The sequence below is a fragment of the Microchirus variegatus genome (assembly GCF_963457635.1).
Source record: "Microchirus variegatus genome assembly, chromosome: 1".
In the NCBI taxonomy this organism is placed as follows: domain Eukaryota; kingdom Metazoa; phylum Chordata; class Actinopteri; order Pleuronectiformes; family Soleidae; genus Microchirus; species Microchirus variegatus.
The window spans coordinates 38,242,858-38,307,426 of record NC_139802.1 but is presented as its reverse complement, the minus strand read 5'-3'; the positions used below and the strand labels follow the sequence as shown (position 1 = coordinate 38,307,426).

Below are 64,569 nucleotides of genomic sequence, written 5' to 3'. Positions count from 1 at the left end.
ACATCATACTACACTATGCTGTCCTAAATGGGACCATTTTTTGAGAAAAAAATTTGGTCCAAAATTTGACAAAAACGACATACTTTTTCTATGTCGTCCAAAATCTGACAATTTTTTTGAAAAACGTTTTATAGGTCCAAAACTAGACAAAAACGTCATACTATACTATGTAGTACATCATACTACAGTATGCTGTCCTAAATGTGACCATTTTTTGAGAAAAAAATTTGGTCCAAAATTTGACAAAAACGACATACTATACTATGTCGTCCGAAATCTGTCAATTTTTTTGAAAAACGTTTTATAGGTCCAAAACTAGACAAAAATACCATACTATACTATGCAGTACATCATACTACACTATGCTGTCCTAAATGTGACCATTTTTGGAGAAAAAAATTTGGCCCAAAATTTGACAAAAACGACATACTATACTATGTCGTCCAAAATCTGACAATTTTTTTGAAAAACGTTTTTTTGGTCCAAAACTTGCCAAAAACGTCATACTATACTATGTAGTACATCATACTACACTATGCTGTCCTAAATTTGACCATTTTTTGAGAAAAAAATTTGGTCCAAAATTTGACAAAAACGACATACTATATTATGTCGTCCAAAATCTGACCATTTTTTTGAAAAACGTTTTATAGGTCCAAAACTAGACAAAAACGTCATACTATACTATGTAGTACATCATACTACACTATGCTGTCCTAAATTTGACCATTTTTTGAGAAAGAAATTTGGCCCAAAATTTGACAAAAACGACATACTATATTATGTCGTCCAAAATCTGACACTTTTTTTGAAAAACGTTTTATAGGTCCAAAACTTGACAAAAACGTCATACTATACTATGTAGTACATCATACTACACTATGCTGTCCTAAATTTCACCATTTTTTGAGAAAAAAATTTGGTCCAAAATTTGACAAAAACGACATACTATACTATGTCGTCCAAAATCTGACAATTTTTTTGAAAAACGTTTTTTTTGGTCCAAAACTAGACAAAAACGTCATATTATACTATGTAGTACATCATACTACACTATGCTGTCCTAAATGGGACCATTTTTTGAGAAAGAAATTTGGCCCAAAATTTGACAAAAACGACATACTATATTATGTCGTCCAAAATCTGACCATTTTTTTGAAAAACGTTTTATAGGTCCAAAACTAGACAAAAACGTCATACTATACTATGTAGTACATCATACTACACTATGCTGTCCAAAATGTGACCATTGTTGGAGAAAAAAATTTGGTCCAAAATTTGACAAAAACGACATACTATACTATGTCGTCCAAAATCTGACAATTTTTTTGAAAAACGTTTTTTTGGTCCAAAACTAGACAAAAACGTCATACTATACTATGTAGTACATCATACTACACTATGCTGTCCTAAATGGGACCATTTTGTGAATAAAAAATGTGGCCCAAAATTTGACAAAAACGACATACTATACTATGTCGTCCAAAATCTGACAATTTTTTTGAAAAACGTTTTGTAGGTCCAAAACTAGACAAAAACGTCATACTATACTATGTAGTACGTCATACTACACTATGCTGTCCTAAATTTGACCATTTTTTGAGAAAAAAATTTGGTCCAAAACTTGACAAAAAAGGACATACTATACTATGTCGTCCAAAATCTGACAATTTTTTTGAAAAACGTTTTTTTGGTCCAAAACTAGACAAAAACGTCATACTATACTATGTAGTACATCATACTACACTATGCTGTCCAAAATGTGACCATTGTTGGAGAAAAAAATTTGGTCCAAAATTTGACAAAAACGACATACTATACTATGTCGTCCAAAATCTGACAATTTTTTTGAAAAACGTTTTTTTGGTCCAAAACTAGACAAAAACGTCATACTATACTATGTAGTACATCATACTACACTATGCTGTCCTAAATGGGACCATTTTGTGAATAAAAAATGTGGCCCAAAATTTGACAAAAACGACATACTATACTATGTCGTCCAAAATCTGACAATTTTTTTGAAAAACGTTTTGTAGGTCCAAAACTAGACAAAAACGTCATACTATACTATGTAGTACGTCATACTACACTATGCTGTCCTAAATTTGACCATTTTTTGAGAAAAAAATTTGGTCCAAAACTTGACAAAAAAGGACATACTATACTATGTCGTCCAAAATCTGACAATTTTTTTGAAAAACGTTTTTTTGGTCCAAAACTAGACAAAAACGTCATACTATACTATGTAGTACATCATACTACACTATGCTGTCCTAAATGTGACCATTTTGTGAATAAAAAATGTGGTCCAAAATTTGACAAAAACGACATACTATACTATGTCGTCCAAAATCTGACAATTTTTTTGAAAAAGTTTTCTTGGTCCAAAACTAGACAAAAAACGTCATACTATACTATGTAGTACGTCATACTACACTATGCTGCCCTAAATGTGACCATTTTGTGAATAAAAAATGTGGTCCAAAACTTGTCAAAAACGTCATACTATACTATGTCGTCCAAAATCTGACAATTTTTTTGAAAAACGTTTTATAGGTCCAAAACTAGACAAAAATACCATACTATACTATGCAGTACATCATACTACACTATGCTGTCCTAAATGTGACCATTTTTGGAGAAAAAAATTTGGCCCAAAATTTGACAAAAACGACATAATCCATAGTCCAAAATCTGACAATTTTTTTGAAAAACGTTTTTTTGGTCCAAAACTTGCCAAAAACGTCATACTATACTATGTAGTACATCATACTACACTATGCTGTCCTAAATTTGACCATTTTTTGAGAAAAAAATTTGGTCCAAAATTTGACAAAAACGACATACTATATTATGTCGTCCAAAATCTGACCATTTTTTTGAAAAACGTTTTATAGGTCCAAAACTAGACAAAAACGTCATACTATACTATGTAGTACATCATACTACACTATGCTGTCCTAAATTTGACCATTTTTTGAGAAAGAAATTTGGCCCAAAATTTGACAAAAACGACATACTATATTATGTCGTCCAAAATCTGACCATTTTTTTGAAAAACGTTTTATAGGTCCAAAACTAGACAAAAACGTCATATTATACTATGTAGTACATCATACTACACTATGCTGTCCAAAATGTGACCATTTTTTGAGAAAGAAATTTGGCCCAAAATTTGACAAAAACGACATACTATACTATGTCGTCCAAAATCTGACACTTTTTTTGAAAAACGTTTTATAGGTCCAAAACTTGACAAAAACGTCATACTATACTATGTAGTACATCATACTACACTATGCTGTCCTAAATTTCACCATTTTTTGAGAAAAAAATTTGGTCCAAAATTTGACAAAAACGACATACTATACTATGTCGTCCAAAATCTGACAATTTTTTTGAAAAACGTTTTTTTTGGTCCAAAACTAGACAAAAACGTCATATTATACTATGTAGTACATCATACTACACTATGCTGTCCTAAATGGGACCATTTTTTGAGAAAGAAATTTGGCCCAAAATTTGACAAAAACGACATACTATATTATGTCGTCCAAAATCTGACCATTTTTTTGAAAAACGTTTTATAGGTCCAAAACTAGACAAAAACGTCATACTATACTATGTAGTACATCATACTACACTATGCTGTCCAAAATGTGACCATTGTTGGAGAAAAAAATTTGGTCCAAAATTTGACAAAAACGACATACTATACTATGTCGTCCAAAATCTGACAATTTTTTTGAAAAACGTTTTATAGGTCCAAAACTAGACAAAAACACCATACTATACTATGTAGTACATCATACTACACTATGCTGTCCAAAATGTGACCATTTTTTGAGAAAGAAATTTGGCCCAAAATTTGACAAAAACGACATACTATACTATGTCGTCCAAAATCTGACACTTTTTTTGAAAAACGTTTTATAGGTCCAAAACTTGACAAAAACGTCATACTATACTATGTAGTACATCATACTACACTATGCTGTCCTAAATTTCACCATTTTTTGAGAAAAAAATTTGGTCCAAAATTTGACAAAAACGACATACTATACTATGTCGTCCAAAATCTGACAATTTTTTTGAAAAACGTTTTTTTTGGTCCAAAACTAGACAAAAACGTCATATTATACTATGTAGTACATCATACTACACTATGCTGTCCTAAATGGGACCATTTTTTGAGAAAGAAATTTGGCCCAAAATTTGACAAAAACGACATACTATATTATGTCGTCCAAAATCTGACCATTTTTTTGAAAAACGTTTTATAGGTCCAAAACTAGACAAAAACGTCATACTATACTATGTAGTACATCATACTACACTATGCTGTCCAAAATGTGACCATTTTGTGAATAAAAAATTTGGCCCAAAATTTGACAAAAACGACATACTATACTATGTCGTCCAAAATCTGACAATTTTTTTGAAAAACGTTTTATAGGTCCAAAACTAGACAAAAACACCATACTATACTATGTAGTACGTCATACTACACTATGCTGTCCTAAATTTGACCATTTTTTGAGAAAAAAATTTGGTCCAAAATTTGACAAAAAAGGACATACTATACTATGTCGTCCAAAATCTGACAATTTTTTTGAAAAACGTTTTTTTGGTCCAAAACTTGCCAAAAACGTCATACCATACTATGTAGTACATCATACTACACTATGCTGTCCTAAATGGGACCATTTTTTGAGAAAAAAATTTGGTCCAAAATTTGACAAAAACGACATACTTTTTCTATGTCGTCCAAAATCTGACAATTTTTTTGAAAAACGTTTTATAGGTCCAAAACTAGACAAAAACGTCATACTATACTATGTCGTCCAAAATCTGACAATTTTTTTGAAAAACGTTTTTTTGGTCCAAAACTAGACAAAAACACCATACTATACTATGTCGTACATCATACTACACTATGCTGTCCTAAATGTGACCATTTTTTGAGAAAAAAATTTGGTCCAAAATTTGACAAAAACGACATACTATACTATGTCGTCCAAAATCTGACAATTTTTTTGAAAAACGTTTTTTTGGTCCAAAACTTGCCAAAAACGTCATACTATACTATGTAGTACATCATACTACACTATGCTGTCCTAAATGTGACCATTTTGTGAATAAAAAATGTGGTCCAAAATTTGACAAAAACGACATACTATACTATGTCGTCCAAAATCTGACAATTTTTTTGAAAAAGTTTTCTTGGTCCAAAACTAGACAAAAAACGTCATACTATACTATGTAGTACGTCATACTACACTATGCTGCCCTAAATGTGACCATTTTGTGAATAAAAAACGTGGTCCAAAACTTGTCAAAAACGTCATACTATACTATGTAGTATGTCATGCATTTCACTGAGTACATTGAATTCATCCATCGATGTGTGAGTCCCGATCGATGTATATGCAAAATGTGTTAAAATGGTAACAGCTCCGCCAGCATCAAAATCTTGAATCGTCAAACAAGTTAACTTTTTCTACCAGCATAATACATCACTGACGTTCAAACCAGTTTTTAACATGGTCGTCTCTGCCTTTGTTTTGTAACTGATGTTTGACAAGTACGACTTCAGATGATCAGATATGCAACAAAGTGAAAACACGATGTCAGTGTGGAATTTTTTCATTAGATTCTATCCGTCATGCATTCAAGGAAACTTATCTACTGTCAGCTGCTGAAGATGGTGAAAGATGCCCTTTATGTTTACTCTGAGACTTATGAAATGACTTTTAGTTACTCCAAAAATTATTTCTCATTTTTTTAAATAAGAACTGTATTTCTTTTTTATAATGTCATATTTTAAAACCCTCCATAAATCTTGCCCGAAAATACCAAAGACTATAAGGAAAAATTTGGTTATAACAAAATTCAGTGTAAGTTCAACAATATATAAAATAATTTATCTATCAACTATTCTATATTTGAAATTTTAAATAATTATTCCTAATCAATTCCCATGATATATATGTACAGTGACGTGGATGTATATGTCTATCAATAAAGCAAGTGACTGTGAAAGGCATATCTCGCTGACCGTTAGTGAGATCGCCCTAAGACTTTGGATATGGGTTGAGCATGGCCCAATGGTGTGCATCCTTGATTTAGAATTTTTTTCGAGGAATTTTAGTTTTCGGTGATTTATGAGGCTGCATTTTCGCTGATTTATCACGATACACCAGGCAGGCAGCGGCTCATCAACAGCAGCTGCGCTGTCTGGAGCGGTGAGGCGGGAGTGAAGAGGCTGTCCTCAAGGCGGGTGAGACGTTTAGCAGAACAGGGTGTTATACTGAAACGACGGGTTGTCCATTCACCAATACGCGAGCACATATTTACTTTGCATTAGCATGCTACTACTTTGAGGCTAACTTGGCGAACCGGTTTCCAAAGGTAAGCTAGCGAGGCTACCATTAGCATTAGTGTAGGGCTAACATAATACAAACACTGTGCAACCTCATTAGGCACAATGCAAATGTTTTCCTTTTTCGATTACCATTAGCGTAGCTAGCTGTGAGTGACTGTCATGGTGCTAATGCTCATTGAAAATGAAAACATTTGCGTTGTGCCTGATGAGGTTGCACAGTGTTTGTATTATGTTAGCCTTTACGTTCCTTCTCATGCATTACCATAACTGAAAAATCTTCTTCAGCTCCCACTATAGGAATACATACTTCCTACGGGCACTGCACTAGTGTATGCTAAAGTCTTCTCGATTAAACTCAACTTTCTCAGTGAACAACTACATCAAATGTAGAAATTTCACAAACTTCCATCCATTAAAATTTCAAAACTTTAAGAGAATATTCAACTGTACACAGACCAATACTAAATGCCCATGACCCTCGATTCCACAAGTGGCACTAAATTGAAAACTGACATAAATGGTGAAAGAGCATGTATTCAAAAACATCTCTGAAAATCACAATACAAATGAAAGAGTCAAATCCACAAAAAGACCAGATTCCTCCTGGCTCAGATGGACTGACTCAGACTGTTAGTCACCAACGCAGCTTGCAGATCTGTGATGGAACCATGACAGTGAGTATTACAGCCACACAATCCTGAGCCACATGTGCAACAAGTCCGCCCTGCCTGCAGTCCAGACCTGTCTCGCATTCAAGCTGTGTGGTCACATCCAAAAAAAATCCCCAAAAAAACCACAAATCTTTTATGTCAATTTAAGCCACACAGCAAGCAAAGGAAAGGGTTACACTTTAGAAACTCCGTGTTCTCACTTCTCCAACGCACACTGAGTTCTATAAAAACAAACAGAGATGTCACATAATGATAAACACACCCATGGCTGAACTTTTATGTAACCTGTTGCAGTATCAAATTCACAATGAGTGTATATTAGCAAGAAACAATAATATCTGCTTTAGGTTTCCTTTCTCTCTGTAATAGTGTGAGGTCTCGGCTTCACATGCCTCCAGATATTGAATGTTGTAATTTAGTGCTGCACAATTAAAACTGATTTTATTTGATTTTTAGTTGGATTGAAAAGCTTTTCCAGACTCATTTTTTTTACATGGAGCACTTTTCTACTGATGGGTAAATTGATGCTGTTGTGGAAATTTCTCTGCTGCTGGCGAAGAATTAAATGCCGGCCGTCAAGGTTTTATTTTCGTTTGCAAGGAAAAGGTCAATCACTGAACACTCCACATTGTCTGAGCAGCTCCCCCCTTCGCATTCCTCCAATAGACAAAGACTCTACCTTCAGACGGTACTTTCACACCGCTTTGTCTACTGTAGGCATCGGGGAGCTGGCTCCCTGCTGGTGTGGCAGGAAAGTGCAGGGTGGACACAATATATCTATATAATACACAATATACAATACACTATACACAAAGGGCCTGGTATTCTGTACTGGGTGGGTATCGGTGTTGGGCAAATGTAGAGAAATTGAATTTTACCATTAAAATGCGTCCGTGTCACAGGTGTGAGGTCAGTAAATAAAATGGAGCACGAGCGCTGCCAGTGAAGTATTTCATCCGCTCGTGCTGTACGTGTCAGTTTCTTTTAGGTTCAGGCTACTTTAGTCGTAGATCAGACGCGACGATGTTAATGGACTCGTCCAGCCGCGATTAACGCTCATAATCATCACAATATATTATATTATATAATGGTAGGAGAGATTTGCAGAGTTTATCTCAGGGCACACTGTGCAGGCCGAGACACTGAAGTGAATCATACATTAATAACGCCGTGTTGAAGCTTACATAAGGCAGCTTGCTTGAATTCATTAGCGTGAGCTTGCGGTCGCTGAATTTTCGAAAGCAAGGGCAGCCATTTTCCACTGTTTGACTTTATGGAGAGGAATTATTCCTCTTTTAGGTCAGCTGCAGGAACTGTAATGTAGCCACACCGGTTACAGAGCTGTAAAGGATGAGGTTTGAAGATAAGGCAACGGGTTCAGACGGCTTATCTCGAAAAACGCTGATAGAGGGAGCAGAGGCTCTGGCGTTGCACAGCACTCTGTTAATATTTCACGGATATATCTGCAGCATTGATGAGGGCACACTCAGAAAGGGGATCTCGGGGAAGTACTTGGGGATCAAAGTGCGTTCAATCTTCATCCCACAAAATATTAACAAGACTGCTGTGATCCGTGACATACATTTCTTTCTCATTTCAAACTACAGAATTGTGTTATTCTTTCAGGGCTTTCAGATTTGAAAGAAAATGAAGTTTTGTTGAAGTTTCACTAAATTGAGAGCACACACACACACACACAGGTTCTTTGAGTGGACACTCATACTCATAATGTATTCCCTAGCCCCTTATCCTAATCCTAATCCTTTAAAAGCCAGTTTAAAGTTGTGTGGATCAGCCTGAAAGTCCCTAAAAAGAAAGGTTTGATTGACAATTGGTCCACACAGCCTCAAGACACACACACACACACACCTAAACTCAGCCTAACTTTAAAACCTTGTCTTCACCTTGAAATGTAGTAATTCACATTATGGCGGTTGGCTTTTGTTCCCCCTGCAATGTGACTGTGTAAAAAGATTCAAATGAATTGTCTCACTCTATTAATAAAGACTCATTGTTTGGCCATCAACCATCACAACAGAATTCATAATCCCAAATCTAACCTGAACCTACTTTAAAATGTATTTAATAAACAGTCACTTCAGTGTGTGTGGTCCAACACGTTGGTCTCGAAACTCTAAACAGACTTTTAAGTAAATGAAGCTCCCAATAAACACAGTAAAATAAAGTAAAACACACACACACACATGCAACTCGAGAAAAATATCAATAGGCAGAGACCATTTCTGAGTTAATAAATATGCAGATACAATGGACCGTCTGTGATCCACCATGCAGCTCAAATCTGTTTTCTGAGAAACTGACGTGTTCTCGGAAGTCAAAAACAAGATTTTTGCGAAACGAAAAAAAAAAAAAGGAAACCACCCGATATCTGGAATTCGGACAGAGATAAGTGGAGACAACCTGCTTCCCACACAGCGGCACCAATGCAGCGTTTAGGGTCGACTGAAGGTAAATGTGATGAAAACTATGTCAGGTTTTGTCCTCATCTGTCCTCAGTCACACACACAAACACACACACACACACGTCTTCATCAATATGTGACCCTGAGCCAAACACTCCAATTAGTCACAATGTAAACTGCTGTTACACGATCCCAAATCAACAAGACAACTTTAGTACCCAGAGTCACATGCTGCTGAGAGCATCACACCCTGCAGCAGCAGATTGTTAATCAATAATCAGGGCTTTTTTTTTTTCCTGACTAAGCATCTCTTGCAAAGAGCAATGCGGGCTGTCTGGCAGATATGACAGCACACAGTCTGTCTTGATGGAAATCACTTTAATAGGGGACTACAGGACGTTGAACTTCGAGCAGAGGGGTCAGAGCCTCACGTATACACAGTCTTAAGTTTATTTGATTTGCGCGGCGCCAGATCACAACAGAGATGTTATCCCAGGACACACGGAGACCAGCGCGGGCTCTTTATAACCGTGGTAAATGTAATCACTTCGACTGGATGAAGTGAACACATGTTTTGAAAATTTGAATAGGTATGTGAATTTATGACCTTCGTATCACACAGATAAGGTTTATTGGCAGTGTTTGTTTTCTTTGTATAGCTGTGGCTTGGGAGTACATGCTTATGTTTTGGTTTATTTTTGTATTTTACGGAGGCCCGGACATGACGTGGTTAAAAAAAAAGATTAAATTGTGGCCACAATTATAGCTATAACATGCGCACGAAATGCTATTTAGTGGCCAGAAAATACTATTCCGTGGCCACAAAACAGCATTTCGTGCGAACGAAATAGTATTTTGTGCGCACTAAATAGTATTTTGTGCACACTAAATAGTATTGTGCGCACTAAATAGTATTTTGTGTGCACTAAATAGTATTTTGTGCACGTTATAGCTATATTGTGGCAACAATTCAATCTTTTTTTTGACCATGTCCGGGGCTCCGTAGTATTTACTCCCTTTTACAAAAGTTTGATATTTGATTCTTTTGTAGTTTGTCATGTGCCTGATACTGAGCTGATGTGACATACATTTCCCTATGTGGATAGTGTCTTCATAGTGAACATCATTTAGTTTCAAGCCTGTAGCTACAATTAGAGAATTTTGGCAACATTTGCTGCAATTTGCATAAATAAATGGGATTTTTTTTTTTTTACGACTGAGGAATACTTTTTGAGATTGTGGCGTCTCAAGCCCAAGAGGAATGAAAAATACATCGTCCCCCAGACTTAAATTGAAAAGATAAAGCCTCAGGCAATTATCTAATTGCTAATGTGTAATACGGGGCCTCTCAATAATTAACGAGGCAGGGTTCACGCGGCGGCACTGACGTCAGCTCTGATTAGAAAGAGGCGAGTGGATGGAAGTCAAAGTGCTGCCGTTTGAGAGCAGAGCAGACCCGTAAATTATCACCATAAATCTTACATTAGGGCGAAATTTATTCATCTCATAATTATCCTCTCGGGTCGTGATACAGTCGGCGAGAACAACAACGGCGCTCTGTTTGATTTTTGCGGGAACTCTGTTGACGATGACGATGTCTTTACTGTAAATGTATTTTTATTTTTTTTGTCATCACCGTCCCTCATTTTCCTGTGGAGGTTGCGGTTGATCCTAAAATGTCAAGAGTGTTTAACTTCACGTTTAACTTTGTTGGATCAACACGAAACAGGTCGGAGACGACAACATGTGAGGAAGAAAACGTGGAGCCAGTCACGTTGTTACAGGCGTTAATCGTGAGTTCACACACTGATGCTCATTGTGATTTTTGACCTGGATCTGGCTTTATGTGACACACTCAGGGTCCTAAGTGGTCAGATGACCTAAAGACCAGGACTTAAAGACTTAACATTTTATATATATATATATATAAAAATCAAGTCCCTCTTAAAAGACAGAGGCTGAAGAAACAGAAGAACCACCACAGACAGGATGTGACTAAACCATTTTTTCTGTAAGGTGTCAGTGCCTTGACCCATATACACAGCGAGCGATGTGAAGCTGACGGAGAGACACGCAAACAGAAAAGAATCCCACAAACACACACACACACACACACTCTCACACACTATCTGACTTGCGTAGATACATTTACTGCAACATATTTGGTACTAAACCAAGGTCACACAGGTTCAAGGTATCTTTTTTGCTGTATAATTCACATTAACTTATTTGTTCATGCAATGTTTTGTTGCTAAATGTTATCACACGTCCATGTTCACTGGTCTCCCCATTTAAAATAGCACCGGAAAAATACTACCAAGACCAACATGCTGCACTATTAATCCCTTGAGAATATCACATGGTCAACAAGTGAAGCATTTTCCAGAACACACCACAGATTATCGGCTCAACTACAAGAAAATCAATTCACCATGAGTGCCATTATCTTTAAACCTGTAGTCAGTGTGCAACGTTTGAACGTACACAAACCTCAGTTTAATTCAAATAGTCATCATAATCATCTGAGTTAATTCACAAACAAATCAGGTAAATGAAGAAAAATCAATGTTCAGAATTTTTTGCAGAATATACAAGTCACAAAGAAGCCACTCCATGCTTCAAATCTTAAAACCATAAACTTTGTATTTGAAGGGGGGTTGGTCTGCGTGATGATTCAGTAACTTGGCTCCCCCAGAAAGGTGTGAATCCTCGAGGCTAAAATTCTCCCTCAACCTGTTTGAGGAGTGCCTACATTCACGGCCACGTCTTCTTCAAATATTTTCAGATGTTCCAGGTGTTCTTAGAAAGCTCTGACTTTCCAAGAACTGAAAATGCCTCTCGGGAGTTTTGTTCCAGTTTTTTTCCATGGCTGGGCACAATTTTTTTTTTTTGTTGTTGTTGGCCCCGCCCGCCCCCCTGCTCTGCAGAAATTAGGCAGCGTAGCTTTAAGGCTACGTTTACATGATGACGGGTCTGAACAAAAGACGCAAAAAAAAAGTGGCGCCGCGTCCACACTTGTTATTCCGCATTTGGACTAGCGTTTTCGGGAGGAAATCCGCGTGCATACGGTGACGCAAAAGTGTGTGGAATCCAAAATTTCGGGAAATCCGGAGATGTTTATTTATTTCCCTGCGTTACGCGACATGGACAGAGACGGAAACGCTACGGTGGAGCGTATTCAAGTTTTCCACTCTAGAGGGCGGGTTCAGATTTTTGCGTTTTTAAGCCCCAAAAACGCCGTCACCGTCTAAAACAAAAGGCCCTTCTGATTAAAAAATATTGTGTCGTTTTTTACCCGCAAGCGACCTCAGATGTAAACTCAAGAAAAGTAAAGACACAAGGTCTAGAATCACAATAGGAAAACGAATATACTCGCCAAACAATAATGAAAAAAATCGATTCACATAGAAATCGTGATTCTAATCATCCACAATTCTGATTAAACTTCAAAAATTGATTTTTGAACAAAAAAAAAAAATTCTAAAAAAAAAAGTTTCTATTTTGAAAAAAGTTTTTGTTATTTGTGTACAGTTAATTTTTGTTACTTCTGGGAGAAAAAGGCAGCTAGTTTTTTTTTTTTACAGTATGTAAATTTTTATTTGTTTTGAATGAATACATGTTAAAATTTGTCTTAAGTTTACTTTTGTCTGATCACATTATCTTATACAAACTGTATTGTTTTGATGCCATAATTTGCCTTAACTCACTATGCATCATTTTTGAATCGAGAATAGATTTTGAATCGAATCGTGACCATAAGAATCGTAATGGAATTGAATCGTGAGCCACCCAAAGATTCACATCCCTACTAAACGGACTCGCACACAGTGAGCTGCACCACTGCGCCATGGAAATACGTCAATAAAAAGGCTTAAAAGATGAGAAACACACCAGTGATAATGAACACTGCAACACATTATTTATACACAGAGACGCAGCAGCACGAAAGCACACTGAGCAGCCAACAACTCATCAATAAGCACAGTCTATATCAGCATGCAGAGGCTTCAACTGCCAGTGATTCATGCTTCTTCACAGCAGCTTCAGCAGCAGCAGCAGCAGGAATGCAGCCACAGTTACTGTGCAAGTGTGCAAACCCAAGAAGCACAACTTGTTCCCAGCACAAATATGCACAAATAACAGCACAAGCACTAAAAAAAAACTCTGACACTTACCTCAGAGCGAGCGAAAGCCTGAAGGAGGAGGCTGCAAACGGAGTGGACACAACAGTCCCACAGCACGCACACGGGGGGAATTCTAATCATTGTCAACGTTAGAATGAAGCACTTTAATGAATCTATCCAAAATAAAAACAAAGGCTGACTACTTTCTGCTGTGCACTGCACTCACTGTGGCTTGATTGATAGTGGCTGCACAGGTGTGAATGAGCCAGTCTCTACTAACACATCTGCTAGAAGCTTTTCTTTAATTGCAATTTAAAGAGTGCAACGTGAGGCTGTCAGAGTCAAAAGTAGAGACTGTGAAAAGTGAAAAAAAAAACACACACACATATGCATGCCCCCTCACTAAAATAACACAAGAGCGACTAAATGCGGCCCGTCCTTTTCAGGAAACAAAATGAAGGATCTGGTATTAAATTATAGAGAATAGCGACCCAAAAAGACCATTGAGAGTGTCACCCTCATGGTGGCGCTGCACAAAAGTGAAGGAATGCTAAATATGCGAGTCCTCTTTGTGAACTATTGCACCACCAGACTTTGCTTTTCTGTTCCCAAATGTACACACAGAAACCTGAAAAAAAGGCGTTTGTATACAGAGTATATGTATATGTATATATATATATATATATATATTTGTATATTCTTCACTTGCACGGTGGAATGAGCTGCAGAAAGACTTAACCTCACTAACTGCTCTGATTCAGAATGATACACAAAAATACAATGTTTTACTTTAATTCCTTCATTTTTTTTTGTCTCATTTTTTTTATTGCTTAGAAATATAATGCATAATGCATATAGTGCATAGGTGCAGTGGATAGGGAAATTATATTAATATTGCTAATGCTTTTATTCTAGTTAGTACATTGTGTTGCGTAGTTCGTGTTATTGAATGTACAAAACTTCAGTTTTATAGCATATCTGAATGTGCATTAATAACAAATATCAATATTGGCTATAGGGCCAATTTTATTTGGGTCAAATAAAGTTGCTATTAAATAACACATGCACTAAATTATAGTATTTTAGCTGTGACTAAGGTGATAAGGAGGGATATATTTTCACCGGAGTTTGTTAGCAACATAACTCGAAAAGTCCTTAACGTCCTAACCCTAACCCTATTTACAAATAAAGGTTTATTTTAAGCTGCGAACAAACCAAACAAAGTGTGTTTACATCTGTGTCAAGAGTGTAAGTGAGACCTACCACAGTTTCCATTTAGAAAGTTTGTAGCCTAATAGAGAGGAGGGAGGTTAGAATAGTTTTAGTTTTTATTTACTTTTGACTTTGTTTTTAAAATGAGTTAACAGTGTTTGTATTATGTTAGCCCTGCGCTAACGCTAATCGTAGCCTCGCTAGCTTACCTTTGGAAACGGGTTCGCCAAGTTAGCCGCATGCTTGTATCATGTTAGCCCTACGCTAATGCTAATCATAGCCTAGCTAGCTTACCTTTGGAAACGGGTTTGCCAAGTTAGTCGCAAAGTAGAAGCATGCTAATGCAAAAAATAAATATGTGCTCGGATGAATACCATCCCTGCATCAAATATAGGTACAAGAAAGTAACCTGAAGTGCAAAATGTGCATCATAGTGTTGAATCAAAAACCATAACAAACAACAAACTGCGGCGACAACAAATACCAATAAATTGGGTCAATAAACCCAATAAAATGCTTTTTATTATATTTTTATTATGAATGAAAATACAACCTTACAAAATGGCCGACAGAGAAAAAAATAAATACACTTCATACAAACCCATCAGGATTATGTATGAAATAAATAAACAAAGTTTATTAACTATAATAACCTTGGTAGTCAAACAGTATTGGTATTGGTTCTTTACTGGTCAAAATCACTGGATCAAATTATGGGATAAAAACACAATCCAAAAAGCTTAAATATCACATAAACGCTTCAATGATCACAGGCTGTAAAGAAAGACGTGCATCACCAGCGTCACATGACCGCAATGTGAGTGAGGAATGCACAAGACAAACTTTATGATGAAAGAAAAAAAAAACTGTAGATGATTAAGGTTGTGATATCGATCATGAAAAAGAAGCACAGCGCCATCCCTCAAAGAGAGCGCGGCATGAATGAGCGTCACCGCTGAAATCAACGCTCCAAAAGTAGCGTAGCACTTATCAAAAAAAGGGACAGCTCACTGGAATGACAGCTGATCAAATCTATGTTTAACTATCACAACACAGTTGGGGATTTGTAAACATTTCAAAATGTCAAAGGCCACGGAGGGGATGACCTCTGGCTTTGAATGCCCGAGGATTCATTGTGATGCTAATCCCGCGTTATCCAGTCAGACCTTAAAATAAACCCAGCGCTCCGAAGAATGAGCCGTAATCCTTCGTCAGCGAGCCTGTGTGTGTGTGTGTGTGTGTGTGTGTGTGTGTGTGTGTGTGTGTGTGTGTGTGTGTGTGTGTTCTGAGCAGGCATGTTATGTCACAGCAGTTTAAACTATCATCAAAAGTGAGCAGGTACAACAGATAGCACTGAGACATTTGCAGTTTTCTTTTTTTTTCATCTGAAACATGCAGTGTAGACAAAACAAAATGCAAGGCAGTTATAAATAACGATGTACTGTACATAAAACCTGGTGTTGCGGCAGCATCGGCCTCCATCAGTGCATCAACAATGGAATGGAAAAGTTTTCGGCGGCCGACAGTTTATTCTGGTCAACAAGAACTTGAATGACACTGATGATTTATGAGGATCTATCCAGGGCAGCAGGTACAATCACAATGTATTTCAATGGCAAACTGTGGAACATTCAGCTGCTGACACCAAGTTCTTCGTCAAAGTAAAACTAAACTAAAAATGCAATTTAACACCTGATGGCAGACAGGCCTGACACATCCACGTCCAGATAGAAACGGCACGAAATGTAAACAATCTTTTTCTTTGCTGTTTGCTGTAAGTTCCCTTTAAAGACGCCATCGATTCAGGGGGAGATATTTCTTGTAACGGTGCCATCTTCACTGGAACAATAACCAATCTGTTTTGTTTCTTCAAGTAAAAATAGGTTTACCAAACACATACGAATGACAGCGCAAGGGAGAGCCGGGAATATGACATCGTCATTTTCCTAAAGTAGCGTATTCGCCGTCTACACGGAAACACAAGGCCTGGTGTTTTGAGATTGTTCCACTCTGGGAAGCGTTTTCAAAAAATACCGTTTCAGGTCACCTAAAACGCCATCTCCAGCTAAAAAGTGTGCATTAGCCGTTTCCATGTGGACAGGTCTGACACTTAGTGGCTACTAGTCATGACCAACCTCATAGAAAGTGATGCTAACACTGCTTAAGTGATGGTGATGTGATGTTGGAACATTTTTGTTCAACATAAAACATCAGCAAAGGGGAGATCAACCTTGTCCATGAGCTCCATACACTCTTAGAAATAAAAGTGAAAAGTAGAACCATATAAGGTTCTTCGGTTTGTCCTCATAGGAAAACCCTTTTTGGCTCCAGGTAGAAATCGGTTTTTATAAAGGTTCTACGTTGAAACCTTTTGGAGGGTTCCACCAAGAACCCTTTTAAAACCCTTTATTCAGGAAAGGGGCTTAAAAGGGTTCTCTGGATCAAACTGGTTCTTACTGGAACCATTAGGAACTGTCCAGGGTGTACCCCGCCTATCGCCCAATGTCAGCTGACCCTCTGGTGGAGGATGAAGGGGTAGATAATGGATGGATGGACGGATGGAACCATTAGTGTTACCAAGAACCCTTGAACCCCTTCTTCGGGAAAGGGTTTTTCAGAAGCAAATGGTTCCAGGTAGAACCTCAGCCCTTGTCGAAGGACCCTTTTGGAACACAATGCAGTTTGGCAACGCTTGATGCCCTTTTGTGCACCACTGAATTGTGTTTCTGAATAGATTTAACATGCAGTTGATGTTGCTGACTTTGTTTTGTTTTGAAAATCAATAGTTTAGATCAAAAGTCTGTCGTTTTGTAGCTTGGGCTTCAAACGTCATGCAGTGGCCAACGCGACTCTTTGTATCGCAAAACTTTACTAACAGTACATCCACTCATCTTCTGCCACTTTATCCTCCACACGAGGGTCGCGGGGGTCGCTGGTGCCAATCCCTGCTGACATAGGGCGCAAGGTGGGGTCCAACCTGGACAGGTAACCTGTCCATCACAGGGACACGGAGACAACCAACCTTCCACTCTCACTCTTACACTTTAGCTCAATTTAATGTCCACACATGGACTAGAGTGCATTATTATTATGATTATTCAACTGTTAGCAACTCTTGCTACTGCTCTACCATAGTTTAAAAGCATTAAAGCAACACAAACTGCACATGTGAGTGCAGCGTCGCTTAAACAAGTACAGCATGTCCTTCTGCAAATGAGCTTTTAATCTGGATTTACGCTGCCGACTGCAATCTCATTGACAAACATGACTTGTGCTATACATTCACGGCGATGTAAAGGCTGATGGAATTTGTTAGCATTTGCTGTAAGGAGCTTTAAACCAAAAAATGCCCACAAGTCCAGATGTGGGGGGGGGGGGGAATGATGCTGTGATCCCTGCATTGAAGCAGCTTGAGCCAGTCGTATGTGAGGTTCGTCCTGTAACATGCCCTAAACATGGCTGCAATCCTCTTAGGCTCAGGTCCAACTGGATGTACAGCTCAGGCTTTCCAACGAAATTTATTTTTTGCCTTAAAGCCCTCGATGTAAAGCACGGATTACAAGATCCCATCATTTGGGGGGCGAACAGAAACATGACCGCATATGAAACAAAAGACATCAGAAATAGTAATTCAGTTTCATGTCGCTGTCAGCTCTGCTTTCTTGGCTTTTAATCAGAGGTCAGGCATCTGGCCTCGGAGCTATTGTGTAATTACTTTGCTTTTCTAAAGTGGACAATAGCATCGGATCTATAAATCTGATCAAATCCTCAGTGATTAACTAAATGAGCTCTTGTTACCAGTGGAATGGGACTCCATTAGAGGAGATCACTCACCATCTCGACGGTGATAAACCCCCCCCCCCCCCCACGCATGTTTGAATTCACCGCACGTGAGAGGTCACCGATGCATTAGAGCCCGTCTCACTTTCAACACTCAAATTTGACGACACGCCGGGCGTTTGGCGTCCACGGTGGAGCCTGCAGATGTCAGGAGATAATCACAGTGATTAATGACTGTAATGGGTTTATTTCCCCACAATCCTCCTTGTTACGTGTTTGACTCCATACCATGCTCATAAAGAGCTGTGCATTAGATTATACGGGGAGAACGCTCATAAAATGTATTTTACTGCATCATTTAAAACTGACTTTGCTTTAATGGGATTAAACCTTAAATGCACAAGCCAATAAAATATAACCTAGTTCCATGCAAGGGCTCTATAGCACCCCCTAAGGTGGAAATGACCCAATTTCTTGGTGGGAAAATGTTATAGACAAAGAGGAACAAAAAAGCCGACCGTAACCATGGCCTCAACCCAACAGGAACTTGTCGGTCATTTTGAATTTTGATTAGATTAATGTGCCACTGTCACTGTTGATGAGCATGATAATGTAAGCATTAGGCTGAAGAAGGGGACAAAAAAAAGAAGAAGTGGTGTTTCCTGTTCAGCCGCATGCTGCACCACCGTTTAAAAGGACGGTTAATCATTTCGTGCCAAGACATCATCGTGTGAAACGTGACGGCACAGGGCTGATGTGTGTGTGCGTGCGTGCGCTGCGTGTACACGGAGAAGCAGAACGTTCTGTGGTATTAGAGGGATTTATAATGACCAAAAACTCACAAGAGGAACATGTAACTGAAAGCCTCTGTGGTGTGGGTTATATTTATCTATCTGACAAATGATCAAGTGGAAGCGTAACTGAGAACACAGGGAATAAAACTCCAAACTGTTTCATCGCCGTGCCTACAGCGACGCTGCAGGCGCCACAAAACGCAGCACAAAAAACGATAAAAATTAAAAATGTAATACGCTGCGATGGATAAAGGTGCAGTAGGCAGAATGTTGACTAGGCATGTTGTTTTCCCGTCAGCCTGTTGTATGCAAATGTGTGATTTAGTGCATAAAAACACGTATTGACATATAGAATTAGAGTTGTTACACTTGTGGGAGATTGAAAGGTTGGTGTATCTATAAACGGCGAAGAGGATGTTTAAAGGTCACCTGCACATTTCGCTGCACTGGGGAAACGACGGGTGAGACGAGAAATGTGTGAAATCGCTGTAGTTATTACTTCAATAACTGAGGGAAGCAGCAAAAAAAAACAAAAAAAAAACAGCCGTACGCCACCCTTATTTTACATATTTACGCTGCGCTTCATTATTTGTCTGTGGTGACCTGGATTTTTCTTCAGGAACTTAGCTATTGATGATTAATTCCATCATAATTTAATGCAAATCATGCACCACCTCCTCCTCCCATTTACGACCTTTGGTGTATCTGTCCCATAATGACAGGTTTTGACCAATCACAGGACAGCACGGAGAGAAAGTTCAAAGAGCAACAACTGCCTATGCTGCAAAGAAACCTAAAAAACGGAAAAACGTTATCAAACAGCATTCATTTTAGATATGAGCTTAAGTGAAACAAGTGCACTTGTGTGTGTTTATCAGGTGGGAAGATCATCATGATCCCTGAAATGTCATGTGGATTAAACTATTACTTCTACTAACAATCCACTCGTACTTTACATACTGCAGCTTTAACAGTACACGCTGTACACTGTAGGGTATTAGTGAAATCCTTTTTGTTCACACCTCTAATATCAACAATGTGTGTGATACGGGTGTTGTGTGCATCGTCTCTTGTTTGAAGATCGTTTTTCGCAGAATGCTGCACAGCCAGCTTCTGCGGCCCAATTCCCTTCAGCGCAGAACGTGACGAGCACAAAGTTAACGTCACTATCGTTATCGCACTCGGGTCATCTTAAGAGCGCAGCACGTAGAAAGATTCAATCGACAGATAGAATAATCAGATAGAGCATGAAATTTCCAGGGGTTTTTTTTTTTTCTCAGTGGCACATGTCCCACGTTGGAGTGAAAAGTACAGCGCGGAGTGCACTGACAGGTTTGTGGCAGATGATTTAGATACATGTTCACACAGTGCCAGGGACTCTGCACCGAGAGCGGAGCCAATTCAAATATAGCACAGACTCTTGGGAAAAAAGTTTCCTGGAAAAACATGATTAATGGCAGGCCAGCGTGTTTCAGTGAGGCTGCATGGCGTGACTAACGCAAACAGGTTTTTTTTTCTTAGGAAACACTGTAATCGTTCGCTCAAATGGCACATTCGGAAATGACATTTTCATTTGGGCTTCTCCTTTGACCTCACCAAGTGAAAGCAGTGCTCTCGGGGACGCGCTCCTTATTTGCAAGAAGTCCTGAAAACAGCCCTCGAAATTATATACGGCAATAAATTGTCATTCAAACGCATCCCCCTTCTTTTTTTTTTTTTTTTCTGAAAACGCTGATTACATTTTTAACTCGGCAGAAAAAGCGGACTGCGAAAAAGGCGAACGCAGACCTGTCTCTCGTTGCGTCAGCAGGAGAGAGAGTTGGCTGTGTAAATCTGAGGCAGCTCTTTGAGCAAACAATGATATAACACTGTGCAAACACGGAGCGTAGCACAATGTGAAGCAACACCGTGACAGTTCTGAGAACTGTTGGCTAATTTTGGTTCATACTGAAGCGAGGCGAGTCCCCAGAGAACAAGCGACTGGAATGTATATACTTCAATCCATGGAAGGTTATACAGCTACAATATACAGTGGTTAAAGTACAACGTATAGAATACTGTATTATAGAGGTTAGCACTATAAAAGTAAACAATTTTGATTATGTGTAAGAATTAGGGATTGCTTGGAACTACGGAGGCCTTTGCACACCAGAAAGTAAGTTGCATTCATAATTTGCAGTGGCTTCCATTTTAAACATGAAACGCACCTTATTTTTTTTTTTTTGGCCACTCAGGCTGCCGTAGAAACATGGCCCGCAAAATGGCTTCCTCAGTAAAGTACATCTTTAAGCACGTGTCAAACTCAAGGCCACGTAATTTTATGTGGCCCGCGAGTGATTAATTGGTCTTAAAAATCTAGTGTTAAAATAGGTCTAAGCTGCTTTAAGGTGTGTTGACCATAAACTACATTTCCCACAATGCACCACCGCTAGATCGCAGCGTATCATTGTATATGCGTCATGCGACGAGTGAAATTGAACAAGTATAATATATACAGAGAGTTATTTAGCAATTATGTTACGAAGTAGTTACCTTTATTTTACATTATATATGGTTACATTTAGTTACATTTATTCTGTATGACAGTTAAATCTGTCCCTTTGAGGGTAACCATTATGCTGATGTGACCCTAATTAAAGGCGCCACATGTAAGAGTGTGGCCAAAAACGGTAACTACACTCAAATTCAAAATACCAAGGTCTTTTAGGTTTCCATTTCTCCACCATTGTAACTCAGACATAACTGGCAACCCGTGGTTGCTCGTCACCTGAGACTCTATTGACTGCAATGATTGGTAGACGGCGGTAGGTGGCGCCACATGCCAAAACAGGATTTCAAAACATAAACATGATTTGCGGTCCGCAAAAGACTTGTTTTTAATGCAAATATTTTGGCTGTACTGTTGTTGTTGGTGAGTTCAGTTTGTTATATGAACATTATTCCTGAGCATCTGTGACATATTAGGAGGATTTTACGGCCAGTTGCTTTAGATTTATCCCATAATGCACCTTTAAATAATCTCTTAAATACTAGTTAACAGGTTTAAAATGTTTGCAGAGTAGGCTGCTGCAGGTATTTCAGAATGTATAAACTGAAACTTTGACCTGATAATCGGACAAGATAAAAGGACAAAGAGGTGTGGCGTAAAGGATTTTTTTTAAACAGAGACACATGTTGAGTACATGTGTCTCTCCACATGTGGCTCAAAATGGCCGTTGATAAATCATTATTTAAAATAGTCCTACCATGATTTTCTGCCTTCTGTTTTTTCTCCCCCAATCTGTAGGTGTTTAGTACATCGAAAGGCTCTATATGAATTAATAAAGTATTATAATTATTAGGGTCCAAGCACACATGCGAGGGGCCAAAATGGCTCCTAAAAGGACCTGTGCTTTGCACTAGTGCTCTATAGCGCCCCCTAAGGTGAAACGTGGATGGAGCAAACCAAGATGAAGTTGCACTGAATTGCACAAAATTATAGGGAACTTGTGATCGCCCAAGATGAACAAAAAAGTCCATTGGGACCACGGCCCCCACTCAACAGGAAGTCGGCCATTTTGAATTTGGCGTTCATCTTGGCCACTTGCACGCTTTGTACGATATTTACAAACTTAAAAAAGTGTCAATTTGGACTAAACACATCAAAGGCAAAGCCTTAGCGGATTCAAAAAGGGGCGTGGCCACGGCAACCATTGGCAACCACCAATTTTGGCTAATTTCTACCATTCACCAAGAAACAGGAAGTGCCCGTATAACTTCCCTATGCATTGACCGATCGCTGCAAAACTTCATATGTGACACAAGAGAACGACCCCAAACACGTGTAAGGACACAAACTTGACCCAACAGGAAGCCGGCCATTTTTAATTTAGCCGCCATTTGGCCACGAAACCGCAAGCGCCCTCTTACTTGTTATTATTCTGTAGCTTAGAGGTCATTTTTGAAGGGATTAACGAATAAAAGTGAAGAATGTTGAATGAGACAGTGAGGTCAGGGAACTGCTGCACTCCCCGATTTGCGCGGGGGACGCGAGGGCCCTTGTTATAGATGCCATTATGATTTATTTTCTGAGAAAACATGTACATCACTCTTATATATTTCACTGGATAAGTGGACACTTGACCTTTTGGTATAGCACGACAGGAAAACTCACCCAGGGAATCAGGGGCATTCAGCCTCCTGAGACCATGAGTATCATGGAAAATCAAACAGCTGTTCAGTCTGAATCAAAGTGCGCCAAAGAGACATAACTCTAATTTGACCCACATGAAAAGTTTTCAGAAACTGACATTGTTTTACAGCCCCAAACAGCAGCCATCCTTTTCACCAAGTTAACCGACGGAGAAGGCTAATCATTTATTTTCAACACCAGCGAGCATGTGTCATCACCACGGGATAAAAAGAGATCATGAACTTTTTTTCTTTTTTTGCAGCAGAATTTGTTTTTAATAGACAAGTGCCAGACAACTCTTTATAAACACTAAAGGGATGAGCTCACTGCAGAGGTTTTATTTGAGTATCCATCACTATGAAGCTATTACAAGGACACTTGAATCATGACCTCCTTATTTAGAAACATCTCAGGCAGAAATTAGATCTCAGGGATATGCATAGGTGTAAATCCAGGGCAAGTTATTTCTAAATCTTGAACTTGGTGCGGAAAACTCCCAGCTCTGTGCCAGGCAACAACCTTGCGTCTCGTAACTCGTCTTCGCATTCCTCGCTGTCGTTTTCAAACATGACGTTCTCAAAAACTTCCAGCGGTCGAGGAAGACGTGCTTCCCCTAAAACGTGCGAGGGTCAGCCTGAGCATGAACACCGAGACAACCAAAGCTGTGATCATTACGAGATCTCACACTCGGTTCTATTCTCGCTACTCTCACGTCTTCTCTGCGAGCGTCGTACGCGAGGGGCCCCGAAATGTGCCCATTAAAGTGTGAATGAGGTGCAGAGAGGACATGGAAGTGGCTCCAGATCAAGATGAATGACTCGTGCTACAAGTAAACAAAGAAGCAATAGATCACTGGGTCACCTGCCTGATATTGAAATCCTGAAATTACATTTTAAGATCCTGGAAAAGGAACGTAGATGCACTTGATTGTATATCTTTTAAGGGGGGGAAAAGGAAACATTTACTCAATATAACGAGTATGATTAACAGCCTTCACATTAAACTCTATATGAGCCAAAATTAAAAGACTTCCTCCAGCAATAACATTGACCAATATTTTATTTGCTGTCCACCTGGAGAATGTATTCTCTGCTACAACAAGGTTTCTGTATATGACACAAATCTGAGAATTCAATTTAGGACCATGAATGTAGTAACATTTATGCATTTGTATCCGTAATTTCTGCAAATTCAAGATGACATATACATGATAATCCATAAACACAGCTCGCACCCATAAACATGGCAAAACATTGACCCACCCAACTTAAAAATGAGTTATTGCTGGACCTACAGCAAGATGAAAAGTAGTATACTCTGATACAAATGTATTTGGGATCAGTTTTAATGTCTCCCATAATTAAATACATCACAGAGTGGTGCAAGACTTTTAAAAATAACTTCAAAGGCCATTTTTAAGAACACCAAGCATATTTCTTTTAAACATCTGAAGATGGTACTTTAAATTATTTATGATTCTTGCTCTAAACTATTCTCCAGACTAGCAACAGTTAACCAAATCTGTCATGGACAACTATTATTACAAATAGTAAACGCTGCCATCTGCTGGACAGAATTATAGACTTCACATAATATTTTAATCAAACGAACATTTTTAACTGAGGGTTGTGGTTTGTTTTGAAAATTCATTCAATTGTAGTAGAGGACTGAAATGCAGCTGCAGTTGTACAAAAACATATTTTATGGTTTTATTGTTTCTGAGGACACAGAATAATTTCATACATTTAAGCCTCACTTTAAAATGTGTGTCAATTTCAAATAATTCCATTACAGTTTCTGGATTCAAACCAGGTACTAATCACAGGATAATCACATGGTTTTTATACAGTCATTTAATAAGTTTTGTTTTTACTTACATATGAATTTCCTTAAAAAGAATTTACTCCATTTAAAACTCATCGAAAGTCATGATTGTGCTTAACAATTGAAAGTATACGGATGGATCACACTATTTTACCTATAACTGTTCTTTTCAGGAAACTCCTTAGTGACGTTTGTCATGAGAAAGTGAAGTAATTAATCGCACAATGACTCTGAATTGAATCCCTTCATGTGAAGGATGTGGCCTGACGCCCTGACTATGTGCCTTTGACATGTTAATGATTCAGTTTACACAATTTAACGATGAATTCTCATGTGAATACAGCCGTTTAAGTCCCAATAACAACTCCAATATCATGTCCATTCACACTGAAACTCTGAGAACACACAAATATTATCACTCGCACAAAAGGAGCCAAACTGGGACGACGACAACACACAATCAACCAAATTTTTGTTGTAAATTTACCGGGTTCATTTAACACTGCCAGTATGGTTTGTGAATAATTTAGAGGATACTTAAGAGATGAGGGAACATTGAAGTACATGGCTGGTGAAGCAGGGGCTCGAGGTGGAGACGAGAACAAGCTTTAACGAGTCTATGATCGTTTTTTTCTGCTTTCTAAATTTTTGAAGTTGGCCGGTCTGATCTTCATCTCTGCGAATTCAATCGAGTGTTCGTGGCCCTTCCAGTGGAACCAGTTGATCCCCTGTGGAAGGAAAAGAACACAAATCAGAGGAAGAGAAACATTTTTTGCCTATAATTCACTGACATGGAGCAAATTCTTCTATAAAAATCACATTCTTTTCTTTTGCACTAAGTTAGCAGTTGCTTGAAGAGTGGCTTATTTGTAATAAACCGAATTTGTGATTTACAAGAAACATTAAAATATCCTGCAGTGTCTAAAATAACAGAAGGAAATTTAATGTGTGCGATACCGATAACTCGAGTATCTGCTGATATCGATATTAGTACGATACTGGTTCATTTTAGACCATTTATTAACTATTCATTTCAAAGACATAATTCTCCAACTGTGTAACAAATATTGTTCTCCAAAAAAAGAAGAAATAAACAGACCAAACATGCCTTGCCTCAAATGCTTTTGCTGATTTTTATTTACATGTTTATCAGTCCGAATAACAAGTGAGGTTGAAATACTAGTAAAAGCAGGTTAAAAGCCTTCCATGAGGAACTGCCCCCAACCTCTAATGTAGGAGAATTAGTCATCTGTGGTACTCTGACACCACAAACTACACAACTTGAATACAAGTTGAAACTATTGACTGAAACCTATAAATAAACCCATCAACAGGTTGATTTCATTGATGATGAAATAGAAAAGTATGAACTGTACGTACCTTACTGTGGCTGCTGTCGCCATATTTCCCCATGAGGTTGACTCGATGACAGTTTTTGTACCAAAAAGCACCTTTGTAGGACAAGGCGCAGTTGGTGACAGCGATATCGTTATCGTTGTCATAGGTGGAGAAGGGTCGACCCTGGTGGTAAGTCAAGGAGTCACCTGATAAAGACAGGAACTGATCAGTGAAGCTCGCCAGTTGATTATTGACTCAGTGAACAGACACATGTGAGATAAATGAAACACTACACTGCTGATTGATTATCTAAAGCATTGAGAGAAACCCACTTTACGTAAGTAAGTCTGTGCATGAAGGAGAAAACGGCTAACACAAATTCATCTGCACAGCATCCATACAGTAAAGATGTAAATGTTGCATTGTCACATTTTAATTCTCCACAAAACCAGGAACTCAGCACTTGGAGGAGAAAAGGAGTGTGTCGCAAATGACATGTTTGCACAAGCGCACTTTGCATTACCGTAATTACGCAACGGTTTGTGCTTTCGAGAAAAATCCATGAAAGTCAACATTGTGGTAATTACGGTAATGTCGCTCGTGGTTTTGCAGGAAGCCGGCGAGAGGAGAGAGTTGGAATACATAGTTTCCATTTTTTGGCACTTTTGTGGTAAAAAAAAAGGGGACAGGAAATGACATCAGCCACATAAGATAGCTAACAGCAGTTAGCATTTGGAAAAGTGATCATTTGCAGGCTCTCGCAGGCACATTGCCGTCATATATAACATGTATCCACTGGACAGATAAATCCTCTGAGGCTGGAAGTTTGTGTAGAACTCTGTGCTGCACTGTGGAGCCAAGAATAGAACTCACTTCACGGATTTCCGGTTTTCGGATACCGTTGCCCTCGCCAGCACTCTCACATGTTTTATGGACAAAGCGGAGCTCCGCGAAACAACAAATCTAGGAATTTAGCGTCTTGTGACGTCCCAATGAGTGCAGAAGTCAACATCGCATGTTTTATCTCCTGTACTTAGACTGAGGACCACAAAAACACGAGTGAGTCATCTTTTTTCACACTTTGGCAACTAATAGGGCCTCCAGAGTCCCAAATATAAGGATTTAAATGATTCAAAAGTTCATTTTGCATAATATGGAACCTTTAAGCAAAAAAACATGTAAAACTATACCTTTAAATAAAGAAACCATGTATATACAACACTGACTTTTCTTGAATAAATTAAGGATGTTTCTGATTGATCTTCTCACCCGTTTGATACAAAAGCTGCTACTTTTCATCTCTGCCACCCACCTGTGTTCATGATTTATTCTTAAGTCTTTTTCCATTTATACACAGTAGCTTTGGCCTTTTCTTTCAGTCATCTGCCTTTTTTTTTTAATTTGCTGAATGAACTGAAAACCTATGTTATCAACAAGTGGATGTAAACTCGCTGATCTTTATGCTTTAAAGTGATACCTACCTGCTGTTCCACTGTATGCGCCGACGTAGAGTTTATATCGCGTTCTTGGTTCTGCGATCGTGAGCTTGTCATACTGAGCGTACACCGACTTGTCCTTGTCCCTCATGTCCACTCGTAGCTCGTAATGACCAGAGGAGGTGATTTTGTGGAGGTTAGATAGACCTGGAACACACACACGGAATACTTGTTGACAAATTTATAAAAGGAAAAAGTAATGTAACGTTTATGGCGATTATATTATATTATATTTTTAAGTGGCATGTCATTAAATACTCTGTAGCTTTTAATTCAATATAGCCATTTCTTACTCTGAAGCAATTACCATGTATTTGCTTCACTGTTGAAATACTGAACATATTATCCATTTAATCTTTTAATTCTGTTATTTTCCCGCCAAGAATAATGTTTATTGGTTTCATTGTTTTTTCCATTATGTAAAAGTTTCATTTAGTCTATCTTTATGATCAAACTATTTGCCAAAATGGTTTTTACACTGGGCTGAACACTTTTCTCCAGCAGTTTGAATTCATCGACATATTAACTTTAGAGTGTATATTGGTGCAATAAAAAGATTTAATGGCTCTGAGTCAGTGTGGAGAGGGAGAGACACGTGGTAGAAGACGAATGTTCTTACCGAGCCAGAACTCATCATTCATGTTACCAAAGCCAGCAGTGTAGTTCTTCCAGTTCCTGAAGAATTCCAGCTTTCCACTCTGGCGTCGGAGTAAAACCTGAGGAAAAACTTTCGTAAGTGTCACATCAGCCTCACAACAACAACAACAACGAGATTCACAGCTGAGGGCTCCGCGATGCTGTTTGTCATTAGAAAAACAGCTGTTGCGTAACCGGTGAGATTACATGTAATTAAATATGAAATAGGGTTTTATAATTGCTTTTAATTGGTTTCCAGCAGGTTTTTTTTTTTTTTAACTCACCAGCCATCCGCCCCCATTTGTGGTCATGTCACAGTAAACCTGCAATGGCTGAGTTTCCTCTCCTCCCACATAGACGGTGTACAGACCAGAAATCGTCTCTCCGTTCAGTAATATCTGAGCACAGTCTCTGGGCCGTCTGAACAACTGTCCGACTGAAAAGCACACATTAAAAAGACATTATCCTCGAGACCTCAGAGGACACAGATGCTTCATAAAAAAGCACACATGGGATGGCTTAATGTACAGAATTGTGAAAGAGCAAGAACCATGGAAAAGAAAAAAATTATTTTCCATCAGCAGCTGTTCAGCTTGGATTATTTTTCACTCTAATTGTGTAAAATAAGCAAATGTGATCTGACAGGAGTATCACATGAGAGAATAGACTGTTACACAATCATTCACAAGTTCCTTTGAATAAAATACACTACTGGAGGTAGAAGCAGCAAGACTGCAGAATGACAATATTACAAATTAAAATCTAACGTTTATATACTTAACAGTAAAGGTAAAGGGTTTTTTGGCGGTGTTACTTTGTTAGACAGTCACCAAGACTGAGGAAGCCTCAGTTTACTGCTGCTGGATGATTGTTGAGGTGGAGCCACTTTTAATCAATGTGTGGTTCACACAAGATAAATGTCAGGGGTCAAGAGATGACAAAAGGGAGGGGAACAATTCCCCTTTTATTGCTCTGTCCCTGGAATAATTTCATAATTTTTTACTCAGCAACTATATTTTTTAGTTATTTTTTCCCCACTCATGTAGGTTTTTACAGAAAATCTAATGTATATTCCACTATGTTACACTATTAGACAGTCATCATTGATGAGGAAGCCTCAGTTTACTGCTTCTGCTGCTGCATTGTTGAGGTGGAGCCACTTTTAATCAATGTATAGTTAAGTCACAATGATGAATGTGAGAGGTCAAAAGATGAGAAAAGCGAGGGAGACTATTCCGTTCTTGTTGTTCTGTGGGTGAAATATAGAATAAGCTGAGCTCACTGGTGTGGGGGAGTAATCTGCGTCTGAGAATACGTCTAACGAGAGGTCACAATGGTGAGAAGCAGACCAAGGGTGTTTTTATTAGACTGATGACGAGGTGAAACTGAAAGTGAGTGCGCTCATGGAACCTTTATTTCACAGCAGATAAGCTGATAAGAACCAGTAAGGAAATCCATGCAGGTAACTGCGTCATCATTTCCAAAGGTCTCCGTTTTCGCCCATTCAACTTGAAACGCAGCCCCCAGAGATTTCAAACCAAAACAGAACCAGCAGTATTTTCAAACTTCTCCATTTTTGTATCTGTTTTTCTTTTCTTTTTTTAATACAGATGTTTTATAAGTACATCATACACCACATGTAGTAAAGTAAAAAGTAAAATGCAGTTCTGTGTGTGTGTTTCCATGCTTACTGGTTGTGAAGACAGTGGTTACATGTCGACTCCTCTGCGCTCCAGCGATGGCCCGAAGACTCACACTGTATTCTGTAGAACCGGTTAGCTGAACCATGCTGTAAGAGGAGGCCGTCGGGCTGAGCACCACTTCCTGAATACACACAGACACAGCAGTTATGGAGTGCAGCACCGTTTCAACAATATTACATATTTTAATATAATAAGTGGATGTTTGACTGCAAATTACATTAACAATGAATGTAAAGAATGTAAAATATAAAGACAAAAATTATACTTGATCCTCAGGGACATTAGTTAATATATTTTGGTTCAGATGATGATGGGATGAACGTACCCTGAATTTACCATCAGCAGAGTAGAAGGTGAGTGTGTAACCAGTGACAGCGGCATGCTGCGGTTTCCATGTGAGAGTAGCACTGTCAGTTTGAATGTCAATGGCTGTCAGATCACGAGGAGGGTCCACATCTGCAAGTACAAGAGTCACACTGCAGATTTAACAACCATTTAAAATGAAATTCAAGTACACTTATTTGGCTGTGCTGTAAAAACAGCATTGTGAACCATTAGTACCTTATTTAATGTTTATTTATTTAATATGACAAACCTATTTAACAGATATCTAGTTACATGGGCAACTTTAGTCCAATATTGACTATCTATTCACTTTTAGCTCTGTTATTTACCTGGATTAAGCTGGTATTTTTAGGGCAGAAAAGGTAAAAAAAAAAAAAACACAAACAAAAAAGAAACCTGGCGTTCCTTATTGAGAATACAAAAAACATATTCGTCCAAAAACAGTTAACTGTGTGGCAGATAACAACACAGGAAGAATGGCGAGAGTAAACCAAAACAGTAAAGCTGAAAGTTGAAGTTTAATAAAGCCAAAGCAGCTGCAGATTTCGATGGTAAGTGTTTGCTTTGTCTGGTTAATTTAAAAAGGAACATTTTAAAGGACATACTTCCTGATTCTGGTGCTACAGTGTTTATGCAGATAGTTTTGTCTAAACACACCTGTGGTGAATTCAGTCAGTGCAGCGTCACTCTTCAGTGCTGCTTTCATAGCGTGAACTGCAACTGTGTAGTGGGTTCCAGGAACCAGAGAACCCATCTCAAACTCCACTGTGTTTCCAGAAACATGCTCCACCACTGGCAGCACTATGAGGCAAAGTAAGGGACATGGGCATCAGCTGATCCAGTCACATGATTCTCAAAGTAATGCAACCTTTGCTTCACTGATTTATCGCCCAAAAACTTTATGTTGCTTCTTAAAATGCACCACTCTTGCTGCTTTCATCATGTGTTAATGAAAATCAAATCAACATTACTGTGAAAGAACCAGAAAGACAAAAACCTCACCTGAATCAGTAGTGTACGTAATGACGTAGCCATCAACAGTGGCCACAGATGGTTGCCACAGCAGCAAGGCTGAGGTGTCGGTGACATTGAGTGCAATCAGACCCTGAGGTCTGTCCAAAGCTGGAAGACACAAACAGGAACACCAAGGAAATGGCTTTAATTCAATTTTCTAAGAAATTACTCCAATGACACGAGTTGGACTGACGCAGACATTACTGAGAATGTACGCGCAAAAGCAAACCTGTGGTTATCGTGTCAGTGCTGGCGTCACTTTCCTCCAGACCCTTCACAGCAGTGACAGTCACTTGGTAAGTCTTGCCAGGGATCATGTTGGGCAGCAAAGCCTCAAACACACTGCCGTCCACAGACACGGCCATGGGGCTTCCTGTGGGTAGCAGAATGCATGTCCTGGACTAAAATCTTCACATTCAGCAGTGTGAAAGAGAAAATAACTCTGGAATGCTTCTATTATGGTGACTGCAATCAGAGAGAAGATTCTTACAGAGCTCAATCCAAGCAAACTGTATCACTTGTTGAACAAATACAGGATGTTCATGAGCTCAGATTGCTGGTGTGCGTGTGTGTGTGCATTTATTTTTACACAAACCCACACAGTGGGTGCTCACAACTGCTCATCTATGGCTACATCACTACAGAATGCCCCAGTTTCCAAACTCGCAGAATTTGAGGTGTGTTTGTAATAAATCAGTGAGTGCTGAGGACCATTCCACTGTGAAATCATCAAGTGTGTGAGGGCCCTCTTGTGGCCGTCTTGAGCACTTTATAGCCATTTCCATTAGTTGGGTGTAGACTTTGCCTGAGTCCCACAGCATTGTACATCAATTAGATGAGTCATATCTTTTTACAGGATGAATTTTCATTGCACTTTTCATAACTGAGCTGTACTCTGGCTCCTCATCTACTGCACACACCAATGTAGCTTACCTCCTTCATAGGGCACATAGGTGATGCGGTAGTTATCCACAGAAGAGGAAGACATGGACCAGTGAACTACGGCTGAAGAGTCGGTCACTTCAGAAAAGTGAAGTCCTCGTGGAGTGCTCAGGCCTGGTAGAATGCAAATGCAGACAGGAAAAACAAGGTAAAGTGATGAAATAAGACAAAAGAAGGCACCCTCAGTTTGAGGGTTTCAAATTCAAGTGGAGGAGAAAGACATGGAGCTAAATTTAAAGTAAAACATTTGTGGTACTGTGGAAAAATTAGATTTAGTATGTTCAGTTTGTAGTGTTTTCTTGTACCTGTCTGAGCAACCCCAGTGATAGGTTGGGAGCGATGGTCCAGACCGACACCATAAAGCTCGATTTCATACTCCGTGGCACTCATGAGTCCAGTTAAAACCTTGGTACGTTCATCACCACGGACGCTGTACTCTTGAGGATGGGACAATCGTTTGCTGTCTCTTATTTTGATCACAAATCTGTCAAACAGGTCTTCATCCGCCGCCCATGACAGACGGAAGCTGTCAGCAGTGACGTCTGAGACAAAGAGATGGTCCACCTCCGGCTCTGCCTCTGTTTAGACAAGGAAACAATGTTGTAGAGGGCTTTTGGCTTTTTTCCCCAGAAATACTCATCAGCTTTGGAGAGAGAGCCAAAGCAAAGATCAGTTTGGAAGAAGTCAGCAGTCGGAAAGGTTTCCAGCTGGCAGGATCTCAATCTGCCATGATCAGACATCTGTTAGTGTAGAGGAGTTAAAAATAGAGCAGGGGGCACACAGGCAAATTTTTTGGGAGAATTGCAACATGATATAAAAAAAAAAAGTGCTCATTTATGTGCAGGGATTGTAATGTGTAGGAACAATTTCAACAAGTTCCGTTTGAGACGAGGTCTCCATGCGGTCTCAGCCTTGCATTCAGTGCATTCATAGAAAAAGAAACGACTGAGATTAGAAGTTAAATTATTAGACATTTCATGCTAAGGTTGTCGATGAGTTGATTTGTCAGTGTTTTCCTCCCTCAGATATTCTTGGTTATATCTCTTCAATAGAGATGTTTAAGATTCACAGATACGCCTTCATAAAAAGGCAACAGCATGAAAATTAACTTTAAAAGATGTGATCTGAAGGAGAACACATGCACTTTAAAATATGAAAACAAACATCCGAGCTTGTTCATATTTTAGAGGAATAAGAAAAAAAACATGAGAGCTCCACATCTCCTCCTACTGGTGGCAAACTGCATACCAGAAGATGGAAGAAAGTTAATTCTGGAAAAGAGACTTAGGCGTTAGGGTTATGTAAAAGTACAGAGCTGAAGCATCGCCATGGAAACATGGCATTCATCAACATATGATAATACACAAGCCAAAAATGTATTTGAAAACTTAAATTGTATGATCTATATCATATTGACCAGCCAGGTTATGAAGGTGAAGCTTCAAATTCTATCAGGGTTTAATGATTACACATACACATACGAACAGTAGTTGCACTTTTTAGTAAGACGATGGGCCTTGCAGTGCCACTGTGAGTTGTACCTGTCACAGCCACTGTAGTCAGAGGCCGAGAGAGAAGCCCCGACTCTGACACCCCAGTCAGCCTGACCTCATATCCTATTCCGGTGATGAGGCCCCAGATGTCCAGGTGACTTTCGTTTCCTGGCACAGTGAACTCCTGAGGTTCCAGTAGCCAGCCAGAGTCTGTTACCACTATGTGAAATTGGCTGAAACCCCCACTAGAGGGAGGTAAATCTTCCTGCTGCTGCTGCTCCTGCTGCTGTTGCTGCCTCACCTCCCACGACACCCGAAAGCCGTAGGGGGTTATGTTGGAAATGGTCAAGTTTTCCACTTTAGGCAAAGAGGCTGTCGGGGGTGTGGGTTTCATTGTTTGGTGAAAGGGAACAGACGTGGGAAACGCAACAAGATTCCATTAGGAGCATAATGGGTGCAATGGTTGCAAAAGCAAATCATAGTTTGATGTTACTGTGAGGTATAATGCTTTAAAGAGACAGAAAATTATAGTCACCTGATTAAAAATAACAAAAACAAAAACATCTTCAGGATTTCGAGGCAACCACACATTCAGGGCAAATTTGACATGCATCAGACTGCTTGATATTTCTGCTACAGACTATAGAAAATGCATGCAACTTGTAAAAGCAACATTTTGAACCTTGAATTTAAGTTTACGATCACTTCACTATGATCACAAATAAACAGATGAAAAGGGCTGGGTGAATGTGGGAATGAGGCTGTGATGTGTACATCACCACTTAAATGCTTCTCCAGACCATTGGCAGACAAAAGCTTCATGGATATGATATCAACTCCAATATTTAAATGTAGTGCTAAGGATCACATGATGTCTTCTAACGCTTAGTATCGTTGCAGACATCTGAAGTGTCAAAAGTTCTCAATCAGTCCTTTTTCACAGTTGTAATTCATTAAATTAACATAAAATGAATCAACTACAAAAAGAACATGTTAGGCTATACTGTGAAAGCTTTTCACACAAGATGGGATAAATTGTGCACGCTCGTCTATCAGCTTAGGGCATAATAAATTCAATAGTGTTAGGTGCCATATTACATTTTTTTTAAAACCTGCTTGTGATGCAAGTGAAGTTTTCTTTTAATGCATCTTAGAGTTTATCTCTGCAGAAAAAAGGCATTAATACTGTAAAATATTTAATGTAATTGCATCTGGGTATTTTGAAACACACTGTTTTCAATAACAAATGCAAGTAATAGGAATAGGAATTCAAATTATGAGTAAAATACATAGTACCTGTGATGGCGTGAGCTAACACAGAAGGAGTGTGGCGCCCATGAGAAATACCATACAGTTCAATGTCATAGCCTGTGGCGTCCATCAGGTTAGGGACTGTAATGTTACGGATTTCACCAGGCAGTCTGAACTCCAGCGGATCAGACTGCTGCGCGGAGTCACTGACCCGGATAACAAACTCATCAAAATGGCCTGACACAGTGCTCCAGGACACACTGAGATTATGTGGACTCGTAGATGAAGCACCTATAGGCCCCATATGTGGGACATCCTCTGAATAAAAGACAGAACATGCAGCTTTTCAGTTATGCTTGAACGCAACAATGTGTTTGGTGCATGCAGTGTCAAGGCAAACATGTGATGCGATACCTGTTGTAGCTACAGCAAATAGGGGCTGTGTGTTCTGGCCACCAGAGCCGGCGTACAGCTTTATGTTGTAGCTAGTGCTCGCTTTGAGCCCGGCCATGACTGTGGCACGAACGTCTCCTGGTAGAGCGCGCCCCATCGCCTGCGATGGCAAAGCAGTCTCTCTGACTTCTACAATAAAGTTATCAAACTCCGTTTCTCGTGTTCGCCATGACAGAGAGAATCTGTCTGAGGTAATGTTAGAAACAACTAGCCTGGACAAATCAGGCTCTTCAGCTACAGGAGAGAGAGAAATATAGAATAAAATCATTTAGAGCAAGAGAAAGCATGTATTAGTCTCTTTTTAGAAGTTTGCTGTAGACATGCAGGCCCGGACTTTAACTTTATAATATAGCATATGTCATTATAAGTCATTTTATACAGCCCCATATATTTTAAAACTCATAATAAAGACAAACAGAATCAAAATACCTGTTGATGCAACAATACTGACAGCACTTGTTCGAGATCCCTTGTATGTCCCATAGAGGTAGGCTATGTAATCAGTGCTGGGCCTGAGCCCTGTGACATCATGGGACTTTACATTGTGTGATATGTTATATTCCGCTGGCTCCATCAGCCAGTCAGAATCAATAATCTCCAGGATAAAACCATCAAACTCTCCTTCAGAGCTGTTCCAGAAGACTGAAAAGCTCTCTGATGTTAAGTTTGACAGATATAGTTTGCCAACCACTGGCTCATTCACTAAAGAGAGAAACCATCGTTAGATTTTCATCAAAACCAAGTTGAACAACACGTCTGACTTAAAATAGAAAATGTGTAAATGGCAGCTGCTTAGATTGATTCATCTAATGAAACTCACCACCATCATCTTGCAGTCCCTGATAGTGTGACTGGCTTAATAAAAGACATAATGCATAGGTTTTAAATAAAATGCATATAGAAAGTCTACTACCGTTACTAATGGAGCGGCTGATTTTTAAACCAATTACATCTATTTGTTTCCTTAATAGAAATGAATTTATGAGTCTTTGTGGTGAATAGCAAAAAATATTGGCCTGCAAGTGTGGATTTAAAAAGTGAAAATGTGGTTAAGGAATAAATATAATAGAACAAAAGTATTTTTCATGCATAAGGAGCAGGGTTTGATTACATACAGAATCAATTCTGCATAATATTAGAGCAGAGAAGTTCCCAACAGAGTAGGACTGCCACAGAAAGTTCAATTAAATACAAGATTGTTTTTTTTTTACATGCAATAACTATAGTCAATTACATGCAAGCAGGCAAAAGAAATGTTAGTCAAACAGGTTTGCATTACTGTTAACTGCTAATTAAAGTATTAGCATTTTACCTGAAAAAGGACAAGACGTTTTAATCATTTGCCACCTAGTAGTTCAAAAGGAAATGAGATTTACTTTGAGGTTGTGTGAAAATAAACGTTTATCTGGAAGGACAAAACTATCTCAGTTTCATTCACACAAACTGACAGAACTCAAATGCCACTAAAACTCACTCATACTGTGAGCACTTTACTGTACACACCCATGGGCAAATGATCCTTCAAGGTTAATCAATCAAACACACTGAATGAGGATGAAATGAGATGGTCGTTTGCACTGTCACTGTGTGACAGGCAGGGGAGAGTGTAAGTTATTGCTTTGCTTTTTCAATCATTGCAGCGCATCAGCATCAAACCTGACCACGATGCAGGGGATGGTAGAGGGTGGAGGGTTGGGGTAGGAGCTTCATGCACTTTGGTACAGTAACTGGGATGAAGGCAGCAGTCCGGGGGTAAGAATGAACATTTGAGGGGGCGTCTGCTTGGCTACAGTGATGAGACAAAGGCACACATCACCGAGCCCCTCTCTCAGCTAGACAGAAACAGTGGCTGGAGGGTAAAGAATGGTTCATGGCATGTAGGTTAAGATGAAGCAGTACAGTACACTGTGGCTGGAGTGTTGAACAGTGATGACAAAACAGGAATTAAGAGTTGTTATGTTGTTCTCAGTTCATGCAGCGAGGTGCCGGTGATCCACTGTCAGCAGCAGAGTCATGTCTGTGTCTGCTTCACATAGTATATGAACTGAAACAAATCAGTGGAAGGAAGGACAGGAAAGCCAAAGAGTTAAGAAGACAAAACTCTGCAACAAGGCAAGTTGCAGGTACCTGTGGTGGCTTCAATGTACACAGGTTCAAGGACAGAGCCCTGATACATTCCAAACAGGCCAACCATGTAGCTGGTGTTGGGATTCAGCCCAGAGAGTCCCAGACTTAACGCATCTCCGGACAGTGTGAGGTTCTGGCTCTCTACGAAATTGTCCAGGTTTGTTACCTCAATAACAAAGCCATCAAATTCCCCACCCCTGGGGCTCCATGACGCAGTGAAGCTGTCCCATGTAAAGTCAGAGATGGTGAGGTTCACCACCTCCGGCTTCAACTCCCCTGCTAGATAAACAGATCAGAGTGAGGTCAACATATGGACAAAAAATATTATGATAGCATAAGATTTCAAGGCACATTGGTCATAAATACAATAGATTATTAGGGCCTCGCTAAGAAGAGAAATCATAATCGCACTACAATTGGCCAAATGTCAGTATTATTATTATTATTATATGAAATTTACATTTCTTAAACAATACTGTGCAAAATAATTTGATTCAGACTTTGAATGATGAACTATATATATTTTTTCTTACGATATGACAAGCCATTTTCTAATAAAATGACAGCCTAACAACTAAAATCCTTGCATCTCTGTCTTAATTTTGTGGCCATAATAGTCGATTGTAAATATGAGTCAGCGGTTCAAGCAAGTAAATATAGGATCAGGTGATAGACTTGAACGAAATAATAATCTGTGGAAAAACAAATGGATGATATTTACTTTATGTACCTTTAGTAGCAAAATCTTTGAGAGGCAAAGATGGCTTTTCCTCCACCACCCCTTGTAATGTAATATTATATTGTGTAGAGGGGGATACACTCTCTATTTCATCCTTCCACACATTTCCTGGTAATGTGGCCACATGAGCTTGTGTCTCCTCTGTTGGAGAACTCGTCACCAAAAAGCTTTCAAATGACTCGTCGGGCGCCGACCAAGCCAAGCTTACATTAGTGGAGGAAACATTTGTGACTGTGAGGTTCTCCAGTACATCCAGGTTTGGGCTTTCAGGCTGAGGCTCAGAGCTCATCACTGCACTTTCAGAAGTGGAAGGAGCCTCAGTGTTTACAGGACGGAGGGTAACCGGGGTTAGTACTGTGTCATAATCCAGAGCAGATTGCGGGGTTGTAGTGGCATCTTTGATGCTCAGCATAAGTACGCCTGCTGAGGTAGGCATGGGCGCTATGAGTGAATAAAAGCAGGTTAAAGTACAAGTGTGTTACTGGCCCGGCGGATGGGTGAATAAGAAACAACCTGTCAAAAAAAAACTGAGTTAAAATAAGACAGAAAATTAAATATCTACAGATATTTCTCATCATATTCTGTCATCTCAAAAAGGATTGTTCTTAATCTCTATTTTTCCAGGAGCAGTTTATATCATCAAGCAACAGCTGAGTCATTAACAGCACCTTGAATCAGTGCTATTAATATTTGAAGGCTCTGAGTAGTCCACTGCAGTGGAGATACACAGTTATCTTCAAAGGGATGAAAAAGCCATGCACAGCCATTTTGTTCCTTCTGGCCTAAAGAAAGACTGTTGAATCACTTGACATGCAAGTTATTTATGCTGTCATTTCCTATGACTGATGATGAATGGATGGATAAGACAGATCACTTGATTGTGTCAAATGGGACTGATGAAAGAAAAGAATATCCTGGATGGAATTAGTGGTAACAAGGCTTTCAGAGAGCCGAATGGATGCATTTCCATGTTCAAATGCAGGAAGCAATCAGGGCAGCCAGTGCACTGTGACCCATTGCACCCGATGGTGATAATGGCTCGGGGAGAAAACTGTAGATCTTCACGTGTTTGAATTCATGAAAGCAACATTTGCAGCACCGAAATCGGAAGATAAAAGACAAGATGAGGAGTTTTTGGTGAAAATAAAATCACCTCTTCTGGGTTTGTCTGTCATGCTAAAGGTTATGCAGAAATGTTTTTAACTAGAGATGTTCTGATATGATTTTTCTTCTCCAATACCAATTGTGATACCTGAATTATGCCAATATAGATTACCGATACCAGCATATTTAAAAAAAATATTGACTTTCATATATATTTTAACAGCCATTTGCTACTTACCCTGGATGAAAGTCATGACAGTAGCATTACCATTAGCTTTATCAGGGTGAAACTTCGTGAGCTGGCAATATTGGTATCAATATCAAAACATCTCTACTAATAAAAAGGATTTTTGATAGGAAATCCTAATGATTAAACTTGCAACATGCAAATCATAACTACTCTAATCTCAGAAACTGCCTGGCCCCTATGAAACAAAATATATCAACTGAAAGGAGGAAGGTGTTAACACTATGACAAATTGTCTCAGTGCAAAAAAGAAGCTTATACCTGTGACTGCAACAGCTTCAAGTATCGCAGATCTCTCGCTACTTGTTATTCCATAAAGTTTTATCTGATACTCTGTCGATGCCGTCAGGCCTCCGATTCTAGAGCCAGTGGCATCTCCGGGAAGCTGGACCTCTCCCACATCCCATAATCGCAGAGTGTCTTTATATTCTACTGCCAAGCTATCATAAAGAGGGAGAGTGTTTAGTCTCCATGAGAGTTTAAATCCATCAGATGTGACGCCTGAAACGGTCAGCAATCCAAGCTCATCCTCCTCAGGCTCCATCCCAGAGAACTGGGACTCAGAGGTTTCTAAATTCACAAAGCTAATGAAATTGTCCTCCGAGCCTGTGGAAGTCGTTAGCTCATGGTCGTCTGTGTCAGCTAAATAAAATGTGAATGAGGCTAAAAGAAAAACAAAGAGGCACAAATCAAGAAAGCATCCATGAGGTGGAGGTGCATGTCATTTTCTTTGGGTTTGTTGGGGTCAAGATTTATTTCTCGCCATCAGACCTTACGTATTAAGTATTTAAAGTTTTAATCCATAAAATGTTTGTCCGGATGGACTTTAGCAACACAACTGATGACAAAACTAAAGTTTATTATGTTGTTCTAGAAAAGAAAGTTGATAAAATAACAACCGCAATGAGCTGACATTGCATGGTTGGTTGCCTGCAACTCTTAATTTTACTGCGCACAGATACTCTTCTTTCCTGCCCCATAGTGATCTGGTGAAGAAATTAAGTCTTATATTTATGATTAAAGTCTTTGTGAGAAATACACCGTTTTTCCTGTGGCTGTTATCAGTAAATGTTACTCTGTGTCCCCATTTGGAGACATTCAAAGTGACACAATGTAGGATTTCAACCTTCAAATATTGTCTGCAAGATTATTTTGATAATAATTATAATATTTTTTATCAATTTACAACGGTGAATGGCACCTCGGTCAAAGCCTGAGCAGGTCTTGCATCGCCTGCATTGGCACTAGAGAACCTCTGGTTTCTGCCACAAGAAGAAGTACAACAAAATGTGTGGTTGAGAAAAAAAGCAGTGTTGTTCTTTTGTCCTTTTGTTGGGGTTAATTTTTCCTTTCTAATGTATTGAAAAAAATGTAATCATATTTGTATAACATTCTATAATATAAGATATTTTACCTGGTCTGAAGACATGGTTGTTTGCACATTAGAAGTCCTGCTTCAGCGTTCACAAGTATCATTGTCTAAATATGTATATTTTACATCAGCTGTAATAAACAATACTGTTTTAACTGTAGGGGACCCAGGGAGCAAATCCTAAATTGTGTTACTTTAATGTCAAGCAGTGCTAGGAAATGTTCTGTATCCATGAACAGACAACAGCTCTTGTTGTCATTTGGATTGCTTGTTAAAACAAACATTGAAACTAATACATACAAAAGAATTGTTTGGGAAATAACAGCGTATTTAGGATGAAAGTTATTAAGTATTTCACTCTCACTTTAAAGACACATTGTGATGAATTTGTGGTATTGTGGTTCTCTCTACCCACCTGTGTTTGCAGCCAGGGTGACAGGTGCGCTCTTCTTGTGTCCCCTCTCTGCAGTTAATGTGACAGTGTAGCTCATTCCAGGAGTGAGGCTGGACATGACATAGGTCTTGGATGTGGACGGGATCTCTACCTCCTCCAGCTGGCCATCTCCAGACACATATACCAGCCTGTAACCAGTGAACTTGGCCCGAGGTTTCAGCCACCTCAGAGCGACAGAGGTCTCCGTGGACTCGGTTCCCTCAAGCTCTCTGGGAGGATCAATGTCTTACAGACGAGACAAGAATGAAATAAAACAGCATAAGTTGAACACAACTCATAAATCACTTCGTACTTACAAACTTCATTTCGTCACTTAAGTTGGACGTCTGTTTGTTTATAGAGGGTGTTTGGACAAGTGTTTGGACAGCTGCTCGGCCGCGTCGCTCACCAGTTTCTGCATTTGTAGTCTCTGGGAGGCTCTCTCTCTCATTTTTCATGGCGGTCACACCGATCCCGTACTCCGTCCCTGGGTTAAGCCCTGCCGTAGAGGGAAAAATAAATGTTTGGTGTTGACTGGTTCAACATTGTGGGGTCTTTACTGTATAGTTACTCTTACCAGTGATAGTAGCTTTTGTGGTGCCTCCTGGTCCTTGTGGGAACACTTCCTCACCATGAGTTGCTCCAGAGATTGGACTGTATTTCACTCGATAGCTTCCAACATCAGCCTGACTATTGGTCCACTCCAGAGTAATGCTGGTGTCTGTCTGGGTCACGGCCTGCAGGTGCTTGGGTGCATCTAGGGCTAACATAAACACATTTATAATCCTATTTCAATAAAATGCATTTTTAATAATAAGACATTGGATGTATTATTTCAGCTATTACAAGACACAAGTGAGCAGCATGAAAATAGATTGTGCATATACTGTATCAAACAATCACTAATTGAATATACATTTTTTTTTTACATAAAATGTGTAGTATAGCACATTTTGCAATATTGCACTGCAGTTGGTTGACCATGTTGGATCATATGTTATCACTGAGCATAGCACAGACGCCGCATTCGCACAAGTGCACTTTGCATTTCCGTAATTATGCTACACTTTGTTCTATCTGGTTATTGCAGTAATTTCACTCGCACTTTTGCAGGAAAGTGGGAAAAATGCCCGTAAATAGGTTTCCATTTTTTGGCCTGATTTTGGACATTGAGACAAAGACTCAAAAATGTTATTTTAAATATGTTTTATACTGTTCAACTTTCAAATATAACATGCAAAATCTGGTGTTCATGTACAACTACAGTGTTTTTCTTCTTTTGTTAATACACCATTTTAACATGCAACATGGGGAAAAGCACTTACTCAAATTACATTTTCTGGCCATTTCATGGTTAAAATAAGAAAACAAATAGTCCAGATAGACATTTTGAGGCTTAGGTGTTAAAGCGTATATTTTAGAAAGCTGTAATAGTTTGCTTAAACAGCTGAATACTGTGCCAAACAACCCTAAGAATTTATTATGGTCATAATTTGGCCCACCATTGACTTTTCATGTGTTTTCATATTCATAATTCATAACAGTGGCGCTCCTGGCCATGATGGACTGGGTTATATGAGGTCATAAGTAACCATACTTTTTAGTTGGATTCCTTGATAGTCGAATATTGGGCTTGTTAGATTTCTTCAGAACAAAAAATAAAATAAACACACTAGATTTATCCGATTCATCACATTCTGAAAATACGATGTGTGCAATGGGAACCATACATACAATGTACGTATATGCAGCTTTGCCCTCACAAGCCTACCTGTGATGAATGTAGTGGTGACAGGGTCACTGGTGACATCTCTGATGCTGGAGGTGAGGGACACTGTGTATTCAGTGTCAGGCTTCAGACCATCAATGCTGTACTGCTTGTCAGGAGGGGAAATCACTGCTTTGACTTTGTCCAATGGATCGGAGGTCGGCCCATATAACATAGTGACACTGTCCACAGCGGCAACTGGCTGAGACCAGCTCACCAGTGCTGAGGAGTCGGTCACATCCTTCACCTCCACTTGTGGAGGGCCGTCAATCTCTGGTGGAGAAAGTTTATGTAAAAGTGGAGGTAAACAAGGGTTAAAAAAATATTTGCATGGAAAAAATGTGTATGAGCAACGATGCCCGCCTCCATTATCTAATAGATGGTGATGACTTTATCGAGAGAAAATGTCCTAATTGCTATAAAAATTACAAACAGCTCAATGTGGTTGACGCAAATCCATTTGAGTGTGAGAAGGAGCATAAACCAATGTGATTGAGTTTACGTAGATGGCTGCAGACCCAGATGTCACTCTGTGGGCAAACATTAGAAAGCTGAATTTGATTCAAGCAGCCAAAGGGGAGCTAGTGGATCAAAGACAAGATGGACTGTTGCCACATTCTGGACCATCTGTCGGGAATTAATTATGCATGAAGGGAGACCCAGCAGGAGGGCATTGCATATTAAAGATCTCATCTGTGTGGGTATAATTTAGACTTAAGATTCACAACTTTAATTGCACATACAAGTCTGTCTATACAGTATACTGTATGTGTGATTTATGGATACTGTAAGAAAGGAAAAGAAAAAACTCTGCATGGGTGCTAATTTTAGGTCTCAATCAAAGTATTTTTGTTCATTTGTTCTCATACAAAACTCAACTTGGCTCTCTTTTTACCATTCTGTGACAAACCTCCTGTGTTTACATGTGGAGGAAACATCTTTTCTCAATGTTTTGGAGCCCTGCTAAAAAGACCTCTGGGAGGACAAGGTTTAGCTTTACTTCCATCATTCATTTCTGGGACCTGTGTCTAGTTACAGCTTATACAAATAGATTACATCAGAAATGAAATGGAGCGATAACCGAGGAGTCCATGGACACAGACTTGTAAACTAAATGGCTTTTCCGTGCACAGAGAGACGACCGGCCTGCAAAAGTGACTGCACGAGGAACTGGGGGATATTTACAACAGAATGTATGGAGTGACACTGCAGTAAAGGTTTCAGTGAGCAGAGGACAGGAGCTAAGAACAAGATTTAGTGTAAGAGTTACAACATGGTCATGCTAGGCTGATATTCAATTTGTTTGAGTTATTACTCTTAACTGACAATCTGTTAGATGGGGCTGCAGAGAGCCAGCTGGTACTTCTTGTTGTTACTCTTCATCAAGGAATTTCACTCGGTGACATTATTGTATTTTATTACCGTGTTAAAGTGATGTGAAGATTATTTGTACCCTTTCAATCTGCTAATAGCTGCTATACATGGCAGGAAAATGACAATCATGTTATCTTTGACATGACAAAAAGCACAAAGATGGAATTTATTTTAAACATTTTAAACACCTATTAATTCTAATTGTAAGCAAATTGTTTGTTTTCAGTATAATACTCACTGGTAGTGACTGTTTTGGATGTTTGTGGTCCTCTTGTGTTGTTCTTGATGATGTTGATGGAGACCTCATACTCCTGCCCTGGTCCAAGGCCAGACTGTAGAAACTGGTTCTGAGAAGACGGCAGGACACTCACAACTTTTCCGTTCTCTTCTTTCTGCATGGATACATTCAAAAACATTGAGTGCATCTATGCAAACAATCACATAAAATGTTTACGACTTAATTTCACCGAAAACAGTTTACACAAAGATGATTGACATTTGAGTTCCACCCATGCAATATTTTTCAAACCACCCCAAACATATTTGGTTTGGACTCTCCTGACCGCAGAGTCATGTTTTACCAACAAACATGAAATCCAGTTTCTTTTCCAACTCATTCTAACTCAACAATCCAAATAGGTCGACATAATCCTAAATTGTTCAACTATTCATTATTATTTGAGGTCAAAATATTCAAAAACTGCAACAAAAGTAGAGTTTTTTCTACTGACAATAAAAATTTGAGCATATAAGTCATGTGTCACCAAATTAAGACCCCTGAAAAGTATAGATACATATTTAATGTGTTATATAATATGTTTAGCAACTTTGATTCTACAATTTAACATATCGACGTGAGAAAGACTGAAATCCACATCACTATTCTAACTGATATGTCGTTTTAACTGGCCATCATTAATGTTTGGAGGTCAGGGAAGTACAACAAGTTCTAGAATGATTAAAAACTCTATTTTAAGAAAACCTCCCTGGCGCATCAGCAACTTTTTGATTTAACACGTACCCACAGATCTATCATTTCCATACGTCAAGGCAACTTTTATGGTTAGTGGTGAAATAAATCCATGTTTTGCTGACACATTCAATAAGTTGGCAAAGCTTGTAAATTTCCCCCGTCAGTCCATAAAATTCTCAGCAAGCTTTCAAAAGTGACATGCAGGCTGACCGTGTTGCGGAAATAGATCTCCCAGCCATCAAAGGAGATGTCCAGCTGGTCCCACATTACCTCAACCGAGGTCTCTCTGACAGATTTGAATCTTATACCCTCTGGCTGTGGGAGAGCTGGAATGATGGAAACAAAATTAATGAAAACATTTATCCACATTTTGCCAAAGGAGCTGTCAGAAAGCTAACACGGAGGGCTGTGAGGTACCTGTAGCCACCCTCGCACTGACAGGGATACTCCTCTTGTTGCTCAGAACGGCGTAGACACTGATGAGATACTCGATGCCGGGTTCAAGCTCTTTGACAGTGGCGGACGTTTTGTCTCCAGACACAGTGATTTCCTGGAGAAGACCGCCAGAAAAGGTGGGCACAACTGTCACAAGGTATTCTGTCACCAACATCTCATTGTTCCAGGACAGGCCCACTGTGTCAGTTGTGACCTCGTCAACAGAAAGGTCCTTCGGAGGAGACACTGGAAGAATTGGGGGGGAAGAAAAAAAATTCTCATAACCACCATATGTCACACACCAGCAAACTGATGCAAACTCCAGTGTCACATCTGGCTGCGGTGTGAGGAACTGTAAAATAAATGTGACCTAAGTGCAGAAAATGGCAACACATGTTGACAGCCTCTTTTTTAAATTCACTAAAATAGTTTCTTAGAATGAATGGTGGTACATGTGGGGAGAGGAAATTGCATCACTTTGCTTTTACAAAACAAGTCGACAAATAGAAACGGTCAGGAAACTATAAAGCGGCAAACTCTTCTTACCTCTGGAGCAATCCTCGCCGATGTATCCCTCATCACACATGCACTGACCATTCACGCAGCGGCCTTTGTCGTCGCAGTTGTTGAGGCAGCTCAGCTCTGCACAGCTCTCTCCTTCATATCCACTCTCACATGCGCACCTCCCTTTGATGCAGCGCCCCCTGTTGTTGCAGTTGTCTGGACAGGCGTGCACAGAGCAGTCATCGCCTGAGTAGCCTTCCTGACAGACACACTTGCCATCTACACAGTAACCTCTGGCCAGGCAGTCATTGGGACAGGCTTTGTGACTGCAGTCCTCTCCCGTGACACCTTCGTCACAAACACACTGCCCATCGATGCAGCGGCCACGGTTTTGGCAGTTGTTAGGGCAGCTCAGTTCACCACAGTCATCACCTTTGAAGCCTGCGTGACATATGCAACGTCCGTCAATGCACTCGCCACGGCCGTAGCAGTTTGAGAAGCAGGACTTGATGCGGCAGTCCTCCCCAGCGTAGCCTTCCTCACACACACACTGGCCATTAACACAGCGCCCTCTGTGCTGACAGTTGTTGGGACAGGAAAGCTCAGCGCAATCATCCCCCTGGAAACCAGCATCACATGCACACCGTCCATTGATGCACTGGCCTCTGTTGTTACAGTTGTTTTGACACACCAACTGGCTGCAGTCTTCACCTTGGTAGCCTTCATTACATAAACACATTCCATGTACACATGAACCTCTGTCGTTACAGTCGTTGAGGCAAGTGAGGTGAGAACAGTCCTCTCCGCTGTAGCCAGCAGTGCAGGCACACTGTCCATCAACACAGAAACCATTACCGTGGCAGTTATTGGGACAGGTGCGATCTCCGCAGTCCTCCCCGGTGAAGCCCTCGTCACAGTAGCAGGTGCCATTCACGCAGCGTCCACGGTCATAGCAGTCTTTGGGACAGATGAGCTCAGAGCAGTCAATACCATTCCAGGGCATGTCACACATGCAGTCTCCATCCACACACGGGCCACGGCCTCTGCAGTTGTTGAGGCAGTTGGTCTCAGAGCAGCCTTCACCAAAGAAACCATCGGAGCAAACGCAAAGTCCTCCCACACATCGGCCGTGAACTCCACAGTTCACAGGGCAGTCGTCGATTGTGCAGTTCTCTCCAGCGAAACCCTGGAAGCACTCACACTTTCCATCCACGCATCGTCCTCGGTCCTGGCAATTACTAGGACAGTTGGGCTCAGAGCAGTTAGGTCCCCTCCAACCAGGCTCACATACACAGCCACAGGTGTCACCACTGTAGTTTCCGTGACCGTTGCAGTAAGGTTTTGTGACCACCTCACCTTTGATTTTTAAAGAAAAAGAAAAGGATATAAAAAGACTCATATGAGTTTTATAATTGATTCAAGTTAAACATTTGATAGAATATCATCTCTACAGCCATAGAAGTACACTGATACCAGGCCTCTGGTCCTGCAGATTCAACAACTCAAACAAATTGCATTGGAGTTGTAATTTCTACGAGACAGCATTGAAATACAAGACCTTTCAACACCTCAATCTCTTTTCTAAACGCAATCAACTTGATCATTCTAATGGAAGTCAGACTTTAAATAGTGATAAATATAAAGCAAAAGTCAGTTAGCTTTGTGTAGTGAGTGACTGGAAAATACGGACAAAAACAGCTTCTCTGGCTCTGATCTTAAGCAAATCAAATCCACCGACAAACATTTCTCGAGATGACTAGCAAGTGTTGTCATACTTATTTTGAAAAGCAAAAAGCTGTATTTATATAGGAGGCTGTGCGGGGGATTCATTTCTTGTTTGAGAGCCATTTTATTCTTTTTTTTCTGTTCTTACAACATCAATGCAAATAAGTTTATTTTCCAAAACTTAAAACTGCTCATTTTAGAGTATTATTCAGGCATAGCTTATTTTGGCAACTGCAAGGCAAGGTTTATTACTCTAAGTGATATAACAGCAACGACATACGATGATGTACTTTGAGCCAAATCAAGACCCATTCAAATTCATTGAAGTGGTCTCTACTGCACGAGGGTGAAAAATACACCGCCACATTTGATTCCAAAGACCTTCACAAGAGATGGATGGAGCAGATGTGCTTTCTATTGAAAGGAGACTTGTGGGTCTTCTAAACCAAACATGTTTCAATGCAAATTATGGACATATAATGGATCATTTCAGTGTTATGTACAAATAACACTGACAGAAGACTCACACCCACCTGTAGCCTGTGCACTGCTACACTGATCCCTCAGAGATGAAACAACCCCTTCAAGCAACTCCAACCGGATCAGGAGTTCCTTTAGGCCGGGCAGGTCTTCGTTACAGCCGCAGGCCTGCCGAGGTATATTGATGCGGTGTGTAAAAACGATCTGGCTCTCCCCATCAACGGTGTGCTCAGTGTGGTGATGGCCTGATGAGGCTGGTGAGTCTATGGGATGGAGAGGCGTGCTCTCTGGTGTGTCCAGTTCCACGGAGCAAAGGGAACTGCCAGGTACATTGATGTTATAGACGTGGTTGAAAACCACAGGTTGGTCTACACTGGGGAGGGTGACGTTGTGTCCTTCTGAGGGCGTCAGAGCCTGTCGCCGATGACGCAGGATTTTCTGCACAATACCACCATTTGATAAGCTGAGCAGAGCAGTGAGGAGGAGGCAGCCCAGAAAGCCTCTTACATCCATGGTGGCTTTAGTAAAAATAAATATCACTTTGACCTCTGACTAAAGACCAAAACGAATTAATGGTGAGGGTTCTGGAAAACAGACAGAAAAAAATAGACAAATATAACTTAGCAAATCATATAACACGACTTGAAAACATTTTATATCTGCAGAACCATAATCTATCTATAGAGCAAGTTGCATCTGTGTGTCCGTCTGTGACAGGCATATCTCGCTGACCGTTGGTCAGATTGCCCTAAGACTATAGATATGGGTTGAGCATGGCTCGATGGTGTGCATTATTGATTTTCACACGGTTAAACACAGAACATGGTGTTATACTGAAACAACGAGGTGTACATTCACCAATACGCAAGCACATATTTATTTTGCATTAGTATGCTACTACTTTTCAGGTAACTTGGCGAACCTGTTTCCAAAGGTAAGCTAGCGAGGCTACGATTAGCATTAGCGACCAGCGTGGCTGACAGTCACAACTTCTAGCTACGCTAATGCTAATCAAAAATGAAAACATTTGCGATGTGTCTAATGAGGTTGCACAGTGTTTATATTATGTTAGCCTTTATGTTCCTTGTCATGCATTACCATAACTGAAAAATCTTCTTCAGCTCCCACTATAAGAATACATACTTCCTACGGGCACTGCACTAGTTATTACAAATGATTATGATCAAATCTCCTAAAGCTGCATTGCCCATATTTTAAATACAAACTAGAACATTTGCATTTCCCCAAAAAATGCAGTTGGTAATGCAGAGAACTGTCAACATGTTTTGCTGTGTATTTCTATACATCTAGTAATGAGTATTCATGCTTTTGCCCTGTGTGTCATTTTTTGTACTACAAAACCCTGAAAAATATTGAAATAGTAGCTAGAATGTGTTAAACGCTAATCGTTTCCATGTATGAATTGTTCAAATTGGCTTTTAAAATGTAGGCCATGTTTATGTCTGTATTTCTTCACATTCACAGCCTGATTTTTCATTCCAACTGTCAGACTGTGCCACACGCCAAATCTTTCCAGAACCTGCCATTTGAGATAAAACAGAACCAACGCACTGATGACACAACATGACATTTCTACAAGAATCTAAGTCATTACAAGACTGAATAGAAGATAGTGAAGCATAACATTGAACCCAGCAATTTCTAACAAATACATAATGTGTCTGCTTTTTCTTCTTGGGATTTTAGCTTTTCATAAAAGGTAAAAAAAAAAAAAAAGAGAGAAAAGAAACAGACTTAACACAGACTCTATTCACTGATACATATGTTTTACATTTATATTATGTAGAGTTAATCAGGGTGACGGAGCACATGTACTGCAATTTAAGAAGGGATTTAAAACTAAGGAATCCACAGTTGTGTTGGCACATCAACTTCTGCCACACTATTGCCACACAAATTAAGACCCACAACGTACCCCATTTATACTTCGTATAATGTGGTAAAATAAAGTGAAAATGGAGAAAAACAAATTGCCCCATAGATACAATCCTTCTCACCCCTTAACTGCTCAGATGACTTCATCAGCTGGACATAAAGAACACTATAATTTGCGGGAAATAAACTAGAACTAATGACAACCTTCATCCATGGCGTGGGAAAGCATCTATGGATGAATTTGTACTCAGTTTCCAGAAGATCTGAGTATTGGTAAAATAATACAATACAAAGGACCGGAGTGACTGCACCCTCTGGCTAATATACGATATAAAAAAACAATGATACTGTTATCGATAAGGAATTGCCTATAACGGAAAACTACAGTGTAGAACTCGGACGTTTAGTATATTTACTCATCACCTAGACTTCAAACATCTGGCACCCTGCAGTATCCTATGTTAAACATCTCGTCCTCACACAGGCAGCAAATGACACAACAGTGTCCCGCTCGTATCCATCACATCTATAGTTTGCATCTTGTCCGTTTATCACTTGACACAGGATGTTTGCCCTGTCGTTCACATGCTTGTCTGCTGCCATGATGTCTGGGAGGGATAAAACCCTGTCAGTGATAGATTTATGGATTTGGTCCAGATTTTTCTTCTTCTTCTTTTATTTATTTTTTGCTCAGTAACTCCCAACAGTGCTCACACATGCAACCACAAGAAAAACTATTTTACAGTATACATTAAAAGCAGGTGGTGCACTTTCTCGTGACATCACCTGGAAAATTGTTGGACAGAGATACATTAAAATATATCATGCCACCACCACCCACACATAACTTGAATTTCAATATGAAGAATTCAAATTTAACACATCATTTTACTGCAAATACTGCAGAAATCGGGCTCAGAAATCGTAATAAATCTTCAACACCATGCAACATTCACTGCTACAGACAACATTTACTGTCACCGATGATCTTCTGCTGTCTAAATGTCCTGATCACATCCCGCTTTATTACAAGAGTTCATCTTTGACGCATTTAAAACAATTTCACACTAACATGTGGAGTAATGAATAATAGCGTCTGTAATACTTGCTGTTATAAAGCTAATTCTTGTCAGGTGGGCAAGTCTCATGCTCTGTCCATTACTCAAACCTTGACATTCAAAGAGTCATCTGTCAGTTTTTGATTGAAGTCCTTTTCCCTCAATCAGACTGAAACCGTCGGGCTCCATCTTAGTCTTTGTAGTTAAACTATAAATACTGTACTGAGTATTTGACATATGTTACAGTGTACATTCCTGCATGTACAGTAAGTCTTTTACAAATGTATACAGCATGTATGCACATGTTTACATATTTAATTTTCCTGGTAGGCAAAGAATGATTTATGCAAGTGGTGACACTCGTTATATTTGTAACTCTTGAAATTGTGTTTGAATGTAATTACACTTCTTTTATTTATGGAGCTGCACGGTGCAGTGAACAGCAGCTGCTGTGTTGTTTATGGCACATGTAGGCAGTGCTTTAGACAGATTTACATAGTGTTTTAGTGAGAGAGAATGTCACACAGACAGATAGATGCTGAGCTGAAAGAGCATTATGTTAACTCATTTGACAATGGTTTAAATGTTTATGTTAAACAGTTACGCAATACAGCTTTAATATAATGAATGTAGTTGTCGGTCTGCAGTGTCAAGTCAAGTCTGTGTGTATTCCCTTTTGTTTCAATTAAGAATTGGCTGGATTGAGAAATGCCGAGGACGACAAGAAACATCACATATCTTATTGAATGGAAAATAGCTGCCACCATTTTCATCACTTTCCCCCATAGTCCCTTTAAACGAATTGTGGGTTCAAAGGCAAAACCCTCTCATCAATCCTTTTCCCCCTTTATTGTGACCTGACCTTTGACTGCAACTCTGGCCTGACCTTTCTCTCATGTGCCCCTTAGCAATACTTTCACACCTCCTTCAGTAATATGGAAAGGCACATAACAACCCTAGGCTAGAGTTACACATCTGGTGAGTGCGATGATTACTGCAGGTCATGACTGCTGCTGCAAATCTTAAAACCAGGTCTTGCAATGTGTTTTTTATCTCCCGCAAGACAATTTTACAAGACACTGAGACTGGTAATTTGCAGTCAGTCACAGAGGTAACCCCAGTTAAAATGCTCAAGAGGTAAGAAAAGGTAAAAATGAAAAAAGTGAAACAGGTCGCTTGCTTTTGCAAAACAGCCCAAATACAATTTTGTGAAAATCAGGCCATCTGTAGTAAAACTAACGAAAAAACTTTAAGATTTAAAGTAATGACAGAAAATTAATTACTTAATTTCATTAATTATTCCATTTTGTTGTGATTGGGGAATGATTGTATAGTAGAAAAGTCTGTTTATACTTCTTAGCTTATGTTACAACATTATCAAATTGTCATCAAGTTGCATTCACTGCAGGTTTTAGATACGTCATCTCCACACGGTAGCACACACCAAAAAAGACATATTAGCCAACTTATGTTAATTGTATACACAGTGCGGGATAAATGTTCTACTTATACATTTTAGATTGTTAATAAACTTAAAAGGCAGTTATGCAGTTTATGCAAAGGTGGTTTGATGGCATTTCAGAGACTTGAGCAAAAAAACAAACAAACAAAAAAAAACTACATAATTAAAAGTTGACTGAGGACATCTCTTTGGATTATCTGGACATGGGAAGACCATTTGCACAGAAAAGTGAAATAAATATAAGCTGTTCACTAAGCTGTAATCCAGAATTGCTGTAGCTGTCGTGCTCTTCCCCCACGCTGGCAACAAGAAGGGAACTTTCCCACGTGGAAACGAGAAACTGGGAATGTTGGCCCTGGACTGACGACATCTGTTTTGCCTTGTCAATGAAAAAAAAAGTACAGAGGTACTGTATCCTGTGTCCAGACAATGCCTCAGTTATGGCTACCTATACTAATTCTGAAAAATACTAATGCATGTATTACTCTTTACTATCTCCATCTATCGCCATCGTCCAGATGAAGGACTGTTCTGCATTTTTCTCAGTGATTCATGAGAATGATACAGAAGCGACACGTCTGGAGTCTGGACACATGTCTGATGGGAAGCATTTGTGGCGCAGAGCAGCATGTCAGGACTCTGGTCACTGGTGGACATTAATCAAGTGCATCTGTTTGCTTTGCTCATCTGTGATACTTCAGTGTTTTTATTTTCCGTGAATGGTAAAGTCTTATTCTCATAGTATCAGGAACAGCTGGAAATCATCTTAGAAAAAAAAACCAACAAATGGGAATAGTTACTGTGGCCGATAAAACAAAAAGGGAAACTGCAACACCTCATTAACAGATTGCAAATTTCCACTCTGCTGCACATCGGCGTTACCCTTAGGTCCCCTGGGGAGAAATAAACCTGCACTTTGTTTCCACAGGTGAGCCTGAACAGGATGCAGACCTCAGACTGGATTTTAAGTATGGGCACGCTCCCCCACTTTAAGATAAAGTATGTAAGAAAGTGTTTTTCAGTTTCAGGATTTAAATATGTAGATATACATTTGTTGATTTCAGCAGCTAAAATATGAGGGGTTGCTTTTGTCCTTTGGATTTTGGACTCTTGATCAGACACAACATGATCTAATAATCTACTGAGAAAATAGAGATTAATTGCCAAGGAAAGTAAGACTCTTGGTGTAATTGGTTCTTCAGCTATCAGACTGATGGTTAATAATCAGGAGCAGTAATTGGCAAAGACAAATTCAACTCCTTTGAAACATCTGTGAAGTCTCCATCATAAACAACACACCTGACTCTGGACAGATTTACAATGAGAGAGGTCTAAGCTGCTGACAGAACCTGCAGTTACACTATAAGAGGTATTTATTGTGGTGTAAAAGTTTGACTTGACTTCATAATGTCTGGCTTAAGAGAAAAACAGACACTACTGGGAAAAAGTAATCCACAACAATGCCCCCACTAACGCTCTGTGTCATCACTGTCAGGCCACACAAACGCTACCTCTGTTTCTCCACTGACACTGGAATTTGGGGCACTGAAAAAACAGTCAGAAACATTTTACATAAAATGCAGAGGAGTGTGACACTGAGATCAACCCCTGGCTCTTTGTGTAGAGGTCAACGTAGAATGAGCCCTGGGGGATCTGCAGTTACTAAACCAGCTGTCCGGTTTGATCAGAGAGACACCATTTCATGCAGTGCTGATGCATAGACACATCCCAGGACAACCAATTGTTTGCCTCAATATCTTTGGATGATAAGTTTAAGAAATGCGGGTTTGGGATAAATATGTACATCTGAGGAAGTGAGTGATTCTAATCTTCTGCTAAAATGCTCATTTCTGCTGAATGTGGCCTGGAAACGGTGACTCAAACCCACGACACCAAAGATGAAACAGAAGTTAAAACCACTATAAGCAGGATTTTGATTTCAATTAAGCAGGGCTAATGGACTGAACGGATGAGGTATTTTCCCCTCCTTGCCCACACTCGCAAAGCATCATCCACTTTTCCCATCATGCAATCGCAATGATGAAAAGATTCCACACAATGAAAACTTGACTGCACTGTTCAAGGTAATGCGATGAATCATCAGGCTGCAAAACCTCACCAGAGATGCTAAAAAATGCATGCACATGCACACAGACACACACTTAAGAGTCTTTCAAAAACCATTATTTGTTTCGACACACAGATGTTTTTATATACTTTTGGGCAATGATGTACAAACTGAGAAAATGTGTGAGAATCATTTTGGTACGGTGAGGACTGCTGGCCCTTCTACTGAGGTTATCAAGTCTGTGGATAACTCTTCCACATGTTCAATCCCACAGAAGTCAGTCATCAACTCTGATTGTTATTTTGGCTGCTACGAGTGTCTGACTGAGAAAAAAGTTGCAGTCTGCACCAGGAATGTACCGCCAATAAACAGTAATTGATGCCAGTGCAAACCTGGTGTTGTAGTTACCTGTGCTAGACAGAAATCTTCCAAACAACAGCACATGATATATAACTGCTGCTATAATGTTTTGGGGTTTTTAAATCCATCTTTAAGAGCATTAAAAAGTACCAAAAAATGCTGTTACTGCATGACATTCAAGGAAATTAAGATCCATAAACACATCTTACCTTTACAAGGTGCAGGTTTACTTTACCCCCGCACACCCCTGCAGGTCAAATGAGGTTTTCCTCTAAAAATGACACAGAGTCACTCTGTCGTGTCACTGCTTCCTCTAGCAGTCTCTCCAGGTAGGTGTCCGCTCTGTCAGTCCTTCCTCAGCGAGCTCCTTATCCTTCCTCAGCATCCACAGCTCAGACTCTGCTTCAGCTCCTTCAATTACGAGGAGAATGAGAGTGACTCAAGAGAAGAAAGGGAGCAAGACAGTGGCAGTAAAATGTCTTTTAAAGTGTGAGGAGTGTTCAGCTCTGACCCCCATTTGCTTTATACTCCAATCCTTAAATAGCCATCATTCTCCCTCCCTCCCTCCTCAGTCCTTCCTCCCTCCCTCCCTCTCCTGCAAGCTAATGGATACAGAGCCGAGCTGCTGCCTTTAAATAAGATGCCAGTGTGACTGGGAGTCATGACAGAGTGAGCGGCGCTTGTGGTCATGCCGGAAAATTAGAGGGAAAAGATGGGAATGAGAAGAAATTGAAGTCGGACTGCAGACAGCAGACAGACGTTTCCCTCTTCAACTGTATTAACAGTGCAATAATGATTTTTCGTTTTCTCCAGCTCAATTAAGGCTACAAATAAAAAACTATAATCTTTATTCAGCTTTCTCAGATTATATATCATATATCAGAAAATACTCTCTCAACCATCCAGTGTCCTTATTTCCATACTTCACACTAATCCTTCAGCTTATAAGGATTTGCAGCGATGTCACATTGATGGATGGCTCACACAATAATTCAAGTCCAATCACTCTTAACTGGAAGCAATGTGTGACACATTCTCTGATTAAACATTTTCTGGTGACATACTGTAATAAAAAAAAAGAGTGTTACGTTAAAGAAGATATGTAAATAAAACCTTTAACCGAAACGATAACTTGATCTGGCACAGACAGGTTACTTTTTCATACATTTAACAGATGGAAAGAACAGGACACACATTAAAATAAAAGCAAGCTGCTGCGTAGGAATAAGTGATATCGGCTGAACATGAATGTAAAACCACAAGAATATTCAAAAGCTCTAGTGGGGAAACGGGCAACACGCCACCATACAGTAACTGTCTCCACAAAGTTAAATCTTAATATTATTAGTGGAGGATAAGGCAAGAATCAGCTTTAACCTCTAACAGTGAGTCAGTTCAGGACTAGTTAAAGAGGAGGGAAAAGGGTTGAAGATAATTTAAACTGGGTGAGTTTCTTCAAGTACTGCACTTCTACTCGATGCCAGTCCATCTACTATTCCTTATTCATTTTGTGAGGTCTTGTTTAAGCAACTTCAGAGATTCCACAATAACATCAAACCTCTGTACCCGAAAGAGTAACAACAGTGGACGACAGCATATTTACACCTGGCACTGTCAAACAAGAACTACAAGACTGTTTATTTCTGTACAGTGTTGAAGGAAACCCTCAATAGCCATGATGAAAGAGACAAGATTGAAAACACAAAGGAGGTTTATCGTTTAAGCTTGGGGACATAAACATTTGCACCTTTTTTTTCTTTAAGGAAAGGGACAATGCATATTAATAAACATTAAAATGTAAATATGCCAGGTTATAGCCTTGGGCTAATTTCCACCTGTATTCCCTTGGCAGGCCGCATAGAGGAGGAAATACCTATACATACCCACACACTTATATATATACACAGTACATACATACATAAAGAGCTGTTAATAAAGTGCCAGTGATATTGGATGAAAGTGCTAGTGTTAAAGATCAGTCAATTGTAAATATAAAGTGCATTGTTGCATAATTGCTTGCTTGCACACAGCCCCTTAAAATATTGCACTCTGGTGGAACTGTACCTATTGGACAAAATCTCTTACACACCATTACACAAACTTATATTTTTACCCCTCAACCACAGTTCCAGCAGCCCTTCAAATGTTGCAGGGCTCGAGCACCCTCTCACTGCCGCACCTAATTTAGCTTAAATCCAAACATCACAGCCCACTGTAGAGCTCCAACTCCTTTAAGTTACGCCAACATTACTAATATTTCTGCCAAAGAATTAGGTAATATATTCAGTAGCTGCAATAAATTGGACCAATTGACATGCATATTTTGGTTTGGAGCACAGTGGTAGACCCAAAAAAACGGTCACAGAGAGTGATTCACTGGTGAGAATAATAAAAGCTTGCACTTGGATTTAATGTTAACAGAAATTAGGTAAATAATAAAGACTTAATTGATGAAGACAAGTTTTTTTTGTGTCAATTGCTGCCGTCACCAAATGAAAAAACAGGGTAGCAATAATTTCAGTCATCTAGTTCCTTGGTAGGCGAGCTTCTTCTGGTGGTACTTGGACGATCAGAAATACTGTTCTACTGTATACCAGGGTATGTGATTGGAGTAAAGCTGAGGAATTTTGACCAGCGTGCATAGAAAATGAAACATTCAATCAGTGACCTCATCTCTTGCTCCATCTGAATCTAATTTCACTATACCAGTGTCTATGTGAAGTATATGTGAGAAAGAGGAGGATGCTGTGAGAGGAAATGATCGTATTAATTAATTGGCAATAATGGTGTAACTTGGAGAGCTCAATATTTGCTCAGGTGGTACTTGAGAACCACTGATGTAGTTGATTGAACGATTGAAAAATTGGTCTGAAATATAAAAGCTTTAATAATACTTAATAATATTCTTAAATCAAAATGGACAGAGCATCATCGGAAAATCAATTTAGGACTCCAGCACAATGTTTGTCAGTGTCATTGCAGGATGGCATGCCAAGGCACAAAAATACAAAGACACAGACTGTCTGTAATTTAAAGGCTTGTAATGCAATACAGGAAGCATATGCATGTCTCATGCAGAGTTCAAGTATGTGTAGAAGAGGGTCCACTTACAGGCATGGGGATGAATGCATAAAACCTGCTACCATTCATCAATTCAAGTCTCCTTTTGCGTTTCAGAAGACCCCAGGCATCTAGTCTAAGGGCCCTAAATAATGAGAAAATGTGTGTGGAATGAAGTAAATCGTTCACACTGTGGCCTCCTTTCTTATTTAAGACTCCACATGTGTTTCCAAAGGTCTGCACACTTCCCTACAGCCCTACAACTACTAAACATTTGGAAGCTATTGCTACCAACGAAATAACCAGATATTAATGTATTATTTATTAAAACAAACAACACAATCTCTTCAGATACAACACAATCTGAAAAGGAAGATATCTGCAACTGGATTTGCCTGGGGTTAAGTTTCTTTTCTGATCCAAAGAGGTCTTTTCAGTTCTGGAAAAAAATAAAAGTTCAAACAAAAATAAAAATTCTGGAACAGTTCTTCAGAACTGGATGAGAGAAATGTCTGCAAGTTAACTCAAGCAAAGCCAGTTGCAAATCCAACTACTGCAGATGACTGTGACGAGATGAATGATGAATGAGAACCTTCACAGAGACCTACACACTTCCACGAGAAGCATCTCACCAGATGACCAATGGGAGCAGAAAAGGGAAACTAAAAGTTCTGATCCGCCAAATGGTGGAATCAACATCAACCATGAAACAACCCATTTACACATTTTGTGATCACTACTTGAAACCCTTTCATCTTTTGGGAATCCTATTTAAATGTTAAATCTATCAAGACTATAAACAATACATTGATGATTCGTCAATAAAACAGACAGACATACTGGTTGTCAAGGTATTTCAATCTGGGCCACAGTAATGGATCGACTCACATCTTGTGGACCGTTCTGAACATCAAACTAAGTATTTTAACTAAATCTGGCATCTGTTGAGAAATCCCAGTAAACAGAAGCTCAAAAACAGCAGTAAGACAACTGTACTGGTCAAAGCATGTATAAATAAATCTGCTGAGCAGATGCCTCTGGGTGAGGAGACTCAGGCCAGACCAAAACCAATGAGTGTTGAAACACAGGTGTTCCTGTGTTGGAGATTAAAGGAGGCGTAGCAGACACTTACTGTATGTTCCACATCTATAAAATAGTCCAACACATGGCCTGAAAAAATAGGACTTTGATTGAACTAAATGGAGAATAAAATGCAAAGTTAAGATTTAAGACATTCTTATATTGTCAAATGCTGAATTTCACTGGTTCCAAGTTCTCAGTGTTTAGATAGTGTGTGATATATTGTAATCATCGATGAATCAAGCAGCTCTGAATGTGAAAGGATACCCTGATTAATAACTGGATCATCTTTGGGGCTTGAAAAGAACAAACTCCTGAAAATGCCACTAAAACAAAAGTTAATGTTCTTTTCACAGTCTGGTCTTTGTCTAAACATGTGTTGGCAGATTTTTTTTTAAAGTGGCATCTCTCCTAGAAATTTATGCCGATTCATCCAGGCCCACCCAATCCATGCCGGTATGCTGCTTGGTCCAGTCTATGATCTTAAGCTGAACCTGGCACAGAATTAAAACATCTCCTATCCCAAAATTTAACCAGACTTATAATCATGGAACTTTATGGGTCATGGTTAATTTAGGTTCAACTGTTCAACTCACCATGAGGACAGTAATTGTAGCAGGGTTTTTTCCAAATATGAATAGCATGAGCTACAAAACAATCACTGTTATATCTCCTTATAAGCACAATTTTAGCACTTTATTGCAACAAAACATGGTGTGCTATGTTACAATCTGGAAAAATATGTAAATTGTAATAAGACTGGCTTTGATGTTAAATGTAACCACCCCACCAAAGAAATAATTTACTTCATGTTTACATCAAACTATGTCAAAATGCGGCTACTTACAATGTTTAATTATGCAGGTAGTACATTTTGTATATACAATTACTGTGCTATACTGTGTGGAGGTGCCAATAAAGTAGCATGTATACTCTAGGTACCGTTTAATTACCTTTTCTAGTTAAAGAGGACAAAACGGAGAAGAAGAAACAACAGGGAACATTCTGACTAAAAACACAGTTATAATGTTTTTGTATTTTGATGCTACTGCACATCTTGGTGTAGTGCCTGTAAAATTAAAGTATTTAACCCACCTTGAAGTTCTAGGTGGTCTCTGTCGCTCGTCTCCATGCATGGTTTAGATTTAGATGTACAACTGTGTCATGTTCCTTCTACTCCTTAATTGCTGTTCCCACTGCACTGAAAACAGACTTTTTGGTGACTTAGAAAATGTCTTGTAAACATCACTGGACTGGTGGTTCTCAATCATGTTTTCTTCAAGTTGCTTATTGTGCCTTTGTATACACGGTGCAAGTTTTGAGGCACATGCTTTCCCCCCAAAGAGTGCTTTAATAGGGACTCAGGTTTGACACGTCACATTTACTTAAATATTTAATGTTAAAAATGGATATGTGGAAGTGGAAAATTTCCCACAAGGCAACTTTGAACCTAATAGCTTTCCAAAATATAAATGCATACGCTAAAATTATTTAAATCACATGAATAAAAGAGTACTCACAAGAGAAATCATGTTTGTTGGAATTGCAGAAGCACGTAGGCAGTGGAGGCGTCATATGAAAAGCTTTTCATTTCAACTTTTCAAGCGACAGTGTGCCAATCAAATCACATTTAACCATTTATGTGTAGTGTACATGTCATGAAGCTCTTGATGAGTCACTCATTGATGTGAAAACAATTAAAATCTAAAGGAGGGCAGCAGTGCCACACTGTCAAGCTTAGTAGGTAGTCGTTGAACACCAATCCATCAAAATATGCCAATAATGTGTTTTGTAGTTTGTTGCAAATTCGAAGATCAGGCAAGTCAATTCCTAGACAAATAACACAGTCAGTAGGTCACAGTCTATGACAGTATCATACCAAATCTGTTTCACTACACAAGGACTGTGAAGTTTCTCTGGTGTAGTCATTGGATTTATTATCAACCAACTGCCACTAAGTTATAAACACAGCAACATGAAGAGGCTACTTCTCATATGATCTCATAAGTTAAAATAACCCACTGTAACTTTAACAAAAGACATGACAAACTATATCTGTCAGCAATCTGATTACAATACGTCAAACAATGACAACACTTGCCACTGCACCACTACATGACTTCACTGCAGGATATTTACTCTCAAGTGACATTAGCAGTGAGAAAGATTAGCTGTGTTTTAAGAAACCCAAAGCCGCGAGCCGAATGACGGAAACCGAAAAAACAACAAAGATGGACATCCCTGCATCCTCTTGTAGAGACACTCAGCTACTGGCCATGTGCAGACACAGAGCAGACCAGAGATGTCAGAGCTCACACAAACATGAACTAATATGGCTCTGAAGGCATCGCAAATCTCTCTGGTCACTCCTGAGGTTTGCCAGCACAGCTGCAGCTGAGAGCTTCTGATTGCATTGACTACAGAGAGCAACTTCAACAACAACCACAGGCTGCAAACAGCGTGGAGATCCCTTCGCTTTGCGGTTTCCCTGCTGGAGCTTATTGAAGATTAGGGGATGCCAAGGAATTAGTATGAGAATTACATGCACACTGGTGAACGATCAGTGTTGAATGTGACCATTTGGTCTACATCAGGACAAGAGATCAGTGATCAGCCATTAATCCCTGCAGGTGTGGTGAACACTGATATATTAATCCTTTATAAATCAGGTACAGACCTCTGTAAAAGATAATGTAAGAAATTAATGATTTTGTCAAAGTATAATTTTAACTGGAATGAGAGACTACAGCTATGATACTTTTGGGTAAAGTGTTGCTCATTTAACACAATGATTCACAAACTGGGGGGCACAACAAATGATGCATGCAAATGAGGCATGCTGCACCACTCGCAAATCATGGACTCTGCAGAATTCAGCGAAATAATTAAATTATCAAGGGTAATTAAAAGCATGATCAAAGAGGCTTGTATATTCAATCAATCGGTCACATCTGCCTCTGCTCTCTCTCGCTTTCTCTACCAGGGCGCACTCACACATAAAAACACATCATTTGTTCTTAGTGAACAGAAACGATGCGCATAAAAAAAGCTTTGTTTTCCAATCCAATCCAACTTTATTTGTGAAGCACTTTAAACAGCCACAGTGGACCAAAGTTCTGCACAGAATAATACATAAAAGACAACACAAATAAAAAAGGCAAAGAAGCTCACACGAGGCAATAAGACACATCTAAAACAACTAAAATAAATTAAAAGAAGTAAAAACGTGGATAAAAGTAACAGCTAAACAATAAACCACAATAAAAACAGATCAAATCGAATAAAAAATAGCGCCAAAAGGCCAATGAAAAGAGTTTAGTTTTAAGAAGAGATTTAAACTGTTTAATATGCAACGTCTTGCCCATGCAGACTAGCAGAGCCAGGAATTGAACCCACAACCTTCAAGTTTAAAGTCAACTTTTTGGTACCTTCTCAACATCTATTCAATAGCTGATAATGAAAAAAGAAAGATAATTCAGTCTCAAACAAATTAAAAACGGTCTGCCCGAGGGCCATACTGCAATTGTCGCTGATAACTGTAACATTAGATAAGGCCAAAATATTCAAATAAGTGGTAAGTAATTTGAACACTTCAAAAAAAAAACACTGCCCCACCATTAAAATCACATGGGAAACTTTGCCTGCAGCTGCAGCTAACGCAATCCAATTTAGTCTTCACTATTCCAAGACAAACTTGTGCTCCGTTTTCACCGTCTAATGTTAATTTGCAGAGTTAATGGTATGGTTGAGCTCGGAGAGGAACTATGACTATTAATTAAAACAGACAAAGAAATGAAAAGCAGGCACGGGCTGCATTATAAGTGTCTTTTGTCTGTGTTTCATGCTCCAGTTAACTCAATCTTGTTGTGAAGGTGTTCAAAGCTTATCAACCACACACTTTTTTTTTGAAAGCTTGGGAGAAAATTCTGCTTGTAGATATCATCTGCCTCAGTGAGAATATTAAAATATACCTATTTGATGCATTTGTCTGACATTTCAAATGCAGAGTACTATTGTCGCAAAAGCACTGAAGCTTGCCAACTCGAGGACACAGTGGAAGGAGCATTTCCTCTAAACAAATCGTCTGACGCTTTCAGAACAAGCAATTCACATCCTGCTGAAATGCATCGAGCCCCAGACGACAAAACCCCTGCCAGACTGAGGCTGCAAATGTGTCAACACAGATATCACGTTGAACAACTATGCCTAGTGTTTACATCACTGCCTGAGACTGAAATCGTCTGTT

The 64,569-nt window shown here is 39.4% G+C and overlaps 1 protein-coding gene across 3 annotated transcripts; it reads right to left on the bottom strand.

Moving 5' to 3' along the window:
- Positions 1-23,909: 23,909 nt before the first annotated feature.
- tnca (tenascin Ca) lies at positions 23,910-56,665 on the bottom strand. Of its 3 annotated transcripts, XM_083889715.1 has the most exons (29): positions 56,393-56,665; positions 49,393-49,923; positions 47,177-48,490; positions 46,613-46,876; positions 46,406-46,521; positions 45,461-45,614; positions 43,852-44,121; positions 42,658-42,843; positions 42,490-42,579; positions 42,063-42,326; positions 40,537-40,938; positions 38,916-39,365; positions 38,186-38,464; positions 36,488-36,760; positions 36,020-36,292; positions 35,651-35,923; positions 34,403-34,726; positions 33,167-33,439; positions 32,853-32,975; positions 32,149-32,292; positions 31,908-32,027; positions 31,563-31,706; positions 30,886-31,016; positions 30,549-30,681; positions 29,142-29,293; positions 28,841-28,937; positions 28,207-28,368; positions 26,768-26,931; positions 23,910-26,115 (listed from the first exon to the last, which is right to left on the bottom strand). In XM_083889715.1, the coding sequence occupies exons 2-29, from the start codon at positions 49,850-49,852 to the stop codon at positions 26,005-26,007; spliced, it is 7,146 nt and encodes a 2,381-aa protein (XP_083745841.1). In that variant the 5' UTR covers positions 49,853-49,923; positions 56,393-56,665; the 3' UTR covers positions 23,910-26,004. The 3 variants fall into 3 exon arrangements, with proteins under 3 accessions (XP_083745841.1, XP_083745839.1, XP_083745840.1); XM_083889713.1 differs by lacking the exons at positions 34,403-34,726; positions 35,651-35,923; positions 36,020-36,292; positions 36,488-36,760; XM_083889714.1 differs by lacking the exons at positions 34,403-34,726; positions 35,651-35,923; positions 36,020-36,292; positions 36,488-36,760; positions 40,537-40,938.
- Between the last annotated feature and the right edge of the window lie 7,904 nt (positions 56,666-64,569).

What these genes read in the sequence shown, in the direction of transcription:
- tnca (XM_083889715.1), bottom strand. Translation starts at nt 49,852, where the DNA reads ATGGATGTAAGAGGCTTTCTGGGCTGCCTCCTCCTCACTGCTCTGCTC. An exon ending in CACCCTGGCTGCAAACACAG is followed by an intron (nt 40,939 to 42,062) that starts GTGGGTAGAGAG and finishes TTTTTCTTTTAG; the next exon opens with CCTCATTCACATTTTATTTA. An exon ending in TGAAGCTGTTGCAGTCACAG is followed by an intron (nt 39,366 to 40,536) that starts GTATAAGCTTCT and finishes ATTCACTCATAG; the next exon opens with CGCCCATGCCTACCTCAGCA.